The 72,089-nt window shown below is 46.8% G+C and overlaps 1 pseudogene; it reads left to right on the top strand.

Moving 5' to 3' along the window:
* Positions 1 to 18,023: 18,023 nt before the first annotated feature.
* On the top strand, positions 18,024 to 58,506 carry LOC119440822 (uncharacterized; annotated as a pseudogene).
* Positions 58,507 to 72,089: the final 13,583 nt, after the last annotated feature.

Raw genomic sequence — 72,089 nt, 5'->3', positions numbered from 1 at the left:
AGGGGATCCTGGAGGTTGAGCCGAAGCCGGGAGTTTGGACCTTTATGGCCCCCCGGCGGAGGCAACACACCTCTTTGGCCTCGGCTTCACGTAGACGGCACCCCCGGACTGACCCACCCGTGGGAAATCGGTAGTTGCCTTTTCCTGTCTCTCTCTCTCTCTCTCGAACCTTCGCCTTTCTGTCTCTCTTTGCATCTCTCCTGTCTTCTTTTCACTTCCTTTTACTTCCAATTTTCCAGGCAGCAAGGGTTAACCTGGTGTAATTTATCCAACCTTGGGTCTATTATATTAGGTTATAGTGGCTATGTACAGCTGGCGTCTGCGTCTCCTTCGGGTCTCGTAGCGTCCCCTTGTTGGGCTCGGTGGTGGGTGGCTGGCATAGCTGCCGAAATCAGTGTTACCTTTATGGCTTTTTCGTCATTTCCCCCACTCCTTGATCGCCCTCATAAACGAGGGCGCACCGAAGAAGTTTTCAAGTTTTTTGGCCACCAAGTACATAACTTTCCACGATTTCACGTGATACACTCAGAGAAAACTGAAAAGTCAGCAAGAATCATCTCACCTTTCCTGGTTGCGAAATCACTGATTGAAACTTTTGGCCCAGGTTACAAAGTCTCCAAGTTGGCAAGCGGGGATCTACTTCTTGAACTCCGCGATAAAATGCAATATGAAAAGCTACCTAAACTTGTGTCTTTCGGGGCCATTCCTGTGAGTGTCACCCCCCACCGTTCTATGAACACCATTCGTGGTGTCATCTCCGATGATGATCTAATGGAGCTTACTGAGACTGAACTTTTGGAGGGATGGAGTGACCAGAATGTCATCAATGTGAAAAGAATTAAGATGAGACGTGATGGTAAAGAGATTCAAACAAAGCATCTAATCCTAACATTCGGCTCAAGTGTGCTTCCCGAGATTATCGAAACAGGCTATGTAAAGATCCGAGTCAGGCCCTATATCCCGAATCCCCTCCGCTGCTTCAAATGCCAGAGGTTTGGCCACAGTTCTCAGAACTGCCGAGGCCGAATAACCTGTGCCAAATGTGCTGATGAACATCCGTCTGAATCTTGTGAGAACACGCCACACTGTGTAAACTGTGATGGGGAGCACGCCGCGTACTCGCGGTCCTGTCCATCTTGGAAGAAGGAGAAGGAGATCGTAACGATCAAAGTCAAAGAGAACATATCATTCAGAGAAGCACGAAGGCGGGTTTCCTACCTGCCGAAGAATAGCTTTGCCGAAGTGGCGCGTCAGGGGGCAGCGCCACAACGGCCTCAGGCGGCTGCCCGGCCCGCACACAGTGAGCCGGCGGTGACGCCATCCGCCCCCTCGGCGGCTGCAGCTAGCGCTGCGCCGCCATCCCAGAAAAAGGGGCCATCGACCTCCGGGCTGGTGGCCTCAAGGGTTTCGTCTCTTGAGACGAGGCCTCCACGTCCAACACAGCGCTTGCAAGAGCGCGTGTCCAGCGCCCTGCAAGAGGCGATGGACACAACAACCAGCCAGACGGCGCCATCAGCGCCTAGTGAGCGGCGAGATTCTCGCGATCGCTCCAGAAAAGAAAAATCCCGCATCACAGGGCCCGACAAAGGCTCTGTGAACTGATTTGCATTCCCTGAACACACAGCACAAACTCCTATTTCATTATGAACACGCAAATATTACAATGGAACGTTAGGGGTCTCCTTTGTAACCTTGCTGATGTCAAAGAGCTCCTTCTTAAATATAGTCCGAGGGTGCTGTGTGTCCAGGAGACGCATCTCAAAGCAGAGAACACAAACTTTTTAAGGCACTATGCCATTTTTCGGAAGGACCGCGACGACGCTACCGCCTCGTCGGGTGGTGTCGCTATAATAGTAGATAAAGGTGTTGCCTGTCGGCAATTGAACCTCCGAACTTCCCTTGAGGCAGTTGCTGTCCGAGCAATACTGTTCGGTAAGCTAGTCACAATTAGTTCTATTTACGTCCCTCCTTGTTATCAACTTTCCAAGACACAGTTTCAAAGCTTCATTGATGAACTTCCTCCGCCATACATAGTTGTCGGTGATGTGAACGCTCATAGCCCCTTATGGGGCGACTCTCGTTTAGATGCGCGAGGACGCCTTATAGAAAATTTTCTCTTTTCTTCAGGTGCATCTATACTTAACAAGAAAGAGCCAACTTATTACAGCGTTACACATAACACATACTCAGCCATTGATTTAAGTATAGTATCGAGTACTCTAATTCCATATCTGGAGTGGTCTGTTCTCAGGAACCCCTTTGGGAGCGACCATTTCCCAGTTATGCTAAACTTAACAAAACAAGATACATGCTTGCCACATTTTCCTCGATGGAACATGGACTCGGCCAACTGGGAAATGTTCCGAGAGCTTACGTATTTAGGCGGAGATGAAATTGCTGTTTTTAATATAGAAGACGCTGTTGCATACCTAACAGATTTCATTATTAGCGCTGCAGCTAAATGTATTAAGCAAAGTAGTGGATTAGCTAATAAGCGTCGCATCCCATGGTGGAACGACGAATGTCGGAAAGCGCGCAAAAATCAAAACAAAGCTTGGAGATTGCTTCGCAATTCTCCAACTGCTGAAAACCTCATTAATTTCAAACAGATCAAATCACAAGGTAGGAGAACACGTCGACGTGCAAAGAGGGAAAGTTGGGATAGGTACATCGCCAGTATAAATTCGTACACCGATGAAAGAAAAGTCTGGAATCGGGTAAATAAACTAACAGGTCGGGAGTCGCATCCCCTACCCTTAGTAAGTACACAAGGTGATAGCCTGGAAGATCAGGCGGATTGTCTAGGCGAACATTTTGAGTATGTGTCAAGTGCATGGCACTATACCGAAACATTCCTGAGAATCAAAGAACGCGAAGAGCGGCGACCCCTAAATCGCAAAGGCTCATCGAGTGAGGCCTACAATTCCCCATTTACTTTAGCTGAGCTTAAAGCATCTCTCGCTTGTTGCAACAACTCAGCGCCAGGTGGGGATCGTATCATGTACGAAATGATTAGGTACTTACACCCTGAAACACTGAAAACACTCTTGTCTCTTTTTAATGCCATGTGGGCGGCTGGCTGTATTCCGTCTTCATGGAAAGAAGCCATAGTCATCCCCATACTTAAACAAGGCAAAGACCCGTCCTTGGCCAGCAGCTACAGGCCAATAGCTCTAACAAGCTGCCTGTGCAAGCTGTACGAAAAAATGATAAACCGGCGCCTAATATGCTTCCTAGAAAATAACAAAATTCTGGACACCTTCCAATGTGGTTTTCGAGAAGGTATGTCTACAACAGACCACCTTGTCCGCATTGAGGCATATATTAGAGATGCTTTCATACATAAGCAGTTCTGTCTGTCTGTATTTCTAGACCTAGAGAAAGCTTACGACACCACATGGCGCTTCGGAATTCTCCGAGATCTTTCGGCGATGGGTGTTCGTGGCAATATGCTTAACACAATCGAAAGTTACCTCACTAATCGCACATTTCGCGTAAGGGTGGGCAGAGCTTTGTCTAGGTCATTCACACAAGAAACTGGTGTGCCGCAGGGTGGTGTGCTTAGCTGCACACTATTTATTGTAAAAATGAATTCCCTGCACACAGTCATTCCACGCACAATGTTTTATTCGGTTTATGTCGACGATGTGCAGATAGCCTTTAAGTCATGTAATATTGCCATCTGCGAACGACAGGTACAGCTGGGAATGAACAGATTGTCCAAATGGGCGGAGGAGAATGGTTTTAAAGTTAACGCTCAGAAGAGCACTTGCATGCTCTTTACAAACAAGAGAGGCGTAACGCCTGTCCCAAGTATACAAATCAAAGGAGATGCGCTCTCTGTGAGCAGCGAGCATAAGTTTCTAGGAATCATTTTAGATTCCAAGCTTACATTTATTCCTCATATTAAGTATCTGAGGGCAAAATGCCTGAAGACAATGAACGTTCTGAAACTTCTGTCGCGCACAACATGGGGCAGTGATCGAAAGTGTTTGCTTTACTTGTATAAGAGTCTTGTCCTCTCACGGCTTGATTACGGGTCTATAATTTATAATTCTGCAACGCCAAGTGCATTAAAAATATTAGACCCCGTTCACAATCTGGGTATCCGCCTCGCGACCGGTGCTTTCCGAACAAGTCCGATCCAAAGCCTCTATGTAGAGTCTAACCAGTGGTCACTCCATCTGCAGCGTTCATATAGCAGTTTCACATATTTTCTGAAAGTACAAGCAAACAATGAACATCCTTCTTATTCAACCATAAATGACGTTACCGCTGCCACACTCTTCCATAATCGACCTGCAGCGAGAAAGCCATTCTCCTTGCGTGTGAGGAACCTCAGTGAGGAAATGGGTGTTCCGCTGCTTGATCATCGTCCTATGGCTCCAGTGAAACTGTTACCGCCGTGGCAGTGGCAACTCATAGATTGTGATACATCGTTTGTAGAGGTCAACAAACACGCGCCAGAGGCACACATTAAAATGCATTTCTTAGAGCTTCAATACAAGTACTCGTGTACGGAGTTTTACACAGACGCTTCCAAGTCACATGCCGGGGTATCTTATGCAGCCATCGGTCCATCCTTTTCGGAATCCGGTGTACTGCACCCGGAGACAAGTATCTTTACGGCTGAGGCCTATGCACTATTATCGGCTGTAAAGTATATAATGAGATCAAAACTTCAAAAGGCTATCATATTTACAGACTCCCAAAGTGTTGTGAAAGCATTGAAGTCACTCTGTAAACAGAAAAACCCTGTACTTAATGAGCTCTATTCCATTCTGTGTAAAGCTTATATCTCTAACCAGCATGTGATTATATGCTGGGTGCCGGGCCACAGAGGCATTGAGGGTAATGTTCGAGCAGACCAAATGGCCACATCAGTTACATCTCAGGCGTTACATCTCCCTACAGCTGCTGTGCCCGCAACAGATTTGAAGCCTTTCCTGCGAAAGAAACTGCGAAGCCACTGGCAACGCGTATGGGACGCTGAAACAGATAATAAGCTTCACCTGATTAAACCACAGTTAGGTTTCTGGCCCCCCGTAACGAAAACACGGCGAACTGACGTCCTATTCTGTCGTCTCAGAATAGGACACACGTACGGCACCCACAGTTTTTTGCTGACTGGTGATGAACCACCAACCTGTGGTAGATGTGGAGAGAGGCTGACCGTCCTCCACGTCCTGCTGGAGTGTCGGGAAGCCGAAAGAGAGAGAAAGAAACATTTTCCCCTAGCATACCACCATTGTGTTCCTCTCCATCCTGCTATGTTTCTTGGTGAAGAGCCGCTTTTTAGCACTAAAGCTGTCCTAGGCTTCCTGAACGATGTGGTCCTGCATGTTAATAGTCCAATCGTTTCGTAGCGCATCCTCTCTCTAGAGGATGCTGCTGTGATAGTAGTTCAGCATCTATAGCACATGCCTCCAGGCCCTTGCACTTCAAGGGCTCTGTTAAGGCAGAAGTGCTTTTTGAGAACTTTCGCCTCTGACATATTTTAGTATACTATCATTCTTTCACAATGCATCTCTCGTGTCGATAGCACACTTCATTACTTATTGCCATATTCTTATTACCTATAGATTTTACACACTTTACAGTGACTATTTTAGGCCCCTTTACAGCCATGCCACGTCTGTTTTATTCACACCTTATTATTCACTACTCATACCACTGACAAGCCATTATCATCGCCTTGGCGCTCTTTGGCCACATCTGGCCCTTGCGCCAATAAACTCTAACAATCATCATCATCGGACTGTACCTGCAACCCACACAGGTCAACAAAGATCCGCCAAATAATTAGCCTTAATTGCGGTTTTCACAAATGGTACAAAACAGACAAAATGTTCCTTCCAAGAAGATATGGCTCTGCCTTACTTAGCTGCTACTAGCATGAATTCAGGTAGTCTAGACAAATAAAGATCGAGGAGAGCAAATATGCCAAGGCGAAAATTGCAATTCAATGAAATATGCAAAAAAAGTCACAGCTTTGCCATAAGGGCAAAGCAATGAATGAGATAGCAACAGGTTAGAATATTACACGAAGTGCAACACTCGTAGCGGCAGGGGCAGTTTGACGTGAACGTCAGCCGACTGAGTAAAACCGAGCTGTTGTGCTAGGGGTCTTCCGTGTGAATCCTGCCATCGGACAATTTTATTCATGCTTAATAATTAAAGCCGCCTTTTTTAGCGACTTTACCACTACTTTTCCGTATCCGGTGTCTCAAACCTCTTTCCTGGGCCAATCCCAGAGGTAGTGCATAGCCGCGCCAATAACACTACATACTTTTCAAGCTTGTTGCAAACAGATCTTGAGACCTCCTTGTAACAACCTTTAAGGTCAGGTACATTGACGCGGAAGTCTCGGATATGTAAAATTAGTAACTTTCTGAGACAACTGTTTCGCCTAACTGTCCACGTATGCATCATCGCCACTTCGAAAAGCAGGGGGGATATACAAATAGGCTCAACATGTGCAGGTCCATCCGTGGAGGTCAGCTGATAATGCTAACAACGCGCGCACATTTGCGCAACACGAACGCGAGTACACAATACCTTAGTGCACAGGTAACACGTTTATGCCCTGTGGCACGATGTGAACACTGCAATTACCAAGGCACATCAGGTACTTTCTAATCTCATAAGAGTGAGGTACACTGCGGCTTTCGAACGAAATTTCTACAGGGCCCCATTACGAAGCCCGACAATGGTTTTCGCCAGCTTCGCAATTTCTGGTAAAGATAACCGCCTTGCCATTGTGGACCAAGAAAGCTTTAGACAGGCACGCATCGACGGAAACTACAGAAAACCCAAAAATTGCGCAGTGTGATAAACATCGGGAAGCAAGGCTCACTTACCTGCCAGGGCATGCACAAAGGCTGGGTAGTAGCCTTCAGTAGTGCCGTCCTCACTGCACCAATGAGCTTCAACTTCCTTTGACTTCGAGAAGTCTTCATCGTCGGCAGGCTCGAATGATTAATCAGTCGCACGGGTAAAATCGCGTGGTAATTATCGCGGTATTTTACGTAGTCCAGCGTAATACCTGGTAAGGCAGGCTAGAGCACACGCCAACAAACGGGACGTCAACAAACACACAGCGTGCACATGGCCTACACGGCTACGGCTACAACCATGAAGTGGCTACAACTTTGTCTACTTCGTGTACAACGCCATAGTGGCCATAGGCAGCCTGACATGCAGCCTGCCTTGATGTATGTACGTTGCTGTAGCTTTTCCCTTACTCCGTCCGCGCTTAAATAATAATAATAATAATCTTTATTACAAATAATCAAATTGTACATATAATTTTGCTAGGTCTGCCAAAGCCTTCCGTGGGCATACATTGTATGGCAGAAACCTGGCAGTCAGGGCAAAGCATTATGTAATCTTCTTAAAAACCAAATGTCGAACTAATAATAATAATAATTTTATTAGCAAATCTTCCAAGTACAATTACAGAAAAGATTCGCCTAAGCAATCACAGTGTGGCTTGTCATGCGAAACGCGTAAGTCCGATAATAATAATAATAATACTGCAAGCAGACGTTCAGGGCGTGATTTATATAAATAATCAGGCGACACGAAAACGGTCCGCAGAACGGCAAAGCAGAGCGAGCGCGAGCACCAACAACACTCTTCGTCCACGTCTTTCGCTTGCGTCCGTGTTTGTTGCTACAACAATAATTTATGTAATAATCTCCGAAACTTGCCTTAGCCTGCGCCGCCAGATTTCTGAGGCCATGTTTAAACGGTTTTTGCTTCGTTGCATGAAATTGCTCGCTTGCATTGTCACATTGGACACACCACATGTGCATATGATGACATAAATAATTATTAATTTTATAATAAATAAACAGTATTAATATATAAATTGACCATATAGCGCTCCAAGTACAAGCAGTGCTTCGTAAAATATAATAGCAATATAAACGTGGGTATCGCCTTGTTTGCTCGCATTTTCCTCATGCGCACGTATTTTCGCAAGAAAGGCTCTTGTAGTCGATTTTGGCTGTCAGTTTAGCTCGTTATAACGCCGCACATGCCTGCAATCGTTTGATTATTTGTCTTCTGTCCTGTCTGTTAAGGTGTCCCGCTTATGAAAGTGCGCCGATTACTGTTTTGCTACTCATCTTCTTACCTTCCTGAATCTCTTAAATAGGCGTTTGGTGACACCACGGACCCGAGCACATGGGGGTTGGCCCCTCCCGCGTGTAGCCGTGCGCGGCTTAGCCGTGTCCGGGGAAAAGAGGACCCTGGGGGTTGAGCTGATGCCGGGTGTTCCGACCTTCATGGCCCCTCGGCGAAGGCAACACGCCTCTTTGGCCTCCGCTTCACGTAGACGGCACCCCCGGACTGACCCACCCGGGGGAAATCGGTGGTCGCCTTTTTCTGTCCCCCTCTCCGATCTTTCTCTGCTCTATTTTTGTGTCTTCACTGTCCTTTCATCTCTTCTGGTTACTTCCTCAATTTCCCTAGGCGGCTTGGGTTAACCTTGTGTAGGTGCCCTCCCTTGGGTTTATATATAAGGTTATAGCGGCAATGTACGGCTGGCGCCTGCAGCCTTACACGTTAAGTGCTGCAGCGTCCCCTTGTTGGACTCCGTGGTGGGTGGCTGCCATTGCTGCCGAACAACACAAAATTGTTATGGGAACACCCGCTTTTCCCCGACTTCTTGATCGTCTCCCTCAGTAGAGGGGACGCACCGATGAGATTCTGAACTTGTTCACCAGACCAAAAGACATTTTCCCCCGATTCCAAGTAGTACATAGTGAAAGAACCGAAAAACTAGCAAGAACCATATCCCCATTTGTAGTTGCAAAAAGCTTGACCAACACGCTAGGCCCTGGCTACAAAGTCAGCAAAATGCCAAGCGGGGATCTTCTGCTTGAACTACGTGATAAGGAGCAATACAACAGACTCGGCAAGCTTGTTACTTTTGGTGATGTCCCAGTTTCCGTTTCACCGCATCGATCCATAAACACAGTACGGGGGGTAGTATCTGAAGCAGACCTCATCGACCTATCTGAAACCGAACTGTTGGAAGGATGGAAGGAGCTAAATGTCACGAATGTGCAGCGCATTGTTATGAGACGGGACAATAAACAAATTCGCACGAAACACCTGATACTTACCTTTGAATTGAGCGTTTTGCCACAAAGCATTGAAACAGGCTACACAAAGACATCCGTAAGACCATACATCCCAAATCCTAGGCGATGCTACCAATGCCAAAGATTTGGCCATGGCTCGCAGAGCTGCCGTGGTCGACTCACCTGTGCTAAGTGTGGAATACAAGGTCATGCCTCACACAATTGTGAGGCCACACCTCACTGCGTTAATTGCGATGGTGACCATCCAGCATACTCCCGGTCCTGTCCAAGCAGGAAAAAAGAAAAAGAAATTCTAACACTGAAAGTCCGTGAAAACATATCGTTCAGGGAAGCACGCAAAAGGTGCTCACCATTCCACACTACCACTTATGCTGATGCGGCGCGTCAAGGGGTAGCGTCGCAGCGGCTACTGGCTCCTGCCCCCAGGGTGGAAGGAGCTAAGTCTACACTACCCAACCAGCGAACAGGCCCGGTTACCCTAGGGTTGCCGGCACCACAACTGTCCTCGGTCGCAGCCTGCGCTTCGCGCAGCGAACCCGCAGGCCCGCCAGCAGCTCCCACGGTGGGTGCAGTCAAGGCTACCTCACCCTCACCGGCCTCTGCTGGTGCTGGCAACAGCCGGCGCAGCTCAGGCCCAAAGGCAGCCCCATCGACATCCGGGCTGTTGGGCGCAAATGTCGCGTCCTTCGCGGCGAGACTTTCTCGTGAAACTTCTCGCTCGCAAGAGCGCGTGTCCGGCGCCTCACAAGAGGCAACGGACACCACACCCACCCCGACGGCGCACCAAGCGCCTAAGGAGCGGCGAGGTTCCCTCGACCGCTTCAGAAAAGACAAATCCCGCGTTACAGGGCCTGGAAAGGGCTCTGTAATCTAATGCAACACTTCCCTTTTGTTTTTAGTACACAAAGCACCCATTTACTTTCAGTATGGCCACACAAATTATACAATGGAACATCAGAGGCCTTCTTAGGAACCTCGATGATGTGCAAGAACTTCTCCACAAACACAATCCAAAAGTGCTGTGTGTACAGGAAACTCATTTAAAATCGACACATGCAAACTTTCTTCGACAGTATGTTACGTTTCGTAAAGATCGCGATGATGGTCTCGCATCACCAGGCGGTGTTTCCATTGTTATTCACGAAAGCATAGCATGTCAACGTTTGCAGCTGCAAACGCCCCTTGAAGCAGTGGCAGTTCGACTGGTTCTCCTTAACAAACTCATCACCATTTGCTCGGTATACATACCCCCACATTACCGCTTACACAAACACGAATTTCAGTCCTTGATAGACGAATTGCCAGAGCCCTATCTTGTTCTTGGCGATCTCAATGCACACAACAGTCTGTGGGGCGACGCTCGCATCGATGCGCGAGGCCGTCTAATTCAAGATTTTCTTTTCTCATCCGGTGCTTGTCTATTAACAAAAAAGAACCTACATATTATTGTCTTGCAGACAAAAAATTTTCCTCTATAGACCTCAGCATAGCTTCTCCATCCATATTGCCTGAACTTGAATGGGAAGTTATAAAACACCCTTACGGGAGCGACCATTTCCCAATACTGCTGAGAGCACCAAGACAATACGAATCTCCACCACATACTCCCCGGTGGAAGGTCAATGCAGCGGACTGGGATAAATTCCAAACACTTACCAGTAAGCTCTCGTGGGCTGACATTTCATCGCTCGGAATTGACGGTGCCATCGAGTATTTGACTAATTTCATAATTGATGCAGCTTCTAAGTGTATTCCCCAAACAAGTGGACTTTCTAGCAAACGCCGTGTTCCGTGGTGGAATGAACAATGCCGGAACGCACGTAGGCAGCAGAACAAAGCATGGAGGCAGCTTCGCGATTATCCTACTGCTGAAAACCTTGTAAGTTTCAAGAAAATCAAGTCCCAAGGTAGGAGAACACGCAGACAAGCCAGGAGAGACAGCTGGCAAACATTTTTATCAATTATCACCTCGTACACGGATGAGGCCAAGGTTTGGAACAGGGTAAACAGAATAAGAGGATGACAAACACATCCGCCTCCTCTGGTACACATGCAGGGAGACAGCCTGGAGGACCAAGCGAACCACCTGGGTGCACATTTTGAACATGTGTCCAGTTCATCGCACTATTCTCCAGCATTTACATGATACAGAGCAGCAATAGAAAAACAAAAACTAAACCGAAAGGGCACTGGGAACGAGCCATACATCCTACCTTTCTCGCTAGCAGAGCTGCATGCATCACTCACCTGTTGCAAGCAATCTGCCCCAGGCCCTGACCGTATACTATATGACATGTTGAAAAACCTACCCTCTGAAACGAAGAAAACCCTTCTCTGTCTCTATAACTCTATATGGACCTCCGGCGAGAACCCCTGTGCCTGGAAAGAGGCCATAGTGATCCCTATCCTGAAGCAGGGCAAGGATCTATCGTCCGTATCGAGCTACGGGCCCATAGCTCTAAGAAGCTGCCTCTGCAAAGCTTTCGAGAAAATGATAAACCGTCGTCTGATACATTTCCTAGAATCAAACAAGCTGCTTGACCCATACCAGTGCGGTTTTCGCGAGGGTCGATCCACCATTGACAATTTGATACGTATTGAGGCACAGATACGTGAAGCCTTTGTTCACAAACAATTCTTTTTATCTGTATTCCTAGACATGGAAAAGGCCTACGACACCACATGGCGGTTTGGAATACTGAGAGACCTCTCCCACTTTGGTGTACGTGGTAAAATGTTAAATGTCATTGAAAGTTATGTGGTGAATCGCACATTCCGTGTTCGAGTTGGCAATGCATTATCACGACCTTTTGTGCAGGAAACTGGAGTGCCACAGGGTGGGGTGCTCAGTTGCACTCTTCATTATAAAAATGAATTCCTTGCGTCTATGCATCCCACGCAACATGTTTTATTCAACGTACGTCGATGATATACAGATTGGATTTAAATCATGCAACCTTGCAATCTGTGAGCGGCAGGTTCAGCTTGGTCTGAACAAGGTGGCTAATGGGCAGACGAGAATGGGTTCTGCCTAAATCCACAAAAGAGCACCTGGGTCCTTTTTTATAGAAAGAGAGGACTGTACCCCGACCCCGACATTGACAGCGTCTACCTGTAAAAACGGAACATAAATTCTTAGGCATAATTCTTGACACTAAGCTAACATTCATACCACACCTAAAACATCTAAAAAACAAGTGCATGAAAACAATGAATATTTTAAAAGTGTTGTCACGGACTACATGGGGTAGTGACAGAAAGTGTCTGTTAAATTTGTATAAAAGCCTCATACGAACACGCCTAGACTACGGGGCCATAATTTACCAGTCAGCCACCCCAACCGCGTTGAAGATGCTGGACCCAATCCACCATCTAGGTATTCGCTTGTCTACAGGTGCCTTTAGGACAAGCCCTGTAGAAAGCCTTTACGTGGAATCCAATGAGTGGTCCCTCCACTTCCAGAGGACCTACACAGCTTTCATGTATTTCCTTAGAGTGAATGCAAACAGTGAACATCCCTCATATTCCACCGTATAACCGACCTGCAGTAAGAGAGCCCTTCTCGTTGCGTGTGAGAAGACTGGCTGAGGAAATGGATGTCCCACTCTTTGAACATCGTCTAATGACACCCACTATACAGGTCTCACCGTGGCAGTGGCAGATTGTCGACTGTGATTTGTCCTTTTTACATGTTACAAAGCTCGCCCCGGTTGCACACATTCGAATGCATTTCCTCGAACTGCAGCATAAATACTCCTGTGCGGAATTTTACACCGATGGATCAAAGTCTCATGCTGGCGTCTCTTATGCAGCGGTTGGCCCATCATTTTCAGATGCCGACGCCCTGCACCCCCAAACGAGCATTTTCGCAGCAGAGGCTTATGCAATACTGTCGGCTCTTAAACATATCAAAGAATCGAAAATACCAAAAGCAATTATCTACACAGACTCGCTGAGCGTAGTAAAAGCTTTAAAATCTCTTAAAAGGCACAAAAATCCAGTAATAGTATCGCTTTATTCATTAATATGTAATATTTATGCGTCTGGGCAGCATGTTGTGGTGTGCTGGGTGCGAGGACACCGAGACATCGAGGGAAATGTACTGGCAGACCAGATTGCCACATCCATCGACGCAAAAGCTGGAAACATCCATGCCCGTCCCTGTTCCCGATATGAAGCCATATCTACGCAAGAGACTTCGAGCCCACTGGCAACGTTTGTGGGACGCCCAAAGTCTAAACAAACTTCATTTAATTAAGCCTCGCTTAGGGAACTGGCCATCGACCACGAAATCTAGAAGAAATGATGTCCTATTCTGTAGGCTCAGAATAGGACACACTTACGGCACGCACAATTGTTGTCTGGAGGCGAACCCCCGACCTGTACTAGATGTGGGGAGGTACTTACTGTACTTCACATGCTAGTACAGTGTCCACTAATAGAACCTGAAAGAAAGAAACACTTTGTTCAAGCCTATAGAGAGAATATTCCCCTTCACCCAGCGATGTTTTTACATAATGACCCGGTATTTCAGCACGAATCAGTTATAGCCTTTGTAACCGACATCGACATTTTGCAAGCTCTTCGCCCGAGAGATTCGTAGCAGGGTCCTCTTTCAGAAGACGCTGCTGCGACAGCATTTTGAAATGCACTCTCCTCCAGGCTCTTGCTTCTAAGGGTGTCTGTGAGGCAGTAGTGCCTTGTATCGCTCACAGCTTTTTTTATACCATATTCATTGCGCCCTATCACATCATTGTCATGATCTTATTAATTTTGTATTTTACGCACCTTCAGTGCGCAGAATTTTAGGCCCCTTTACAGCCACCCTACACCTACCCACTGTCATTGATCATACCATTGCTCACTCAGTACACCACGTCTTGGCGCTCTTTTGCCATAGCTGGCCCTTGCGCCAGAAAACAACATATATCATCATCATGTATCTCTTAAATAACGTTCTCAATTACCTCGTGGGAAGCAAACCGGGCTTTTTTGTGTCATCCCTTTTGTCCAATTAAGGCAACTATAAGTTAACATCAAGCAATGGGCATGACGGCTCATCGATATTCGCGCGGGTCGGCGCGTGGTCGGGTCCACGCCAACTTGGCGCGCACCTGCGCGTAGATCGTCCGAGGCAGTGCCGCACCGACGGGGGGAGGGGGTTAGGGCGGTTCTCCCCCCCTCCCCTGAGGCCACGACCGTTTGGCAAAAGCTTTAACGGATGATCATATGCACTGCTCTGCTGACCGGCTTCTTGGCCCTATCAAGGTCTCTCAAGACGTTGAGTAAAACGCTGACGAAATAAACATCATCATCCTTGGTGTCATTATTAGTAGAATTATTAGGCATTTTATTTGCTGTCGGATTCCTCTGGTTAAAGCCAGGAAATTGCATATTTTGCAACGCGCAGAACGGTTTCGACGGCGGCGGCGATTTGCCCGCGTTCGCACCGAACACGCGCGGCGTTGGTGACGTGTTTATGAACATGCAGCCAACCTTTGCCGTACACCCTATGGCGATGTACCGTAGCGACCATAAGGTCATGGTCCCTGTGGTCCCTAAACGAATGAAAACCACCGGATCATATATATTTCTCATTCTTTGTAATAGTTCAAATAACCAATTACACCATCATATCTTAATGGTCATAATTGGGAATACATAATACCCAACGTAGTACTGATTCGCTGGTCTTCCATCTCCACCCCAATGGAAGGGCCGGCTGACAGTTTTTTTTTGTTACACACGCACACACACACACACGCGCGCGCACGCACGCGCACGCATGCACGCACGCTTCATATTTCCCCATTTTGTTTTTTGCCCTTGCATAAATATCACTGACGAATTTGGGAGTGCTCAGGAGCTGATTTAATGCGCACTATGTCTCCTACCGTGCGATCCATGCTGGCGAAAATAGGTCATGCATGCTGAAGCATCCCTTAAAACAGCGATGTTAAAACACGCAGTCCTATTACGATTGTAACAAGCGCTCTATTGATTGCAATCAAGCCTCGGTCGCGATTGCCTACATTGCTCAATTTGCGGAAGAGGGCCAATCGCAGTCAAAAGTTTCGGTCCAAATCCAGCTCGATCGCGATCGAAAGTGGCGATGTGACACCGGTATAATGGTACGTGGAATCGTTGAAGCCGAGCGCGTACGGTTTACATTCATCACCAACTCAATCCACCAATGACGACTTTTCACCTACAGGAATGACGACCTTTCACCTGTAGCGCGAGGTTTCTGTAAGGATGGGCATTGTGGTCGTTGTAAATCCTCCCCAGGACAAATTTTGCTAAGATAACAAAAGCTGAACGACCATGACCCAAGCTCGAAATCTCCTCCGCACATATGACGGAAACATCACATTGTAATTAATTTCTAGCATGCAAATGTTATAGGACATATCATCGATGGTAAATTGTAATTTCGCCAAACTTTGGTCCATTGCATGAGCATCACACCTCTTGTAAAATGTAAATTTCCTGCATTTCCCAGCCGCATCGCCTCAGCCTGACATGCGCATGCCGTCAGAAGAAAGGCCAATAAATGTGCGGTTATAGCATTGGTGGCGAAAAATAGATTATTAGGAAATAAATTACTATCAGGTACATCAAAACACGAACCGTGGTTAAAATGCAGAAAAAATGTACAAATACCCTGCTTAGAGGCACTCACTGCCCCTCTATTTCAGATAGGATGCTTGTAATATCGATCTATAGTCGCTGTCTTGGTTGTCTGGTTGGTCCAGTGGTCTTACCGCGGCTTCTTTCCGCAGAGGTAGAGTGTACTAGATGAGGGAGGTGGCTGAGTGGGTACAACGCAAACTCCCGCTGAGGCTTTTTTATTGAAAAGTTGGTGGCGCCACCATTGCCTTCTTGTGAGTTAGAGGCGCTGCGCGCCGGCCGGACGCTTGTCGCGTCGGAGATCCTACCGCAATTACTCCGTGGAGCTTTGACATTCGTTTCGCTTTGCTGCATCTGGTTTGATATTCGGTGGCGCAAACAGTGATTTTATTCCCCAACTACCTGCAGTCAACGAAATGGAGAAAAAGCGGCGGCAACGATGCAAGTGGCCCAACAACGACGGTGCGTCGAGCAGACGACAGCTCTTCCTGTGAGCTCACCTCAGCTAATGGTCGCTGCGCAAACAGCTGGAGCCACCGTTTATTGGCTGGAGCTTCAGAATAAGGCGATGGCAGCGGCGCCGCAATCTCAACGTTTTTTTTTTTTTTTTTTGCATGATCCTCGACACCTGCCATGGCGTCCGCTGGACCCAGTCCCCTAATCTACTACGCTGTAACAGAGAACGCAGCAGTGACTAAAGTGTGTTAGTTCGGTGTTTACTGCGTGTTCGGTGTTTATCCTCAGCTTAGCGTGCACTAAAAGCAAGCGATGGCAGAGAATTCCGCTAAAAACGGCGCAAGGTATACTTAGACGGAGATGGCTACTTCGACGTGCCCAGCTCTACTTTGTATAGGCGTGAAAAGGCGCACGCCGTCGCCATCGCATCGGCAACCTCACGAACACATTCTCCGAGCGTCGGCCCTAGTGCTCACTCGGAAAGCGCTATAGAGGCTTCGCCTAACACATCGCAAGGTGGTACAAATGACGAAGACAATGAAATTTCTTGGGACCACAACGGCAGCGACAGCGACAGCTTCATACTTCACAGTGATGAAGAACCTGACGAGTGGGACAGCTCAGGTAGTGCAAGTGGCATTTCCGAAAGTGGGGACAGCTCTGACGGTAACAACCAATACGATACCAACAATTCATTTGATGATGACACGTTGCCGTCCTGGTTTGCGCAGTACGGCGGCGAAAGATTGCCTAACTCAAATGTAACATAAGCGGCCGCAATAGCAGCAGTAATGTCGTTTGCGGTTTCGCATGGATTGACGTGGACAGCACTGGGCGACCTAGCAGAGCTGATAAACTTTCTTGTGGGCACAAATGCCTTGCCTCAGAGCAAATTCACTTTTCGGAAGCTCTGGGCGGGAGACATGCAGGATGTTGCGCAGCATCACTTTTACTTTGAACCATAAACGCATCATGCGAACACAGCAATTCTGCAGAGTGCAGCAGCTGTTGCAGCGTAAGAACAACCCAGTCATTAAAAAATGAAGGGCGCTTCTTCTTCATTCTTAACCTTGCAACGCAACTCAGTCTTATGATTGAACGGACCAAAGAAGAACTACATGAAAATCTTGAAGCACTTCAGCAGCCATCATCAACAATTGCTGATATTACGAGAGGCCAATGCTACAGCAGAATGAGAGAAGAACAGAACCTTCGCCCTGATGACTTGACATTGACAGTAAATACTGATGGCAGCCCTGTATGGAAATCTTCGAAGACGTCAGTGTGGCCCCTGCAACTTATAGTTAATGAACTGCCACCGCATTTGCGATTTAAGCACCCGGTTCTCGCAGGGCTCTGGTTTGGTAGAAAGCACCCAGAAATGCAACTGTTCCTTGAGCAGTTTGTGAATGAAGTAAACAGAACAGGGGTGGTGAAGTGGATTCATAAAGGAGACGTTCATGTGTCAAAGCCTTATGTATTGTGTATCTCCATTGATGCACCTGCAAGGGCGGCTGTGCTGAACATGGTGACTTTCAATGGATATTTTGGTTCTCCATAGTGCCTGATACCAGGAGAACACCGAGAAGGTAAGCAAAATATCTTATATTTCTATCAGTATCTGCAAAATTTCTTTAATATGTGCATATATATAATTTTTTAATTTGAAAGTTTTTTTTGCAGCATATAACACATAGGGTATTTTTATACACATATACAGTTTGTAAAATATTGGTATTTCACATAGACAGAATGTATGGTACAATGTAAACATGCTGATGCATCTTCTAGGTGTAAGTGTCAAAATTTTACTTTGTTACATTAACCTATGTAATTGTTGCGCTCTTTTATGTGCATTAGCGAGCATGCGCTACACAATGGTGTCTCCTGTGGAACAAAGAACTTCAGACCGTGTCAAGAGTGAGATGCATCTGGCAACCAGGTTTAGAGACACCATCAATGGCTTAAAGGGGCCGTCAGCCTTGATGAACTTGAAAGGTAAGTAAGAAGCATGGATGCTCTATTGTTTTCTCCTAATTGTAGTAATAACCGTGTCACATGGACATGTTTCAATGAAACTGCCAACCTCTGTCGAACTCGAATAAGTTGTGATGCTGCCACACGGCACTTCTCAAGTGCTATCAAGAGTTTCACCTGACGGACGAGTGGCACGTTGGTCGTCACACTGAAGCTGCACGAAAAACAAAACAAAAAGCGCTATAATTTATAGTATTATCATTGCACATATAAATTGTCTTTAACGTGACACTTGCAGCTTTCCCTTATAGTTTTTGGAGAATGTTTTTGTACCAGATATTTCTTTTTCATGTTGATTTGATAATGCTGCTAGAGAGGGTGCAACTGCCACTAGAAGGCCTTCAAGATTTTGAGGGAGTTTCGTGGAACTATGTGAACTTGATCGGCTTCTGACTTGATGGCCATTGAATCTGCCCGTATAGCAGCACCCAATTGGCCGATATGTCGAAAGATTGTCTGTTCGATGCCCTTAGAAGTGCGTGTGTGACAGTAGTATAGATTCCTGGGCAGGTATTTTGTAGCGATGTACTCTATACTAGTCTTATCATCCACCGCTCACGGCCGGCTGATGCCGTTGATAACGTGAGCGAACCGTTGCTCTGACCATTGACCAAGCGCCAAAAGGCATTAGCATTGGAAAGGCATCGCTACAAAATACCGGCCCTGGCTTCACAGCTTTGCTACTACTACGCTTTGGGCAGTACAAATAATTCCCTGCTGTACATGTGTCCATAACATAAGCCACATGCCACGAGTTTTAGTGACAATTCTTTGCAACAGGAGGACTGACTGTTGGGCTAGTTGGCTTTGCATTATAATTATGGTAGATTAGCCCTTGTCCATTTTGTTCTTTGTGTCTGTTATTAATTTGCATTGTACCGAAACTATAATCGTCTTCAATTGTCAGAAATATGTGATTCGAGATGAGTAATTTTCTCTGCAAACAATGCATGGCGGTGGCAGACATCGCATCATGTATGATAAATGCTAGAAGCCAATATTTATATTTAAATCTTGCCAATTGACTTTCCATATGGCAATTTTAGGGGCCATGTATTAAGTTTTTGTAGGGTCATGGCAGAAGTTAAGACCTGTGTGCACAGCATAGCTATTTGTTAAAAACTTCACCTGATAACAGTTTCAAGAAAAGCAGGCTCGAAATTGTGAAATCATGAAAGTGAGAAACACACAGGACAAAAATAAAGACACAGCACGAGCACTAGCTTACAACTGAAGTCAAAAGGAAGCTGTCCACCCCCAGTGTACTTCAGCGCACGTGCAAAAACAACCACAATCATTGAAGTTTTGATGGTAGAGGCTGGAAACCAACATGACAGGGAGCTTTTTTTTTTCGAACAATTGCCTACTGTGAACACACTCAAAAAAGCTTATCACCAGCTCAGCAAAAACAATTTTGTTAGTTAATGACACAGATTGTGTACTAATGACTGTGCCCAGCCCTAATCATCACTGCCTCAATTTGATTGCACAAACATTCTACACTGCCCCCAAAAAAATTACCTCCACCACACAGTTCCATCACGCAATCATTCTACACTGCGCTAAAAAAGGAGGCAACATGAGTTCCTCAAGTTGCTCCTTTTTGTGTGGAAGCAAGAAAGAAGCTGTAACCTAAATATGCGGGAAAAAGCATGCATAAAAGTATCTTTTATGTCGCAGCAGTTTTCTAGTTGATCAGACGGGCACTTGTACAAAAGAATATCCGACGGAACATCTAACTTCTTTCAAGGGCTAGATAGGTAGTAATCTTGCCATGGATTGTAGCTAGTGCAAGTGTCATCCTGGAAACATGTTCTCGGATGATCACTTTCGACAATTCCATTGCTTTTGCCTCATTTAGTTCACAGCAAGTTGGATGACTTGAGCAGTTTTAATTAACGAGCCAATCAGAGTGTACTGAAGGTGATGTTTCCGGAAGTGATTGTGCAAGATATGTCCTCAGATTTCAAGGGGTGCCTTGATTGTGTGAAAATATTGTGAGCAGAGTGCCCGGGAAATATTTGAAGCAGTTTTGATACATAAGAAGGCTGCATTGTGCTATGCAAAATCTTGGTGGTCTCATGAAAACTATCTGAAAAGACGGCCTCCTTTCGTGCGGTAAAATATCGCAGATAAGAATCAGCGAGTTAGCAGTGATGTTTATATTGCGATCTAATGGAGCAAGCAAAGGATATGTCGGCATAGAATGGTAATGGAGAAATCGAGGGGAATAAACCAAACATTAAGTTCTGAGGCGACAGAAGTTTTATTTCAAGAAATCCAAATGATACTTGGCTCGCGGAAAAGGTGGCTGCCATTCTGTTCTGATCATTTTCGTGAGAAAGTTTGCCTAAAGCCCCTGGAAGAGAGGTGATGTTTGGAAGAAAAACCGTGGCACCCTTTATGTTTAAGTTGGAAACACGGTGCCAATCAGCATTGCTATCCAGCCTGGGAGAGTGCTTTTCCATGTGCCTGTACGTTGCTCATAGTAACTGTAATAGTGAAACTTAATGGTGTATGTATACTTACCCAAGATACATCTGTTCATTCAGGTCTGGACCTTGTGAACGGATACAGCGTTGAGTATATGCACTGTGTCCTACAAGGTGTTGCAAAGCAGTTGACAGAAACAATCCTAGCAAGTTCAAACTCTGATCAGCGCTTCTATTCTGGTAATGTAACTCTTTCTGTTCCCATTCTTTTTATAATATTTTCATTACATAGCGTAATTACAAGGTGCTTGACTTGTAGAATAAGGTGGATTCACGCAGCAAACAAAATCGCCAATTGAAATTGCCTGGCCATGTGTCATGGGACTTTGCATCATCAGTTTGATGCTTCTGTACCTTGTTTATAATTGTCATGCATACTTCTTAAGTGTCTTTTCAATGGATAATTTTAGTGTGTAAAAGTGCACTTGTCCTGGCTGCGAGCATTTCTTTGATATTTGGCATCACTGTCTTCATTGCCTTTGCATGCATCTGTTGCTATGGGTACAGTGTTTATAAAGCATAGCATCAGCAGCATCGCACACTCTCGAGCTGTGGCACAGCTAAGCTTTGCTTTCATGGACTTTTATTCCTCTTTCTTTCCTCCTCTCTTTCCTATCTTTCATTTCTATGTTTGTCTCCTCCTTTCTGAAGAGTAGGTAGGCGTTGTGCCCCTTCTGGTGGCAGTTGCCAGCCTAGCTCCTCGCTTTCTCTTTCCTGTGTATATGTTTACAAATCAAATAATAATAACATTATTCCTAATCAAGTTGCTTTCCTAGTTTTCTTGCACTTGTCTGCATTCACGCTTTTCTCTTCCAGAAAGTGGCAATGGTTAGTGTATCATCACGTGTGTGTCACTCTACCTTGTTAAATATCCACTCGATCTGGACTGCCGTGTTCGCTTGTACGTGCAACTCCTGTAGAAAACATTCAAAAGAATAGAACCTAAAATGCCAGCACAGTTGCTTAGTTTCAGGGCCATAGCCAGAGGGTGGCACACCGGGCATGTGCACCCCCCTCCCCCGTAAAAAAAATCTGATTTAGTATGGGGCCTGCTCAGATACCCTTCCTCCCCCTCTCCCATGAAGTTGTTGCCCCGCTCTCAAAAAAAAGAAAATATATATGTGTATATATTGTTACGGGGAGATTTACAGAAAAGGGGGTTTATTCACGCTATGTACTAGGAGACTAAATGTTGGCCAACAACAACAAAGATGGCGATCCACAGTTTCACCTCTTCCTCGTCTCTTCGGCTCTATGCTTCAGCATCTTTGTCTGCCGGACAACTGGCTCATAACACTACCCTCCGGCGGCGAAAGCACCGACTTGCACTCCCACGCTCCTGATCCTTCCCTCCGCCTCTTTGTACTCCAAAACGACACGTTATATCGTCGCAGTTTACTCCCTGACGGTCCTGACCTGTTGTTAGTCATCCCGGCTCACCTCCGTTCCACTGTCCTGGAGCAGCTCCACGACGCACCAACGGCGGGACATCTTGGCGTGTCACGCACATACGACCGCGCGCGCCGCTGTTTCTATTGGCCTGGGATGTCCCGCTCAGTGCGCCGTTACGTGGGCTCATGCGACCTTTGTCAGCGCCGAAACAAGTTGACTCTGCCGCCTGCAGGAACTCTTTGGGAAGCCACTTGGCCGCCAGCGAGCCGCCAAGAAGGAACTTTCGTGCCGGGCCCAAACATCGACTGAACCGTACGTTGTGTACATTCAAGATGTATTAGCACTCTGTCGGCGGGTCGATGACAAGATGCTCGAAGCTGACAAGGTCAGCCACATTCTTAAAGGCATCGCAGACGACGCCTTTAATTTACTCGTGTACAAGGACTGCTCGACGGTCGACGACATTATAAGAGAGTGCCGACGCTTTGAAGAAGCAAAGAGCCGTCGTGTCTCACAACAATTCGTTCGGCTCCCTAATACCGCCGCTAGCTCATCGTGTGAAGACGTCCAGCCGCCTGGTACCGAAAACTTGCTGCGTCTTGTCCGGCGTGAGATTGAGGCTGCGTCTCCGTCGGTTCCCCCGATACGTTCTTACGACGAGTCCCGCCCGGCAGTATCTCTGATTCAAGCTGTCGTACGCGAAAAGCTGGCGAACGCAGGCATCCGTCCGATCTGTTCTGTAAGTAGCCCTACGGTCGGCAATTTCTTTCGACCTCCCCGCCCACAATCGACCTACCTCCGATACCGCGACCCAAACCAGTGGCGCACACATGACGACAAGCCCATATGCTTTAATTGCAATGGAGTTGGTCATATTTCCCGTCATTGTCGCTATCGTCAGATTTCGTCTCCTCGTCCCGCGTACGCTTACCGCCCAGAAGACAGCCGGTTCTCGCCTTTTCATGCCCGCAATGACCTGCCGCACTGTGATGTTGCTGCTCCGACTCCACACTACGATCGCCGCTCGCCGTCCCCACAGAACCGGCGTTCTCGCTCACCGATTGCCCGTCGCTCACCGTCGCCATACCCCCGCCGTCCCTCTTCGGAAAACTGACCGGTGCAGCTCCCAGAGGTGATGCTGCATTGACCAACTGACCTGGAAATCCTCTGTTGACCCTGACCACCCGACAAAACCTTTTGGACATAGAAGTGAACGGCGTGCCTGTTTCGACGCTCATAGACAAGGGGGCGCAATTATCGGTTATGAGCGCTCGCCTTTCTCGTCGTCTCCGCAAGGTTCTGACGCCCGCGGCGTCGCCTGTCGTTCGTGTAGCCGACGGCGGCACATCTTGCGTCGTTGGGATGTGCACTGCGCGTGTGAGCTTCGCCAGTCACCAGACCTCAGTTCTATTCGCCGTTCTGCAGCAGTGTCCACATGAAGTCATCCTCGGCCACGACTTCCTGAGTACCCATTCTGCCCTCATCGACTGCTCTTCTGGCCTTCTCCAGTTGGAACTTCCTTTTGTACCCCGCACCTCCACCAAGATGTTACGGGGAGATTTACAGAAAAGGGGGTTTATTCACACTATGTACAAGGAGACTAAATGTTGGCCAACAACAACAAAGATGGCGATCCACAGTTTCACCTCTTCCTCGTCTCTTCGGCTCTATGCTTCAGCATCTTTGTCTGCCGGACAACTGGCTCATAACAATATATTCCGGCTACACCGCTGCTTAGCCTTAACATCCACACTAGCACTTCTGCAATCAATGACTTGTCTTTTAGTTTTTTATCTATGTTTCCAACCGATTCTCTCTTCGCCAAAGTCAAGACATCTAATGTGCAAAGGATTTTTAACTGAAATGACCCGTGTGTTTTATTATGTCCTTGGAATCAAATATTCCACTTCCTTATAACAATTTTTATCCATGTAATGCTGTTTATTTTGATCTGTTTTCAGCAGTTCATCCACTTGCTAACCGAGATTTATCGGGTCACACCGATAAAAATATATTAAGTTTGATGGCATTGTCTTTTATAGGCGCACCATCAGCACTTTCCCGAATAGATGCACGGCTGTTGTCCATCAAGCCACCTCACTGCATTAGAAGGCTGCCACGGTCTGTTCAAGAAAGAAGCCATTGGAAGGCATCTGAATGGAGAAACTGGCTCCTTTTCCATGTTTGCCTTGCCTTAACGACTTTCTGCATCAAGAGTACTGGAGGCACCTTTCTAAGCTTTGTGAGGGTATATATATATCCTGCTTCAAGAGAAACTCACTGTTCTTGAAATTGACAAAGCCGGTAAGGTTCGGAAAGAAGTGCCAGCTAGCACAAGCATGCTAGCCAAATTTGAAGTCAAAACCCTATGTGAGCTTATGGTAATGCTCGCAGATACTCCATGCTGTACACAGACTATTAGTCCACCATTTGTACCGCAGTGAGCTGACCTGTTGAATTTTGCAACGCTCGTATGGCCAAAAGCGTGTCCACATAGCAGGGATCTGGAAGGTGAACATGGCAGATAAGATAAAACGTGCTAGCCACTGCTTTATTCAGAGTTAGCGGAGTGAACATGTACAGGTACCTGATGAGGTAAGCCTTCTTACACTGATGAAAACTGAAGACAACGAAGAGGAGAGAACGCGTGAGGCGAAGGCTCGCGCTAGCGCCATCTTTGACCAGTTGGTTGAATAAACCGCAACCGGCGGACGCGCAGTCGCTTCGTTCCTTACATTTATGGTGCCGTGAAACCCGGGAGACGACTGGCGTCCTGCGCCGACGATGGATCGACTGCGACGCAGCAGATGCGTACTTCGAGCCGCGGCTACAAGGCTCATCTCGTGCGCTACCGAAGCGCTACAAGCCGAGCATCCTTCGCCATCCGACCTGCAAATTATTTTGGATGACCTGCAGGACAAGGACTCGGCGCTAGCAGCGCTCAATGAGACGATTGCAGACCTCATGGACGACGGTGACGAGTATGAGGCGGAAGCCACCGTCGCTCTGGAATACCACGACAAGATCCTCAACACCATGAGCTGGGTCCGCTTCATTCTGAATTCTGCTGCAAGAGCCGGAGACAGCGCCACACAGAGCGTTCTGAGCGACACCGCCACCCAAGGCGTCTCCACTCAAGCAAGTTCCCGAGCACCATTACACCGAGCTGCCCTACCGAAACTACAGGTACCCGTTTTCTCCGGTGAACTTCGCGAGTGGCAGGGCTTCTGGGAACATTTCGAGGCCACGATCCATAACAACCGCGAGCCGTCCGACATCGAGAACTTTTTGTACTTAAGATCCTACTTAACCGGCACAGCGAATCGTGCAATTGACGTTGTGCGTCTGGCGGAAGCAAACTACGCTGTAGCAGTGAAAATCCTCCGAGAGAGGTTCGGCCGTCATACCGCCCTCGTTGACGACCACATCGACTGTTTATTGGCCATCGCGCCCATTGATCGCTCTTCTCAAGTATCGCAGCTGCGGGAACTCTACGAAGAGGTGCACTTTCGTACAAGCTGCGTCGACGGCCTCGGCGTCCCAGCGTCAGAATACGCGGTCATCCTTCATCGCGTTCTTATGCGATCGCTTCCCGAAGATATCGCTATTCTCTACCGTAAACACATGAAGGAGATTGAGCCCGATGACGGGATTACTCCGAGGACGCGGCAAGAAGAGGTGCGAAAGGTCATGATGTTCCTGCAGGTGCAAGTCGAGAGCAGAGAAGAGAGCCAGGCCTCCCGTTCAAGGTGCCTACCGAAAACTACCTCCGCGAAACAAGGGCGATGCCGACCTTGTCTACCACCGCCGGTACCGTCAGCATCAGCCTTGGCCGAAGGATCGCCATCGAACGAGCATCCCTGCTGTGTACTGTGCGATAACCGTCACCACACCATAAAGGACTGCCACGCCACATAGTCAGCCCACGAGATCAGACGTCGGCTTGCTGGAAAGAACTGTTGTTTTAAATGCGGCAGAGAGGGCCATGTAGCACGAATGTGCCGCAACGCCGCGTGGCTCAAGTGCAAGTTATGCTATAAACGTCACCTTTCTGTATTTTGCACCATATGGAACCAAGATCACAACTGCCCGTCTCCGGAGACCAGTGGTCCACTTGTCAACCATGATCCAACGAAAAGTGTCAAGCCGCCAGTGACAAGTGCTCCAGCTAATAGTGACACGTCTGCACCTGTCTTGATGCAAACGGCCACAGTTTGGGCGTCCGGAAAACACAATTCCGTGTTAGTTTGACTACTGCTTGACACCGGCAGCCAGAGAAGCTTTATTCGACGCGACCTGTCCAAAAGGCTCGACCTGCCTTCCCTCGGGACAGAAGACCTCTCTCTCTCTGGACATTTGGCACTCTAAGTGTTCCCGCCCTTACAGCTGTCGAAGCGTCAAGCTCGAACTTCATAGTCGGTTCGACTCCCGCAACGTCACCGTCGACGCGTTGGAGGTACCGGAAATCTGCACCGTGAAGGCTCCAGCCATCGGACAAGATCTCCTCGCACAGTTGCGTGAACGCAAGATGCTTGTTGCAGATGAGAATCGACTTGGCGATCGGCCGATACCGACAATCAGTGTCCTTATAGGGTCAGATTACTATTGGCGCATAGTGACCGGAAGAATAGAACGTCTAAGCAGCGATATATGCGCAGTTGAGACGGTCTTCGGTTGGCTCGTGCAAGGCGTTTACCCAGTAAGGCCCGCCAATGCCTTGCCTAAGTGGAACTGCAGCGCATCTGCCCTATTCCTTGCGTGTGAGCGGAATGGGCAAGCCGAACGTGACATTGCTGACCCGACGGAGATGTGGCGACTCGATGCAATAGGGATAACCGACCCTCAGGATACCGCTGGTGTTTGTGACCAAACGGCAGTGACTCAGTTCACACAGTACGTGCACAAGGAAGCTGGACGTTACGTGGTTCCTCTCATGATAAGGCACCAGGGAAGACTGACTAGCCCCAATCGAAGTGTCGCCGAAAACAGGCTCAGACTCCAGCTTCAGCGCTTCGAAGGACAACAGGAGCTACTCGACGAGTATGACCGCACCATCAGTGAGTACTTCAACGAAGGTCACGCCGAACGTGTCGACACCTCTCGAGAACCCGAAGCGACGGTTTACTACCTTCCGCACCATGCAGTCATCCGTCGGGAAGCTATCACTACGAAGATACGCGTAGTGTTTGATGCCTCTTCCCATGAACGTGGCCCGCAGGGGCGTCTGCGTAAGCAGGCGTTTGGTGCGTTGCGACACCACGTACCCGAGCACATGAGGGTTGGACCCTCCCGCGTGTAGCCGTGCGCGGCTTAGCCGTGTCCGGGGAAAAGGGGATCCTGGGGGTTGAGCCGATGCCGGGTGTTTGGACCTCTACGGCCCCTCGGCGGAGGCAACACACCTCTTTGGCCTCTGCTTCACGTAGACGGCACCCCCGGACTGACCCACCCGGGGGAAACCGGTGGTCGCCTTTTCCTGTCCCCCTCTCCAACCTTTTGCTTTCCTATCTCCTTTCTTTTACTCTCCTATCATCTCTTCTTTTCCGTCACTTCCTAATTTTCACAGGCGGCTTGGGTTAACCTTGTGTATGTGCCCTCCCTTGGGTATAATATATTAGGTTATAGTGGCAATGTACGGTTGGCGCCTGCAGCCTTACGCGTTAAGTGCTGCAGCGTCCCCTAGTTGGGCTCCGTGGTGGGTGGCCGCCATTGCTGCCGAAATAAACCAAACCAGTATGGGAACGCCTGCATTTCCCCGTTTACTTGATCGTCACCCTCACAAGAGGGGACGCACCGAAGAACTATTAAGCTTATTCAGACCAAGAGAAATTTTCCCCCGTTACCAAGTAGTTCACAGTGAGAAGACCGAAAAACCAGCAAGAACCGTATCCCCTTTTCTAGTCGCAAAAGGCTTGACTGACGCCCTTGGCCCAGGTTACAAAGTCACCAAAATGGCGAGCGGGGACCTCCTGCTTGAGATCCGTGATAAAGAGCAGCACAATAAACTCAACAAGCTTGTGGCATTTGGAGACATTCCTGTTACCGTTTCACCTCACCGTTCTATGAATACAGCACGCGGAGTAGTTTCTGATGCAGATCTCATTGACTTGTCCGAAACCGAACTATTGGAGGGCTGGAAAGAGCAAAATGTAACCAACGTACAGCGTATCATTATCCGACGAGACAATAAAGAAATTCCTACAAAACACCTGATCCTGACCTTTGCCACTTGCGATCTGCCACAAACAATAGAAACCGGATACACTAAGATAGCTGTCAGACCATACATACCTAATCCAAGACGATGTTTCCAATGTCAAAGATTTGGCCACGGCTCGCAGAGCTGTCGTGGTAGACTTACATGCGCGAAATGTGGAGTCCAAGGTCACGCCTCAGATAACTGCGAAGCGACACCACACTGTGTAAACTGTGATGGTGAGCATCCAGCTTACTCCAGATCCTGTCCTAACTGGAAAAAAGAAAACGAAATTATCACTCTCAAAGTGCGCGAGAACATATCGTTCAGGGAAGCACGTAAAAGGTGCTCACCATTCCACACTACCACATATGCTGATGCGGCGCGTCAAGGGGCATCGTCGCAGCGGCTACTGCCACCTGCCCAGCTCGCGCGCAGCGAGCTGTCGCTTGTGGCTCCTGCCCCCAGGGTGGAAGGAGCTAAGTCTACTCCACCCAACCAGCGAACAGGCCCGGTTACCCTAGGGTTGCCGGCACCACAACAGTCCTCGGTGGCAGCCTGCGCTTCGCGTAGCGAACCCGCAGGCCCGCCAGCAGCTCCCACGGTGGGTGCAGTCAAGGCTGCCTCACCCTCACCGGCCCCTGCTGGTGCTGGCAACAGCCGGCGCAGCTCAGGCCCAAAGGCAGCCCCATCGACATCCGGGCTGGTGGGCGCAAATGTCTCGTCCTTCGCGGCGAGACTTTCTCGTGAAACTTCTCGCTCGCAAGAGCGCGTGTCCGGCGCCTCACAAGAGGCAATGGACACCACACCCACCCCGACGGCGCACCAAGCGCCTAAGGAGCGGCGAGGTTCCCTCGACCGCTTCAGAAAAGACAAATCCCGCGTTACAGGGCCTGGAAAGGGCTCTGTAATCTAATGCAACACTTCCTTTTTGTTTTTAGTACACACAGCACCCATTTACTTTCAGTATGGCCACACAAATTATACAATGGAACATCAGAGGCCTTCTTAGGAACCTCGATGATGTGCAAGAACTTCTCCACAAACACAATCCAAAAGTGCTGTGTGTACAGGAAACTCATTTAAAATCGACACATACAAACTTTCTTCGACAGTATGTTACGTTTCGTAAAGATCGCGATGCCCCGCAGGGGCGTCTGCGTAAGCAGGCGTTTGGTGTGTTGCGACACCACGTACCCGAGCACATGAGGGTCGGACCCTCCCGCGTCTAACCGTGCGTGGCTTAGCCGTGTTCGGGGAAAAGGGGATCCTGGGAGTTGAGCCGAAGCCGGGTGTTTGGACCTTTATGGCCCCTCGGCAGAGGCAACACACTCCTTTGGCCTCTGCTTCACGTAGACGGCACCCCCGGACTGACCCACCCGGGGGAAATCGGTGGTCGCCTTTTCCTATCCCCCTCTCTGCCCTTTTTCTTTCCTATCTCCTTTCTTTACTGTCCTGTCTCCTATTCTCTTCTGTTACTTCCACGTTTTCATAGGCGGCTCGGGTTAACCTTGTGTATGTGCCCTCTCTTGGGTATCTTATATTGGGTTATAGCAGCAATGCACGGCTGGCGTCTGCAGCCTTACACCTTAAGTGCTGCAGCGTCCCCTAGTTGGGCTCCGTGGTGGGTGGCCGCCATTGCCGCCGAAATAAACCGAAATAATATGGGAACACCTGCATTTCCCCGTCTACTTGATCGTCACCCTCACAAGAGGGGGCGCACCGATGAAATATTAAACCTATTCAGACCGAAAGAAATTTTTCCCCGATACCAAGTTGTGCACAGTGAGAAAACTGAAAAACCAGCTCGAACCGTATCCCCTTTTCTTGTTGCGAAAGGCTTGACTGACGCCCTTGGCCCAGGTTACAAGGTCACCAAAATGGCGAGCGGGGACCTCCTGCTTGAGATCCGTGACAAAGCGCAGCACAATAAATTGAACAACCTTGTGGCATTTGGAGACATACCTGTTACCGTCTCACCTCATCGGTCTATGAACACAGCACGTGGAGTAGTGTCTGATGCAGATCTAATCGACTTGTCCGAAACCGAACTATTGGAAGGCTGGAAAGAACAAAACGTAACAAACGTACAGCGCATCATTATCAGAAGAGAAAATAAGGAAATTCCCACTAAACACCTGATCCTGACTTTTGCCACTTGCGATCTGCCAGAAACCATAGAAACCGGATACACAAAGTTAGCTGTCAGGCCATACATCCCCAATCCCAGAAGATGCTTCCAATGTCAAAGATTTGGCCACGGCTCGCAGAGCTGCCGTGGTAGACTAACATGTGCGAAATGTGGAACGCAAGGTCATTCCTCAGACAACTGTGAAGCGGCACCTCACTGTGTAAACTGTGATGGTGAGCATCCAGCTTACTCCCGGTCTTGTCCGAATTGGAAAAAAGAAAAAGAAATTATCACTCTCAAAGTTCGTGAGAACATCTCCTTCAAGGAAGCACGTAAAAGGTGCTTGCCATTCCACAGCACAACATATGCCGAGGCGACGCGTCAGGGGGCAACGTCGCACCGGCTTCCGCCACCTGCCCGGCCCGCGCGCAGCGAGCCGCCGGCTGTGGCAGCCGCCCCTATGGTGGGAGCAGCCAAGGCTGCCTTGCCATCACCGAACTTGGCCACACCAGTGGCCCCTGCTAGCTCTGGCAGCAGCCAGGATAGCACGGAGGCTAAGGAGGTACCGTCAACCTCCGCACTGGTGGGGACAAAGGCTTCGTCTTCCGAGGCGAAGCCAAACCGACGCACACATCGCTCGTTAGAGCGAGTGTCCAACGCCTCGCAAGAGGCAATGGACACAACTTCTCAGACGGCACATGGAGTGCCTAGGGAGCGGCGACTCTCCCAAGAACGCTCCAAAAAAGACAAGACACCAGTTACAGCGCCTGTAAAAGGCTCTGTAAAATAGGCTGTACACACCCCTTGAAACACACAGCACCTTTTATTTTCCTTCAACATGAATAAAATAATGCAGTGGAATGTTAGGGGATTAATCCACAACCTAGACGATATCCAAGAACTTCTCAGTAAATTTAATCCAAAGGTGCTGTGTGTTCAAGAAACACATCTAAACTCCAGAAACACCAACTTCCTACGTCAGAATATTGTTTTCCGAAAAGATCGCGAGGATTCTGCCGCATCATCTGGTGGTGTGGCCATCATACTCGACAGAAGTGTAGCCTGTCAGCAACTTCCACTTAATACGGCACTTGAGGCGGTAGCCGTTCGTGCTGTACTTCTGGGTAAACTCGTTACTATTTGCTCGCTCTACATACCCCCACATTATCCTTTACACAAACATGAATTTCAGTCACTAATAGATGAATTACCAGAACCTTACCTAGTTCTTGGCGATTTCAATGCACACAGCAGCTTGTGGGGCGACACGCGTATCGATGCGCGAGGACGCCTAATCGAACAATTTCTTTTCTCCTCTGGTGCGTGTCTCCTGAATAAGAAGGAACCCACCTACTACAATCTCGCAAACAAAACGTTTTCTTCCATTGATCTCAGTGTAGCTTCCCCGTCTATATTTGCTGAACTTAAATGGGAAGTTATAAAAAATCCTTACGGGAGTGACCACTTCCCGATACTGCTGAGATCACCACTACAAAACGAACCTCCACCACAGGCACCCCGCTGGAAGTTGGATATGGCAGATTGGGAGAAATTCCAAAGTCTTACAAGTAGTATCTCGTGGTCTGAAATATCTTCGCTGGGAATTGATGCTGCTGTCGAATATTTTACATGTTTTATAATTGATGCCGCTTCTGAATGTATACCTGAAATAAGTGGTGAGACATGCAAACGCCGTCTCCCATGGTGGAACGAGGAATGTCGGAACGCTCGTAGGAAACAGAACAAAGCGTGGGGGTTGCTACGCGACTCCCCAACTGCGGAGAATCTTGTCAATTTTAAGAAGATAAAATCGCAGGGGAGAAGAACACGTCGACAGGCCAGGAGAGAGAGTTGGGAGAAGTTTTTATCAGGCATCAACTCGTATACAGACGAGGGCAGAGTCTGGAAGAAAGTTAATAAGATAAAAGGGCTACAAACTTATTCACTCCCGTTGGTAAACACACAAGGCGACAGTCTGGAAGACCAAGCTAACTCCCTGGGAGCACATTTTGAACATGTGGCAAGCTCATCCCATTATTCGCCAACATTTAAAAGACACAAGGCTAACATAGAAAAACAGAAAATAGAAAGAAAATGCACCGGAGACGAGGCATACAACCAGCCATTTTGCATCGCTGAGCTCTATGCGTCGCTTAGTTGTTGCAACAAGTCTGCCCCAGGCACTGATCGCATAGTTTATCAAATGCTAAAACACCTTCCCCATGAAACAAAGAAAACTCTCCTCTGCCTTTACAATGCTATATGGTCCTCCGGCAAGATCCCCGCCGCCTGGAAAGAGGCCATTGTCGTCCCTATACTGAAGCAGGGCAAGGACCCATCGTCTGTTTCGAGCTACCGGCCTATAGCACTAACAAGCTGTCTCTGCAAACTGTTCGAAAAATTGATAAACCGCCGACTAATACATTTCCTCGAATCAAACAAACTGCTTGACCCGTACCAATGCGGGTTTCGAGAAGGTCGATCCACCGCCGACCACTTGATACGTATTGAAACGCAAATTCGTGAAGCTTTTGTCCATAAGCAGTTCTTTCTGTCTGTATTCCTTGATATGGAAAAAGCCTACGACACCACGTGGCGGTTTGGAATACTAAGAGACCTCTCACACGTTGGTATACGTGGTAACATGTTAAATGTCATAGAAAGTTATTTATCTAATCGCACATTCCGTGTTCGTGTGGGAAATGCTGTATCAAGACCATTTGTGCAGGAAACTGGAGTGCCACAGGGCGGGGTGCTGAGTTGCACTCTCTTTATCGTAAAAATGAGTTCTTTGCGTCTGTATATCCCAAGAAACATGTTTTATTCTGCATACGTCGATGATGTACAGATAGGTTTCGCCTCGTGCAATCTCGCAGTCTGTGAGCGGCAGATTCAGCTTGGTCTGAACAAAGTGTCTAAGTGGGCAGACGAGAATGGATTTAGCCTTAACCCACAAAAGACCACCTGCGTCCTGTTCTCCAGGAAGAGGGGTCTGCACCCCGATCCTGACATTGAGTTGCAGGGACAACGTGTGGCCGTAAAAACAGAACACAAATTTTTAGGTGTGATTCTAGATACGAAACTTACATTTGTGGCACACATACAGTATATAAGGAACAAGTGCATGAAAACAATGAATATTCTAAAAGTTTTGTCACGCACCGTTTGGGGTAGTGACACAAAGTGCCTTTTAAATCTGTATAAGAGCCTCATACTCACACGACTAGATTACGGCGCCATAGTGTACCATTCCGCTACGCCAAGCGCCCTAAAGATGCTGGATCCTGTACACCATCTAGGCATCCGCCTAGCCACTGGTGCCTTCAGGACAAGTCCTGTGTCAAGCTTGTACGTAGAAGCGGACGTGTGGTCGCTTGACATGCAACGTTCATACTTAAGCCTTACCTATTTCCTGAAAGTAAATTCGAACTCGGAACATCCGTCCTTCTCAATCATAAATGATATGACCAGTGCCACACTCTTTAATAACCGGCCGACAGTAAGAGAATCCTTCTCACTACGTATAAGAAAAATTAGCGCAGAAATGGATATCCCACTACTTGAAAATAATTTGATGGCCCCAGCAAATCCAGTGCCACCGTGGCAGTGGCAACTCATAGAGTGTGATACTTCGTTTGTAGAGGTCACAAAAGACGCTCCAGAGGTACATATCCAGATGCATTTTCTAGAAATCCAGTTCAAGTACTCGTCCTGCACTCAGTTTTACACTGACGCTTCCAAGTCACATGCAGGAGTTTCTTATGCAGTAGTCGGCCCATCGTTCTCCGAGTCCGATGTACTGCACCCGGAAACAAGCATTTTTACGGCTGAAGCCTATGCACTTTTATCAGCCGTGAAGAATATAGGCAAGTCAAAACTCAAACGATCAATAATATTTACAGACTCCCTAAGCGTTGTGAAAGCTATCATGACTCTACATAGACACAAAAACCCTGTACTCATTGAACTGTATTCTGCTCTGTGCAAAGCATACATGTCTAACCAGCATATTATTTTGTGCTGGGTGCCTGGCCATAGAGGCATCGAGGGCAATGTTCTGGCTGATCAAATGGCCTCATCAACTACATCGCGAGCCCTTAACCCTACCGCTTCTATCCCTGCCGCAGACCTCAAGCCCTACTTGAGAAAGAAACTTCGAAGCCATTGGCAGCGCTTGTGGGATGCCGAAACCAACAATAAGCTCCACTTAGTTAAGCCACAGATAGGTCCCTGGCATCCCGTTACGAAAATACGAAGAACTAATGTCCTATTCTCTCGTTTGAGAATAGGACATACATACGGCACCCACAATTTTCTTTTAACTGGAAATGACCCACCAACCTGTGGTAGATGTGGAGAGAGGCTTACCGTGCTTCACGCCCTCGTGGAGTGCAGGGAAGCCGAAACAGAGAGAAAAAGGCACTTTCCTCTAGCGTACCGGTACTGTCTCCCTCTCCATCCCGCTATGTTTCTGGGTGACAAACCCCTCTTTAACACCAAAGCTGTCCTGGGCTTTCTTAGCGATGTTATATTGCATGTTATTTGCCCAATAGTTTCATAGCGCATCCTCTCTCCAGAGGATGCCGCTGCGATAGTAGTTTTGTATAGCACGAGTCTCCAGGCCCTTGCATTATTTCAAAGGGCCTGTCAAGGCAGTAGTGCTGTTTGAAAAGACTTATCAGTGATAAATTCTCATTTATCATGATTATCTTGCAAATTGTTCTTTCGTCTCATAGTGCACCTCATTAGCCATTGCCATAATTTTATTACATATATATTTTACGCATTTTACAGCGATTGTTTTTAGGCCCTTTTACAGCCACGACACATCTATCTTTCGCAATTCATTGCTCCATTGTCAACCTATTAACACTGGCCTGGCGCTCTTTGGCCATACCTGGCCCTTGCGCCATTAAACACCATTCATCATCATCATCAAAGATCGCGATGATGGTCTCGCATCATCAGGCGGTGTTGCCATTATGACTCACAAAAGCATAGCATGTCAACGTTTGCAGCTGCAAACACCCCTTGAAGCAGTGGCAGTTCGACTGGTTCTCCTTAACAAACTCATCACCATTTGCTCGCTATACATACCCCCACATTACCGCTTACACAAACACGAATTTCAGTCCTTGATAGACGAATTGCCCGAGCCCTATCTTGTTCTTGGCGATCTCAATGCACACAACAGTCTGTGGGGCGACGCTCGCATCGATGCGCGAGGCCGTCTAATTCAAGATTTTCTTTTCTCATCCGGTGCTTGTCTGCTTAACAAAAAAGAACGGACATATTATTGTCTTGCAAACAAAACCTTTTCCTCTATAGACCTCAGCATAGCTTCTCCATCCATATTATCTGAACTTGAATGGGAAGTTATAAAAAACCCTTACGGGAGCGACCATTTCCCAATACTGCTGAGAGCGCCAAGACAATACGAGTCTCCACCACATGCTCCCCGGTGGAAGGTCAATGCAGCGGACTGGGAAAAATTCCAAACACTTACCAGTAAGCTCTCGTGGGCTGACATTTCATCGCTCGGAATTGACGGTGCCATCGCGTATTTTACAAATTTCATAATAGATGCAGCTTCTAAGTGTATTTCCCAAACAAGTGGTCTTTCTAGCAAACGCCGTGTTCCGTGGTGGAATGAACAATGCCGGAACGCACGTAGGCAGCAGAACAGAGCATGGAGGCAGCTTCGCAATTATCCTACTGCTGAAAACCTTGTCAGTTTCAAGAAAATCAAGTCCCAAGGTAGGAGAACACGCAGACAAGCCAGGAGAGACAGCTGGCAAACATTTTTATCAAGTATCAACTCGTCCACGGATGAGGCCATGGTTTGGAACAGGGTGAATAGAGTAAGAGGACGACAAACACATCCGCCTCCCCTGGTAGACAGACAGGGAGACAGCCTGGAGGACCAAGCGAACCATCTGGGTGCACATTTTGAACATGTTTCCAGTTCGTCACACTATTCTCCAGCGTTTAAAAGATACAAATCAGAATAGAAAAACAAAAACTGGACCGAAAGAGCACCGGAAACGAACCATATAACCTACCTTTCTCCCTAGCAGAGCTGCATGCATCACTCACCTGTTGCAACCAATCTGCCCCAGGCCCTGACCGTATACTATATGACATGTTGAAAAACCTACCCTCTGAAACGAAGAAAACCCTTCTCTTTCTCTATAACTCTATATGGACCTCCGGCGAGATCCCCTCTGCCTGGAAAGAGGCCATAGTGATCCCTATCCTGAAGCAGGGCAAGGATCCATCGTCCGTATCGAGTTACCGGCCCATAGCTCTAACAAGCTGCCTCTGCAAAGCTTTCGAGAAAATGATAAACCGTCGTCTGATACATTTCCTAGAATCAAACAAGCTGCTTGACCCATACCAGTGCGGTTTTCGCGAGGGTCGATCCACCATTGACCATTTGATACGTATTGAGGCACAGATACGTGAAGCTTTTGTTCACAAACAATTCTTTCTTTCTGTTTTCCTCGATATGGAAAAAGCATACGACACCACATGGCGGTTCGGAATACTGAGAGACCTCTCCCACTTTGGTATACGTGGTAATATGCTAAATGTGATTGAAAGTTATCTGCTGAATCGCACATTCCGTGTTCGAGTTGGCAATGCATTATCACGGCCTTTCGTGCAGGAAACCGGAGTACCACAGGGTGGGGTGCTCAGTTGCACTCTCTTCATTATAAAAATGAATTCCTTGCGTCTATGCATCCCACGCAACATGTTTTATTCAACGTATGTCGATGATATACAGATTGGATTTAAATCATGCAACCTTGCAATCTGTGAGCGGCAGGTTCAACTTGGTCTGAACAAGGTGGCTAAATGGGCAGACGAGAATGGGTTCTGCCTAAATCCACAAAAGAGCGCCTGCGTCCTTTTCTCTAGAAAGAGAGGACTGTACCCCGACCCCGACATTGACCTGCAAGGACAGCGTCTACCTGTAAAAACGGAGCATAAATTCTTAGGCATAATTCTTGACACTAAGCTAACATTCATACCACACCTAAAACATCTAAAAAACAAGTGCATGAAAACAATGAATATTTTAAAAGTGTTGTCACGCACTACATAGGGTAGTGACAGAAAGTGTCTGTTAAATTTGTATAAAAGCCTCATACGAACACGCCTAGACTACGGGGCCATAATTTACCAGTCAGCCACCCCAACCGCGTTGAAGATGCTGGACCCCATCCACCATCTAGGTATTCGCTTGTCTACAGGTGCCTTTAGGACAAGCCCTGTAGAAAGCCTTTACGTGGAATCCAATGAGTGGTCCCTCCACTTCCAGAGGACCTACACAGCTTTCATGTATTTTCTTAGAGTGAATGCAAACAGTGAACATCCCTCATATTCCACCGTAAATGATTTGTCCAGCTCCCACCTCTTTCATAACCGACCTGCAGTAAGAGAGCCCTTCTCGTTGCGTGTGAGAAGTCTGGCTGAGGAAATGGATGTCCCACTCTTTGAACATCGTCTAATGACACCCACTATACAGGTCTCACCGTGGCAGTGGCAGATTGTCGACTGTGATTTGTCCTTTTTTACATGTTTCGAAGCACGCCCCAGTTGCACACATTCGAATGCATTTCCTCGAACTGCAGCATAAATACTCCTGTCCGGAATTTTACACCGATGCATCAAAGTCTCAAGCTGGCGTCTCTTATGCAGCGGTTGGCCCATCATTTTCAGATGCCGACGCCCTGCACCCCCAAACGAGCATTTTCACAGCAGAGGCTTGTGCAATACTGTCGGCTCTTAAACATATCAAAGAATCGAAAATACCAAAAGCAATTATCTACACAGACTCACTGAGCGTAGTAAAAGCTTTAAAATCTCTTAAAAGGCACAAAAATCCAGTAATAGTATCGCTTTATTCATTAATATGTAATATATATGCGTCTGGGCAGCATGTTGTGGTGTGCTGGGTGCCAGGACACCGAGACATCGAGGGAAATGTACTGGCAGACCAGATTGCCACATCCATCGACGCAAAAGCTGGAAACACATCCATGCCCGTCCCTGTTCCCGATATGAAGCCATATCTACGCAAGAGACTTCGAGCCCACTGGCAACGTTTGTGGGACGCCCAGAGTCTAAAGAAACTTCACTTAATTAAGCCTCGCTTAGGGAACTGGCCATCCACCACGAAATCTAGAAGAAATGATGTCCTATTCTGTAGGCTCAGAATAGGACACACTTACGGCACGCACAATTACTTGTTGTCTGGAGGCGAACCCCCGACCTGTACTAGATGTGGGGAGGTACTTACTGTACTTCACATCCTAGTGCAGTGTCCTCTAATAGAACCTGAAAGAAAGAAACACTTTGTTCAAGCCTATAGAGAGAACATACCCCTTCACCCAGCGATGTTTTTAGCTAATGACCCGGTATTTCAGCACGACTCAGTTCTAGCCTTTTTAAACGACATCGACATTTTGCAAGTTCTTCGCCCTAGAGATTCGTAGCAGGGTCCTCTTTCAGAGGACGCTGCTGCGACAGCATTTTGAAATGCACTCTCCTCCAGGCTCTTGCTTCTAAGGGTCTCTGTGAGGCAGTAGTGCCTTGTATCGCTCAAAGCTTTTTTATACCATATTATATTCATTGCGCCCCTATCACATCATTGTCATGATCTTATTAATTTTGTCTTTTACGCACCTTTAGTGCGCAGGATTTTAGGCCCCTTTACAGCCACCCTACACCTACCCACTGTCATTGATCATACCATTGCTCACTCACTACACCACGTCTTGGCGCTCTTTGGCCATAGCTGGCCCTTGCGCCAGAAAACGACATATATCATCATCATCATGAACGTGGCGAGTCATCGCTCAACGATATCTTGGACAAAGAAGTGAAACTTGGTGCCGAGCTCTTGCAACTGCTTGTACAGTTCAGGATGAACCCAATTATCCTGACAGCGGACATCCGGAAGGCTTTCCTTCAAATTTCAATCCGACCTGAAGATCGCGACGCTCTCCGCTTTCTATGGGTCGGCCGACTGCCCGGCGACGAGGGGAAAATACCTTCCATCGTCGAATGGCGAATGACTCGTGTGCCCTTCGGAGCGTCGTCTAGCACTTTCCTTCTATCTGCTACTTTGCAGCATCACTTCGAAATGTGAAAAAAAGACTCAGCCAATAATAGCTACACGCCTAAACACATCATTCTACGTGGACGACCTCGTCATAGGACTTTCCACTGAAGAAGAGGCCCTCGAAATCTACCGTGCTGCATTAGCCATCTTAGCAGATGCAAGTATGGAGTTGAGAAAGTGGTGCTCCAACTCGAGCGTTCTTTGCCATCAATTCCTCAAGGACAACACTTCTCTCGACAACGTTGGAGAAGCCAAAGCAACAACAAAGTTGCTTGGCCTAGTATGGGACCGCGAAGCTGACGATATCGTGCTTATCACCAAAGCCGTTTCCGAGTATGTCGCTGCGCACTCAGCCACGAAACGCACCATTCTGCAGTTATTCGCAAGAATCTATGATCCTTTAGGTCTCATGGCTCCGTTCATCATTCGAGCGAAATTATTGTTCCAGCAGCTGTGGCGTAGGAACTCACCGTGGGATGAGCCATTACCGGAAGACGTCGAGAAACAGTGGGAAGGCTGGACATCCGAACTACCGACGCTCTCCTCGCTGCGAATTCCACGCTGAGTCATCTGTCACACTCCGCGACAGATTCCACCGTTTGAACTTCACCTGTTCTGCGACGCAAGCCCACTGGCATACGGCGTAGCCGTCTACATGCGCTACGAGATCGGGGGAGGAACGTTTAAGGTTCAGCTGCTCATGAGCAAGTGCAGGGTCGCACCGCTGAAGACTACCTCGCTGCCACGCCTAGAGCTGCCTGCGTGCCTGTTGGCTGCCATGCTTTGGAACTACCTCCGAGGAATTCCAGAAACATCCAGCTGTCAGGGCGTGTTTTGGAGCGTCTCATCGTTAGCCCTACACTGGATTACTGGTGACGCGAAACGATGGAAGACTTCCGTGAGAAACCGTGTTCTCGAAATCCAATGCTTGACTTCGGGGTATTCTTGGAGGCACTGCGCAGGCACCGACAACCCAGCAGACTTTATCACGCGTGGAGTAGCAGCCCAGTTATTGACCCGCAAGTTTTGCTGGTGGACCGGTCCTACATGGTTGTCACAGCCACATTTGCAATGGCCTGCGAATATTTGTTCTGCTCCTTCACCGGAGGCCCTTTCTTGCGAGAGCAGTGAAGAGATATCCGCTTGCCCCACCGCAGTAGTGGCACCCCCTTCGCCCCAACACGAGCCACTGCTTGAGGTTGCAAGCTTTGGGCGCCTCTCCCGATTACTCCGAGTAACGGTTTGGATCATGCGGTTTCGTCGGAACGCTTCGCAGAACACGCCATCTTGTACCGGACCACTTACGGCGTCCGAGTTGCACCAGGCGGAGATGTATTGGTTGAGGCTTGTCCAACCCGCAAGGGCACCTTGAGTATCAAGGTGATGGTGCTTGGCGCCACCACGGACCCTTAGCCCCCATACCGAAGCTGTCATCCGCACCGTGGCGAAAGGTTTTGAGGTGAAGGGTAGAAACCATGAACGGTGGCGGTCGGGGCCATGGTCAAGCTCCGGCCGACGGGCTCTTCGTCTGTTTACCAGGCGGCGAGCCCCGGGACCTTCCTGTGAATAAGACGGTGAAACACAGGTGACATTCTAGGAACCGTCTGCATGCCCATATCGCATGAGTATTTCTTCTTCCAAAAAACCCGATCGGTCCCTGAAAAGGGGCCGCACCGAAGAAAGCTTTGACAGAACTCGAACTGATTGCGATCACTTTCCCCGTTTCTTGATTATTCACTCTCTTGTAGACAACGACTCAGTCGCTGCAATGTCTGTTTTTGTTATCGCTAGGACCCTTCAGAAAATGATAGGAAGAAACTATGAAGCAAAGAAGCTGTCATCCGGCGATCTTCTTGTTGAAGTGTCACAGAAAGATCATTCTGACATCCTACTCAAGCAAAAGCAGTTTGCTCATCTACAGGTGTCCATTACCCCCCACCGCAGTCTGAACACAGTTCAAGGCGTAATATCAGAACGTGATCTGATCCGTGAAACAGACTCAGACCTCCTTGATGGCTTCAGAGATCAAGGTGTCACTGCCCTACGCCGCATCACCATAAGGCGAAACGGCGAAGATGTAGTGACACCCCATATCGTCTTGACCTTTAATCGTTCCCGTCTACCAGATGCTGTGAAAGCAGAGTTCATTCACTGCAAAGTACGCCCCTATGTCCCAAACCCGAGAAGATGTTTTAAGTGCCAAAAGTACGGACACGGATCAAACACATGTCGCGGAAAACTCACCTATGCAAAGTGTGGTGCTCACGAGCATCCTACTGAAAGCTGCAGTGCCACCCAAACAGAATGTCCCAACTGTCATGGGCCGCACGCTGCGTACTCGCGAACTTGTGAAATGTTCCAGAACGAGAAAAAGATCATTCAAATCAAAGTAACAGAAAACATCACATTCCCTGAAGCCCGGAAGAAGCTCTCGCTTCTCTCCGGAAGATCCTACGTTGACGCAGCGCGCCGGGGGGCCGGGCGGCGTCTAGTTACGGTGGGCACGCAATACAGCTTTGCTGATGCGCGCCTTTCTCGGCCCCCCAGCAAGCAGCCATCGGCTGCACCAACCTTTCAAGTCCCAGAGGTCAACTTCGCACACACCTCTGGAACAACCCAGACAACAGAGAGGGAGTCAACCCCTCCTGACAAACCTTCATCCGCTTCCGAGTCTCCGCCGGAAGCAATGGAAGTGACCCCGGGATCCTCAGTGTCTCAGACGCTGAGAGAATCCCCCAAAGAGAGGCGGAGTTTTCTAGACCGCCTCAAACAGAAAAAACATCCGCCAGTCAAGCCGCCTAATAAAGGCGGTGACATTTGAATAACCCGTCCCCTTATCACACGCAAAAATGGCTGCTGAGAGCATTATACACTGGAACTGCCGAGGGCTACTCAGAAATCTGGATGACATATATGAAATACTTGCACAATACCAACCTAACATACTTTGCCTACAGGAAACACACTTAAACCCAACACACAGAAACTTTTAAAACAATATGCAGTATACCGGAAAGACAGGCAAGGCACTGCCCACTCATCGGGTGGCGTCGCTATTGTCGTGCAGAACACTATCCCCTGTCAGAGTATCACCCTAGTTACCGATTTAGAGGCAGTGGCAATACGGGCTCTAACTTTTGGAAGATTAATAACTGTATGTTCCCTATACATTCCTCCGGACCATCACCTCTCCGTCGAAGAATTTGAAAAACTTATTGACCAGCTCCCGGGTCCATTCATGTTGGTTGGAGATTTTAATGCACACCACCCATTATGGGGATGTTCAAGAGCTGATTCCCGAGGTGCGCTAATCGAAAAATTTCTATTGTCTTCCGGTTCCTGTATATTTAATAAGAAAGACCCAACATACTTTAATACAGCACACAGCTCATACACAGCAATAGACCTTGCTATTGGCTCTCCAGTGCTCTTGGCAACCACTGAGTGGGCTGTTATCGATAATCTGTATGGAAGCGACCACTTTCCTGTTTGCTTAAAACACACAGGAAACATAAATATGGGTTTAAATTATCACAGGAAATTTAAAGAACAGGCTGCTGATTGGAAGAAGTTCCGAGAACTCACTAAACTGCCAATTTCTTCAATCGTAGACCTAGGTATAGACGAATTACAATCCATGATCACCCTGCATATTATAGAAGCCGCACAGAAATCAATCCCACAGACATCAAATAAGACATAAAACAAACGTAGGCCATGGTGGAATGCGGAGTGCAAGAATGCCCGTGACAACCAAAACAAAGCATGGTCAAAATTCCGCAGGTATCCTACAGTTAACAATTTAATAGACTTCAAGCGTGCTAAAGCAAATGGCAGGCGTATCCGACGTGCATCCAAACGGGAAAGCTGGCGCTCATTCCTTTCCTCTGTAAACTCCTACACAGATACACATAAAGTGTACAACAGACTTAGAGCACTTCAAGGGCGCAGTGCTCACCCAGTGCCTCTGGTCAGCACTGCTGGTGATACACTGGAACACCAAGCAGATGCAATAGGAGCACATTTTGAATATATCTTCAGCTCAGCACATTATACAGACTCCTTCATGCGACACAAGCTAGCCGAGGAACGGAAACCTATCCGTGATAAAAGGCCATCCACAGGAGGGTACAATAGCCCTTTCACTATGGAGGAACTGAAGGCGGCTCTGGGAACATGTGGCAACTCAGCAGCAGGCCCAGACAGGATTACATATGGCATGCTTAAGCACATACATGAATACACCCTTATAACCATCCTCTTTCTGTTTAACAAGATATGGTCCTTTGGGCGCCTACCCAAAGCCTGGAAAGAGGCTGTTATCATACCCATTCTTAAACAAGGAAAGGAAGCCACACTTGCAGCTAGCTACAGGCCCATTGCCTTGACTAGTTGCTTGTGCAAGGTGTTTGAGAAAATGATAAATCGCCGCCTTGTGTATTTCCTTGAATACAACGGCCTTCTTGACCAACGTCAAGCTGGATTCAGGTCTGGCCGGTCGACAACTGACCAGCTTGTAGCATTTGAATCTTATGTCAGGGATGCCTTTATCCACAAACAACACTGTCTTTCTGTATTCTTTGACCTGGAAAAAGCTTATGACACGACCTGGCGTTATGGCATTCTCCGTGATCTGCATTCTTTTGGAGTCTCGGGAAACATGCTTAATACTATAGAAAGCTACCTCTCCGAACGCACCTTCGTGGTTCGTCTTGGAAATGCTCTATCGAAGCGGTTCATACAGGAGAATGGCGTTCCTCAAGGTGGCGTACTCAGCTGCACGCTTTTCATAGTTAAAATGAACTCCCTAAGCAGTGTGTTGCCCAAAACAATCTCTTACTCTGTTTACGTAGACGATGTCCAGATCAGCTTCAAATCCTGCAACTTGGCCATCTGTGAACGGCAAATTCAGTTGGGGGTAAATAAACTCTCAAGCTGGGCAGATAAAAATGGGTTTAAATTCAACTGTGGGAAAACCGTCTGTTTACCTTTTTCTCAACAGCGTGGCATTAGGCCGGACCCCAACATCACACTGAACGGGCAGACGATAGCCGTTAAACAAGATCACAAATTCCTAGGTGTTGTGGTCTATAAAAAGCTCACCTTTGTTGCACATATCAAGCAGTTGCGATTGAAATGCTTGAAAGCAATGAACTTACTAAAGATCCTTTCCCATCAGTCATGGGGTACAGACCGTGACTGTTTACTGAACCTTCTGAATAGCGTTGTACTGTCACGTATTGACTATGGCTCGGTAGTGTACGAATCAGCGTCAAAGTCTGTGCTAAAGATGCTTGACCCAGTGTACCACCTTGGGCTCCGTCTAGCCACTGGTGCTTTCAGAACTAGCCCAATAGTCAGCCTGTATGTTGAGGCTAACAGATGGTCACTGGAACGGCGAAGGCAGTGCACAAGCTTAGTGTATGCCACTAAGGTGCTCTCTCACGCAGAACATCCATCTGGTGAACTCCTGCGGGACACAAATAACACCCAGCTGTTCTTGAGGCGATCATCAGCAACGCCACCATATCCCATTAGGGTCGCGTCACACATTGAAAGCCTGCACATACCGGTCTCCAACCTCCAGGTGGTGTCCCATAAAGACACCATTGCGCCGTGGGAAATACACGCTGTTAGCTGTGATATCTCATTTCTTGAGGTGGGCAAACATGGGCACCCGCTCGCAATAAATCAGCACTTTATGTACTTGCAGGCAAAATACAGGTGTGCCGAGTATTACACTGATGCATCCAAGTCCTCAGCTGTCGCATGTGCCGCACATGGCCCTCAATTCTCCGAATCAAAAACAATGAACGAAAATACAAGCATATTTACTGCAGAATGCTGTGGCATCCTCCTTGCCGTAAGGCACATCCTACAGAAGAAACAACCAGCCTCCATCATATACACTGACTCCCTCAGTGCGGTGACTGCGTTGTCATCCGGTAAAAAGCATAAAAATCCAGTGACTAATTTCCTTCTAAAATGTCTCATGTCGGCTCATAAATCCAAACTTAAAATCACACTATGCTGGGTACCGGGGCACTGCAACATAGCTGGAAATGAGGTAGCTGACAGACTTGCGCAGTCAGCTGCCCTCCGTATTTCTATTGACATAGACAATGTACCCTACGAGGACCTTAGGCCACACATTAGAAACAGAATTCGTAGGCAATGGCAAGAAGAATGGGATGCAGCAATCGAAAACAAACTACATACAATAAAGCCCATAATAGGAAGATATGCTACCGAGAAATGCGACAGATATAAAGAGGTTGCACTATGCAGGCTTAGAATAGGACACACATATGCAACACATTCACATCTGTTAAACAATTCTCCAGCTCCGCACTGTCCAAAATGTGGTGACCGACTGTCCGTCATTCATGTTCTAATCATGTGCAAGAGGCTAGAACCAGACAGGAGACGTTACTTCCCAGAACTATACAGAAATCAGATACCTCCGCACCCGTCCTTCTTTCTCGGCGACTACCAAATGTTTTCACTAAAAAGAGTTTTTAAGTTTTTAGCGAGTGTAGGCTTCCTACGCGCCATTTCATATTACCATTGAACTCAGCCTTGTCTCATTCCCGAGGAAATGGCTGAGATTTCTTATCTTACATGTCAGGCGCTCCACACTCCTTGCCCTGACAAGGACTGTTGCTGAGGCTGCCTGACCTTGTAAATGTCATGCGCTTTGCCCATAATCATCAAATGTAATCATTACTCAATTATTTTAGGCCCTATACACCACTGTTTTTTATCCTTATCTTTTACTGCTTACTAACCTGAGTCGACCATCAACCTTGTGTTTGGCGCTCTTTGGCCTCAGTTGCCCTTGCGCCATAAAAATCTACCACTAACTAACTGAGGCTTGTCCAACACTCCGCATTCGCAATCGAAGTCACGGCCTTGGAGGAAGGACAGCGAATAGTAAAAACCAGTCAAAAGACGAAGGACAGAGAAGAGACGTGGCACACACGACGACTGGCTTCGACTGACACACGACGACCAGTCGTCGTGTGTGCCACGTCTCTTCTCTGTCCTTCGTCTTTTGACTGGTTTTCACTATTCAGTATGTACCAACTGACCCAGACTGCTACTCTACTGCAATGCGTCTCTTCTTCGCTGGGTAACCTTTTAAATGTGCACTCCCCTGAAACCAGTCGTCGTGTGTGCCACGTCTCTTCTCTGTCCTTCGTCTTTTGACTGGTTTTTATAGTTCAGTATGTACCAACTGACCCAGACTGCTACTCTACTGCAATGCGTCTCTTCTTCGCTGGGTAACCTTTTAAATGTGCACTCCTCCGAAACCAGTCGTCGTGTGTGCCACGTCTCTTCTCTGTCCTTCGTCTTTTGACTGGTTTTTACTATTCAGTATGTACCAACTGACCCAGACTGCTACTCTACTGCAAGGACAACGAGTTCCCAACACCTCCAGTGTGCTGACGCTACAGCCGTTTCTCGACCGTGACAGACTACTTCGTGTAGGAGGCTGACTACAGCAGCTTAACGACCGAGAGGAATTGAATCATCCGATCTTGCTTCCTGCAAATCACCGGTTCACCGACCTCTTGGTTGATGCAACACACGTAAGACTCCTACATGGAGGAGTTCAACTCACCCTCCTGGACCTTCGGGACCGCTTTTGGATCCTCAAGGGGCGTCGCACAGTGAAGCGCGTTCTGAAAGCGTGCTTAGCATGCCGCCGATGGCGCCTACTTCCCGAAGCTGCCCCTGTAGCCCCCTTGCCAAGGGAAATAATTCGTGAAGCAACACCGTTTGAAGTGGTGGGAATTGACTTCTGCGGGCCACTCAATTGTCGTGCTGAATTACCATCCACTGCAAAAGTGTACATCGTTGTTTTTTCTTGTGCTGTGACGAGGGCTGTACACCTGGAGTTGACCACAGATATGACAGCGCAAGCATTCTTGCTAGCATTCAGACGCCTTGCAGCACGACGTGGAATCCCTGCTATCGTGCACTCTGACAACGTGAAAACATTCCGCTGCAGCACCAAGCATTTGTGCTCCCTTTTCAAAGATAACGTTCAAGACTATGCCAGCTCTCACCGAATCCATTGCCGCTTTATTGCTGAATGTGCGCCGTGGTGGGGAGGCTTCTGGGAGCGTGTAATCCGCACAATTAAGGATGCAATGAAGCGTTACCTGGGACGGAGCAGCTTGAGCTACAACGAGCTACTCGCCGTGCTTGCTGAAGTTGAGGCGGCAGTTAACTGCCGTCCGCTCACCTACTTGGAGGATGACGTCACATCCACAGAAGTTTCTACGCCCTCACACTTCTTAGTCGGCAAGCGTCTCTTCACTTTGCCAACAGAACAAGAAAACCCTGCTCTTAATGCTGATGCGCCTGACCTTCGACGACGAGCTCGGCATCGGGAACAGCTGCGCAGGCTTTGGAAGCAGTGGAAGAAGGAATACCTTCTTTTCCTGCGCTCTGCTCACCACAGCAAGCCTGTGCCGTCATCCAGCTTAAGGCCCGACGATCTTGTTGTCGTCGAGGACATAAACACTCCGCCTATGACATGGAAGATGGGCCGCGTCGTTAAGGCGTTTCAAGGAAGAGACGGTATTGCGCGGTCCTTCCTGATACTACTATCGAACGGCCAGCAAGTGCGACGTCCCATACAGCGGCTTTACCTCCTGGAGGCGCACACGTTCAACGCGGCCGCGGGAGTGTGATGAAAACTAAAGACGACGAAGAGGAGAGAACGCGTGAGGCGAAGGCTCGCGCGAGCGCCATCTTTGACCAGTTGGTTGAATAAACCGCAATCGGCGGACGCGCAGTCGCTTCGTTGCTTACATACACACAGGCAAAACGGGCATTAAAATGACACATGGCGTGCATAATGCCACATAATTTATTTTTTCTGCAAGGTGCAAAGAAATCAAAAGGTCATTAAGGCAGCTAGTGGCCTTCTTTGTGCAAGTACACCTGTGCAAGTACACCTGTGCAAGTACCCTTACTGTCCCACTCTGTGTTAGTATCTTAATTTCTCAAGAGTGACTTTGAGGTGAGAGACAGGGGTGTGTTGGTAAATGTGTACCTACTTTATTTCTGATGAACAGGTTATTCTCCCATGCACAAGCGTGGCTCAATGTCCTTCGTGAATTTTGTGCGAGTCCCGTGGCACACTGCGTAAACGTTTGCTTCTTCCTGGAGTCATTTCTCTCTTTTTTTTGACTGCCTGAAATCAAGGGACAGGGGTGTGCAAGTCTCATAGAGGCTACAAGAAACTACCGGCATTCTGTATATATCGTTACGCGAAGGACGAGTCAATTAGACGAGCAACTATTTACAGGATATGTTTACAACAGCGGTTGCAGTGCTTACCGGTTGGATTCACAGCGCGAGCCCAGTGCGTTCTTCCTCCTCTTTTCTCGAGTGATGGCGCCCGTGCAGCTCGTTCAAACAACCAAATACAAGATGCGTGTAGCAATATTCTTCATTTTGCAGCTCATGTAGGTACATACCTCCCTAGGCTTTGTTGTTCTTCGTGACAACAATGGTTTGATTCTGCTCCTATGCATTGTATTCTTTCGGATATCCTGAGCAACTGTGATCAAACTAAGCAGAGGAAGCCTCGTGCAACCAACCTATTTTCTTGGTTAATAAAACAGCCCTGCATCATGGAAGGCAAAGTCTCAACAGCAAAGACTTCATATGCAGAGTTGTTTTGCAGTGTGCATCCATCATATTGTAGCAGACCTTTCTTAGCCCTCGTTTGGTGACAAAAGCAAACATGTTCTCAGGATAGCTTCAGATTGCTTGTCCAATAATTGGCGAAGTTATTATGGAACTAGCTCACTTATAAATGAAAGTTAGTTCTGTGTTTAAAATAGTTAAAATTTGTTTCGAAACACAGCAAGGAAAGTGGCAAGACGTTTAAGGGGGGTTTCAAATATTTGAGCAAAAATGATTACGTCATCGAGATAACAGACAGGTTGTCCACTTCAAGCCTCGGAGAAGAGTCCATCATTCTTTCAAACGTTGCTGGGACATTGCAAAAAGCCCGAAGGGCATGACTCTGAATTTAAAAAGTTCATCAAGTGTAATAAATGCTGTCTTCTCGCGATCTTTCTCATGAACAGCGATCTGCCAGTAGCCTGAGCGGAGGTTAATCGATGAAAAATATTTCGGCCCATGTAGGTAATCAAGTGCATCATCGATATGAGGCAGAGGATACATGTCCTTTTTGGTGATATTGTTGAGATGGCAATAGTCAACACAAAATCTCCTGGTGTTGTCTTTTTTCGTGACCTTGCAGGATAACTGGCGAGGCCCACGGGCTAGCGGAAGGCTCAGTGATGTTGTTCTTCAGCTTCTTTGCAACTTTGCTTTGAATGGTGCTGCGCTCTGCAGCAGACACACGTTAGGGGCGGTGATGGACGGGACGTGTCTCTCTCGCCGATAAGTGACGACGGCTGTCTGGCTGAGCGGGCGGTCATCGAAATAAAAAATATCGCGGTAACTGAACAGTATGGCCTAAGGTCTTCAGTTTGAGCTGGAGAGAGGTCGGTAGCGATCATCTTATCGGCGTCATGGTAGGATGAGCAAGCCGAACTGGAGCACACGACAATAGGGCTTACAGCGGCAGAAATAGCGGGCGGGAACGGAGATATGTGGCACTCGTGCACAGGGGTCAGACTAGCCACTGTCATGTTACCGGAAAGAACATGTGCAACACATCCAAAGTTTAGAACGGGAAGCCAAGTAGAATTATCTACAATGGTGACAACGGTACTTGGGAGCGCGATGCCATGCTGCAGAATAATGTCGACAAGGGGAGAGATGATGTAGTCGCCATCAGGAACATGTGCTCGAGTATTAAAACAGTACGGTAGAAGCTGCTTGAGGCGGCAACCGGCCGAATTCGGCAGCATACAGGGACGGAGAATGTGCATCAGAAACAAAGTTGCTGTCGGAAGGGAGGTCCAACTGCACGACACCGATAGTGCAGTCTGTTAGGGCAGAATGGGTCGAAAGAAAGTCGAGCCCCAAAATCAGGTCATGTGAACAGTGCTCTAACACAATAAGACGGTGGTTTGGTGGCTGGCAATTGTTACTCATGCTGTACACATGCCCACAACCGGTGGCATACGGTCGTCGGCAATGTGTACTGTGCAAGGTACAGCAGGAATGAGGACCCTTCTGAGTCTTGCGAAGGGTGGCACTCATTACAGACATCTTAGGAACTTCACTGGGACTCCAGCCACCACAACGTCTAGTATACTTCCACGGGTAGGCAAAGTTATCAGGATTTCCAGGCCAGGTCGTTGTTGCAGCGTCACCTTCAGGAGCTGCACTGACTAGTTTACCAGTGGCATGAATGCAGGGAAAGAAGAGCGGCGGGCCTGTGGCGAACGAGGCCAACGACTGAAGGGCGATGGTGACCGGCTGGTACGGAAGGTTGGTGGTATGTTGTCAGTATTCATAGCCGGAAGACTTAAGAGAAATGGCGAGAACCTTGATCTGGACGGTTGGACGGGAAGCTCCACCTAGAGGGGGATGACAACGACTGTGGCAATAACAAGTGATATGTACAACACGCAAGCAATTGAAACAAATTTGCCTATCGTGCGGTGTTCTCCAGTCAGCCGGGTTATGACGGCGAGTTGGAAATGCTGAAAACGGATGCAGTGGTTGGGTGGGGCCGGTCATAACTGACAGTGGCATCACGAATGGGGCAGAGAGACGGGAGGCCTCAATTTGCCATGTCTTCTTTGACAATGGCCTGTATAAGCGAGATAGAACATGCATTGTCTTAGCAATGCTGATGAGGAACGGCTGGAGACATGACTTCGAGCTTAACGAATTAACCGAATTAACGAATTAACCACAACAAGTTTTCTTATTCCGACAGATGAGGTCGTGACTGGTCCTAGCACAAAGACGTCGAAGCTGAATTCGGTAGCCTGTTAAACTGCCGCGTAATGCGGTGACCCTTAATCAGTTCGAAATTGTTGCACTCTTTGATGATCGCGTCTACCGCGTCATAGATCTTGCTGGTAAGCAGGTTGGATGCGTCATCTGCTATTCCTTTCAAGATGTGGCCAATCTTTCTGTCTCGTTCATGTCTTTGTCAACTTTACGGCAGAGCGCGAGGACATCTTGAATATATGCCACCTAAGATTCTGTCTACGTTTCAGCGTGGGTCTATAGCTCCTCCTTCACTGCCAGCTGACGGCCAAAGAGCTTTGAAAAGAGGTCTAGAAGCTTCTCCTTGCAAACATCCCAGCTGGTTATGAGCTGTATGGTTATCCCAGCTGGTTCGTGGTTGTCGTACCATGATAGCGCCGTGTCTTGGAGGTAGAATATCACATTCGCTAGCATTATCATTGCGTCGCACCGACTATTTTCGCTTACACGCTCGTAGCAGGAAATCCAGTCTTCAATGTCCGTACCATCTGTGCATGAAGCTCCCTGGTTCTCGCGGCTGGGACAACATGAGGTGGGGGGTCGGTCATTCTGGCGCCTTGCCCATCGGTCATCGTGGAAGGGCTCACGCGGCGACCGCTGCGGAGCTCCGTGTTGGTACGTTGGTACCCCGCACCTCCACCAAAATGTTGTGAGGCGGAAACAAGCACAAATGTCGTTTATGAAAGGCGAATGCTGAAGGCACCAGCTGGCGCTAGAACATAGCGGCAGAAGCGCCAGCAGCAAGAACACAACTTCGTCATCGTCTCTTGCCTGCTTGTCCTGTTCTGCATTGCGACAATATGTTAAAGGAAATTCTTTTAATAGCATACCTAAGAACTTTTTAAGACTGTCTGTGTGCACAAAAGTTGAAAACTTGTACTGCCAGCGCATGATAAAGTGTGACACAGGATGGAAGCCATGCTAAAACTGGTGCCAGTAATGCCATTGTAAAAACATTTCGTTAAAGGTGATAACATTGAACACAAGGTTCTAAGGAGCTCATGAAATCATAGGCAGACATGTATCAGCTGAATTCTGTATCAAAATTGCACTACTCTTGTCCATACAGTCCTTGACTGGTACAAAGTAAGCATATGTGTACAAAGTGTTGCCATCACCTAAGAATGTACTACCGACTAAAAAAGTTTACGGACCAAGGGATCTGACAAAAAGCTGGATATCTCCGAAGCCTCAAAATGCAGCCTGGTATTCCCATTTCCAGCCTCTACTGGTATATGCATACAACATTGTGATGTACGATTTTACTTGATACTTTTAAAGGCTGCTTATATATTTAGCGTTTTCTGAGATACCGTGGTCCGTAAATTTTTTTGGTCGATAGTACATTAAATATGGTAGTCACACGTAAGACTAATTTTTGATGAAAGGATTTACCTTTAGGGTGGTGTCTCTGCATCTTGATCATGAAAGTGATGTGTGAAGCAAAACTTACAAACTTATGTTTAGCTAGCCTAACCACCACAGGCGACTTGCACATTGCCCCTGCTTTCCTCCTATTTGTAGCACTCGTCCTAACTGCGATGAAGTTTTCTGTGATGACAGGGGGAAAGGCTATTATTGTAGACACGAAAAATCGCAAAACCACTGACCTTGTTAGCATGTTGAATCTCCAGTCATTGCTCCTCAAAAACGCACAATAGTTGTTATGGTGTCTTCATGTTGTAGAGCTTTATCATGAGCATTCTGCACCTATTTTTGATGTGCTTGTATATGTTCACACAGCTAACTGAGTAGAGCACTCGTCTTGTCTGTTGTGCTCATATTTGTTGTTTCACCTATTTATTTTCCCTTAGAAGCCATGCACCTGCTAGCCCAGCAATGCAGAGCAAATTTCTGTTTAATGTTGAAAGTTCTTGTTGGCTGCCACAAAGTGCTCCGCTGTGGTTGCATGTGGCGAGACTGTCGAGGCTACATCTTAAAATTTGTGAAAGCACTGTATTCCTTCTAAACATTACACAGCGTTGTTCTATGCACAAACCCTGTATGCATGTTTTCATGCCGGGCAGCATGAGAGTACATGGCTTTATGCATTGTTTATCTGAAAATATTTAAAACAAATTAACGTATGCCCGGGCCTAAAAACTATCTTACTTTTCAAAGTCTCTTCTGAAGAACTTCGTGTCAAGGTGTGAAGCACTATATGGTGTGGCATTCATGACATATAATGTCCATGCACTCCTTCACCTTGGAAACTGCTCGTTCCCTTGGGCCCCTTTGGGCAAATTCTGCTTTCGTTTTTGAAGGGGCAATGGCACCATTCTGCGGCAGATTTCTGCAGCAAAGGGCCTTCCGGACCAAATTGTAGAACGTGTCATCATGTTCCAGCAGCTACAGCGTGTGCTTGCAAGTCCACTTCTAGCTTCTGAAGAAAAAAGGTTGTGCAATGGCTTCCTTGGATATGCACCTGTAAAAATCTTTTTTGCGTGTGGATGGCCTATCGCTGTTGGGCATAGGCACGAACACAGTGCTGAGTGCCGAAGAGCAGGATGCAGTGTATGGTCGGTGTGGAGTGGCTGCGCCCACTGCTGTGGAATATGAGCGGTTTGTGCAAAAGAAGCAAGTTTTCCACAGCACTGGATTCAGAAGACCTTCAAAATCTGATACAACCTTTGTGCGGACGGATGCTGGGTACTATGCACGAATTGAGAAGATACTTGTGCTTCAGGAGACAGGCTGTTGCGTTGTCATCTGCAGACCCGTAATTATAGCAGATGTTCGTGCCATTCCTCCTTACATAAAGGAGTGTTTTCTTTCCTGTGATGGAACGCGGGACGCGTTCCTGCCTGATGACATTGTTGACAGCTGTTTGTGCATAGATTTTGTGCAAGAAAAGATGTTCATTTGTGACCTCCCAAACAAGATTGAAAGGGATTAAAGGGACACTAAAGAGAAAAATATGCTTAGTTGTTCCGCATTACCAAAAGCAAAATTGTCTAAAGCTACGGCGGAATGGAAGATCCATAAGGGGAACGCTCTACTGCAACTGCATTCCGCGAATATCTTCACTGCTTTCAGAATGCAGTGGTTGAAACACGTACCGAGCTGCTTATCACTCATGTATACCACCCCGTCGTCACCTGTGCAAAGGGCGATCCTGCAGAAACGAGGGAGGAGTACGTGCTGCAGCGCACTTCGATTCCAGTTAGTAGCAGCACAGCAAAGGGCTTGCTCTATTGTAACGAGAGTCATTTACAAGTGGCTCTGCACATTAAATACGTTGCAGATAAAAAATGTCACAGTTTCGCCCTAAGGGCGAAGCAATGAATGCGATACCAACACAGCAATGTCATACGAAGTAAGGTGAGCGGCTTTGGTAGCAATATGAATTGTAGTAAACATGAGCTAATTAAGTAAGCAGGTGTGCTGCGGCGTAAGTAGACCGACATGAGGAGGGACTCGATGACCACGAGAAGGTGCGTGTGAAACGGTGGTGTTGATGAGAAGCGCTGCCCGTGGGCAGCGCGTGCGAAGGGACACACCTGTAGCGCTGCACTGCCGATCCGGGCAGCATTGCATGTGTAGCGTGCGTTGGAAAATGTGGCCCGACTATTACTAACTGAATGAACAAGCGTGGTGTGAGCGCGCACAAACAAACATCACTAGATCACACTGAATGACTGCAGACAACGACCGTCAAAACTATGGCAGCAAGCGGATACGCCGCAGCGGCGAAGGTACGTGCGGTCTATCGCTTCAACGGAAACCGAGCGGCGAATGCACGGCGCATAAAGGTCAGAGCCGTGTGGAGATAAGAGACGGTGCGAGCGAGCGACGAGCGCGGTTGTTGGCAGAGTGGAAGTGCGCCCCCCCCCCCTCCCTCCGGCGCTGGCTTCCCGCTTCCTTGCTTGCGTGTGGGAGATTGAGTGCGTTCGCTCTCCGTGATAGCGCGCGTCCCCGCACGCTTCCGCTCGGGCATACGGCACGCGGCGAAGATTTTATCTATAGGGAACCTCACGGCGACGACGACGGCCGAAATTCGGTTTAAGTGTCCATATAATTGCTATCGCAATAATAAGTTAGACGAGAATGTGCGTAATGCGCACACGAATCTGCTTTTAAAATACCGAAATCAACAAAAATAATGCAGCATAGGCCTGAACAGTTTGCAGGTAGCGGTTAATACCACAACTGAGGACGCAGCTTACAGAGGCATCTTAGCAGTAGTATCTAATTCCTACACTGTAGTCTAGAGTTCGATTTTCCACCACACCTAATTTTTTGCCTGATCTTTTTGTCTTTTCTTTCTTTTTTGAGGCAGTTTCCATCACAAGAGTTCCCAAACTGGGTTCTGCAGGGCCCAGAGGTTCCTCGAATGGAAATTAAGAGTTTTGCGAGCAGTCAAAGCGAATCTAATCTCATGTTCCTTTCAGTGCATTTTCACATTTGAGTGAATTTAAACATAAAAAGCACCACGTTCCCACTTCGGTAGTTTTCATGGAAAAGATCATTGTGGCAGCAGCAAGGGTCACTCGCGCCTGTTTGTGAACGAAAACTTCAGGTGACCTGAAAAGCAATCAGCAGAGCTAACTTAGGAGAAGAGGTGCGCTTCTCTGTTTTCATTACGTCATGATTATGTTAATTTGAGGGTTGCAGTTTCAACTTCGTAGTTGTGATATGATGCTGTATGAACATATTTTTACGAATTAAGGGGACTGGTAGCGCAGCACAATTGCACCATTGTACTATTTGCGATAAGCACACCATAGTACTATTGTGTTGAGGGCTACCAAGTGGAATGCATGTCTCTTGCTGTGAAATTGCCCATCAACACTATGGAAGCAGATGTTGAAGTTGTTACTGCAATAATGAGCATGTCACTCTATGTGGGCTGTGCCAAAACAGACATGCGGCGCTATAACACACGGAATAAGTGCTAATGGAAGAGAAACATCTATTTAGCTGTTCAGTATGCTTATGCTAGATGTATGTTAACATAAAACAAGACGACCAACGAAAAATATCAGATGGACTTCCATAATATCAGTGCCGGATCAGTCTAACATACCTGTAAATAAATTTGGTGGGAGACGTAGGTCATACATTTAGTCACAACTTACAAACTAAGCCACCCGTACTATAAGAAGATGCTGTGTGTGCCTGAAAAATGTGAAGTGGCGACACTGTCTTGAAATTGTTGGACCAGCTTGCCATGACGTTACATAGATTTTGACAGCATCTACTCGACCTTAATTGAATTTTTATCAGTAGAAATGGATGCATCGCTTTCTAAAAGAGCCAATGACTCAATTCAGGAAATTTGAACATCTTTTACTGAATTACAATGGCCTAAATGTGAAAAAATGTTTTGCAATCTGTGATGTCACACTGACTGGGGTTCTGGTGTGAAATTCAAAAAAGAGACTTTTATCGTCATTTTCTCTTCTAATAATCAGCCTAGTTGTTGCCCCAAAATCAATGCAATTAGTATTTCAAAGATACGTTTTATCATTCTGAGCTGAATCAGTATCTCTTTAGTGTCACAGTGTAGGCCATGCAATTTTGTGCATAAGACACTTTTTCTGGAAACACGTTTGTCCTATTGGTACCTGGAAGTTTAATGTTCGTCATTTTATTTAGCTTGCAGCTTCCTGCCCACATTTTTCTGAAGCGAAAGTCTGTTAGAAGAGCTGACTGTTCTGTTTGGTCACTTTATGACATCTTTAAAAACCTATATTTTCTTTTTCTATTGTGGGGGGTAAATAAGCTTCTAGTAGAAAAGTGGGTGTTGTGTGGATAAAGCCAAGTATAGCGGGACAGCCAATTGCCGAATCAAAAAATTTCAACATTTTCACATTCCTTTCACATTCTCATTTCACATTTTCACATTCGATCATTTTCAACAAAGGATATCACTTGTATATTTTGCTAGTAATGTAAAATCGTGTGCTCTGTGCTGTATCCACTGTTGTGTAAATTGCACCAGTCCACATTTAATGAAAGCTGCTACATTCCTATACAAATGAGATGACTTGTGCCAAAGCTGTTCCAAAGGGCAGTGAACAATGTATGTGGCATGAGCATATGCAAAGGATGCTGTACTTGTGTGCGTTTCTCCACTCAGATGGTAGAGGGCTGCGACTGACATATTTATAACTGCAATTGTTGACGTATAGTGAGTAATATTCTGTCCATTTATCTGTGATCTTAGTGATAATCGCTGTTTTTGGCTACAGCTGCTTTATTTATGCTTTATTACTACAGTCACCTACTGATATTTTGAATGTAAGTTCTATTGTGGCGCGTACACACTAGCGGCAAAGCGCACGCGGCGCGCAAGCGGTGGCAAAACGAATCTGCGGCAGGGCGGCCACACCAACCGGTGGCGCGCCACTGCAACAGTCACGTGACAGCATAGACACCTCCCCCCTTCTCGAACTATCCGAGCTGACGCGTGCAGATGATAGTGCGAAACGAGTTTCCGGCTAACACCGGACGCGAGTACGAAACAAGCGGTTGGGCGGGTCCGCATGACACCAGTTTCCCGCGCGCACGTCACGGAAGCAGGCCGCTCTCATTGGTCTCCTTCACCCGCGGCACGCGGCAAAACCGCAAAAAATCGGTCCAGCGAGGAATCCCTGCCGCGGCAAGCAAAACCTGTTTCGCGGCTGCTTTCGCGGCGTGCGTCGTGCCGGCAGCGGCGCGCCACGCGCGTTTTGCCGCTAGTGTGTACGCTAGTGTGTACGTGCCATTAGACTTGCTTGATAATTTGGTCATCCAAGCAGTGCTCCATAGAGCCACTTCCCAGCCATTCCTTATGCCTGCTTCATAAGGCATATGCATGGTGTGACGAATTTCGAAAGCCATATAGAAATTTCGCTTCACATTTATGACTTTCACGCATCATGTCGTAAAACTTGTAGCCGCAAGCTAATTGAAGTCTTCATTTTTAGGGCTATCATCCTCACCCTTGTCATTGCCAAATTATTTCTGACTTCCACATGCAGTTCGAGTGCTTCAAGAAGATACATTGACTTAGTGTCAAACTAATTTTCCACCACATAGTTTCTACAAAATAATGCACATTAGGCCTACCAGTGTAGCTGGGACGACTGGATGGCATAGTGGCAAGTGACAAGCCATCGTAAGAAGGTTGCTGCGATTTAGTGGCCATGACTGGTAATCAGGCCCGAGACTGTTTACTGATGACTGATTACTTAATTGCTGGCAGCCTTCTGGTTTCCATAAAATTTGCCTGTGAATTAGCTTGTTTAGCTGTTGTTTTGCTTTCTATTCTTGCGTGTCCAGTTTGCATTTTTATGCACTTCCGTCAGTTCCTGAAAATTGGTCGGCTGCTATATATATATATATATATATATATATATATATATATATATATATGTGTGTGTTTCTGAAAATTGGTTGGCTGCTATATATATATATATATATATATATATATATATATATATAGTGTACACCCTTGTCCTATTGCAGCATGTGTGCTAGGTAGTTTTTCAACTCTGTGCTATGGCTTCGATGCTGTCGCAAAAGAGGCATACCTTGGTTCACTAAGCCCCATTTTGGAAAGCAGTATTTGTGCATTTTAGTCGGACTACTTTGTATCTTGCTTTGTATACTTTACATCAATTGCTTTGTTTACATGACAGCAAAATATTTGTAGATACTAACTTTCTTTTCTGTACTGTCTTTTTTGCACTAGTGTTGCTACTAAGTAAGGGGGTGGAAATATTCCAATATTACAATTCCAATCAGACTAGTTCCAGGCATTTCTGTTTTTTGCTACACTTCTTTAGAAGGGTGGCTTTTCTTTAGGAGTTTAAAAGTACAAGGGCTATGTTTTTTTTTTCAAGATCTGATCGGTCACGAAATGATAACCACAGTGAAAATCAAAACTGTTCTATTTGGAACATTTAGCTATTTGTCGTAGCGTGGTACCAACTTTCCTATACCCTCGTCATAGAAGGCAGCCGCCTGTGCTTTCAGCCTATTCTGTACACTGGTCCGCAGGTCATTGTCCGAGTCAAACTCCTGTCCTGGCCAGCGTGTCATATAATGAAAGATGGTAATGAGAGGGAGCCGAGTTTGGGCTGCACGAAGGCTGATCAAGCACTTACCATCAAAAACACTGTAGGAGCTTCTTAGTTGCAGCTGGACTGTGCGGCCGCACATTGTCATGAAGGACAATGCCTGATGACAGCATTCCGCTTCGGTTGTTCTGAATGGCCTTTCGTAGACGTTCAAGAGTCGCGCTGTACGAGGCTGCAGTGATGGTCGTGCCACATGCATCCTTCGAACATACATCCTTCGAATTCCACCTAGAGAACACCATTGCTCTCCTAGAACGCAGTAGCCATACACTTTCTGCTGGAGAAGGTTCACTTCCACTGTTTGCATGAATTGCATCCACTGTTTCTATTGCTCTTTTATCTTCAGTTTTGAAACTGACCCATTACTCGTCCCCTGTGACAATTTTCTTCAAAAATATCCTTGATCATGGTTGCACTGGAACTGGAATGTTAAAGCTACGCCCATTCGCTGTGTTTTGTGATGGTCGGTCAGCATCGTGGGAACTCGCCTTGCACAGAGTTTGCGGTACTCCAGTCTCTCAATCACGATGGTATAGAGAGCTGACCTTGAAATTTCGGGAAACGAATAATCACTACAAAAATTGTGAACCGATGATTTTCTCGAATTGCCTGATCCACTCGCTGAACAAGATCATCGGTTGACACTTGCTTCCTTCCCTGCCCGCCTGCATCATGAACGTCTGAGTCCTGCATCAGTGCTGCACTTTGCTATCATGAAAGTTGTACCGTACACATTACTCATTCGTCAATGAATTTCGGCTGCATTGCACCCCTCAGCATGCAGAAATCGAATAACAGCACGCACTTCACACTTAGCAGGAGACTTGTTTGAGGCATGTTTACGTGCTCACTTTGCACTCAGAATTAACAACTGTGACCTCACGCTCGACGGGCATACTAAAGACTGCACAACACATCTGCATACAGCGCCATCAGATATTGACTGGTTTTCATTTCGCGACCGATTGGACCTTGAAAAAATAACCCTCGATAAGCTGGAAGGCGGAACTGGGTGAAGTTGACTGTGCTATGTGTTGACAATATGAGCTTCAATATTCAATGTTTATGTCCGGAAATAAACATCTTTCCTTATACTTTGTTGTTGGCATCTATATGCTAAGAGTCTTGAAACTACACAGATGTAGAGGCCAAGACAGTGTATTTAAAAAAGCATTGTAAATGACCTAATTCATGCAATATTGCTCATCATCTACAGCCCGCAAAACAATTTTGCAACAGTGCACTTTTACAATATAGCTGCCTTGAAGAACATCACCCTTCAATTATATTAGAATTAATAGGGCATTTTTAGAAAGCTTTCAGTATCATATTTTCCTTTATATGCCACATGTATGATTGTCATTTGTACCCATTAAAAATTATGTTAGAATTGAATTTTATTTGCTATAAGGATTCCCTGTCTGCTATTGATCTAACACCCATTAAGAAAGCCTAGCGGTGGTGCTTCCCACTATACTGTCAAGCATGCAGTTTACCATAGCCAGTGCAGTGAAATAGCACATACATAAGCCTAGAATTCTTTGCCATCACCATCAGTGTTCCCAATTAAGTTGAACTCAACTCAATAATTATTTTAGGTGCTCTATGTACATCAAAAATGGTGGGAGCTAATGTGACACTGTAGCAGCTTGACCAGCTCCCACTACCTACAAAAAGTGGCAAAGCAGTGACACCTAATTATTGTGGACAAAACCAACATGAAATACTCAAATCTTTACAATAATACTTGAATAAATGTGTATGTAATTTAAGTACGTGGATGTACGGTTATGTAAGTAAAAATGGGACTACCTGCAGTGATATCGTTTGGCAAATCAATAATCGTGCACGCGCCATCATCACTGTGTTGCTACCATTGCCCTATGTCACCTATTATGTTCTCGATGTCACATATATTCACCCATTTTCTCCCAGTATGTGTCCCACCATCCACCCAGTACACCCACCATTCACCCAGCACGCACACCATTCACCCACCATTTACTAAATCACCCAGTATGTATACCACCATCCAACCAGTACACCCATCATTTGCACAGGTCACCCAGTATGTATCCAACCGTCCACCCAGTACACCCACCATTCACCCAGCACACCCACCATTGAGCATCTATTCCCAGCATGTATTCCAGCAATGCTACCCACCATTTACCACCACACCCACCATCCACCCAGCATACCCACAATAAATTACAGCATGCCCAGCACTCTTTCCAGCATACCCAGCATAAAATTAATGATGGGCAATGCTGGGATATTCAATAGGGCTGTAGTGGATCTTGCAAGACATCAAAACTTTTATTGGTGATATCTGCCAGCAAAGTCAGACCATATATCCTGAATCGCGGAGACTCGTCCAGATCCCCCTAGAGGATTACAGTTTTGACTTTGTCACTTTTGCGTTAAAGAATAATAAGGGCACCAGGTACTTTTCCCTGCGGTTTTCCCAAATAGTATTTTTGTGCATGTGTGTTTATAGTGATTGCACTCATTGTTACATGTGTCGGCACGCAGGAGTGAAAAACGCATGCTATTGATTTCGCATACGTTCATTGCATCCGATGTCTTGCAGTAACAAATGCACCTCCCGTGGTGGACAATTTCTGTCATATAAAAATTGAGAGTACAGAAAGGACAATAAACTGGCCTGCGGTGCGCAGCACATTTAAGAGCAATAAGTGCGACGACGTATTTAGGCGATTGTGCACTGCTTTTGTTCATGGCATATTGCATATTGACCCAGTCAAAACTGCTGCGCTGCATCCTGTACTACACAGTGATAATTCTCGGCAAAATCCATTTACAGAACTGCTTCATGGTTGCTTAGGTTTGCTTTCAACTGTCTGAAATAGTGCGCTTGTTGTTTGTTAACAAAATTGTGACCTTTGAGTTTCTTCAGCGTCTCCAAGAACCTTTCAATGAACTCATCAAGTGGAACCAGAAGTGACTCGAGACTGCACCGCATGCCGCTCACCCACCGCTTAACTACTATGCTTTCCTTGTCTTCGGCGTCAATATTCAAGCTGTTCCTGAGCAGAGTTTGGCCGTGCTTTGTTCCGGGGCAACTGGCTGCAGTCGTCGAACATGCATGGCTCACTGTCCAGTTGGCAAACTGTTCGCAGTAGCTCCTCGCAGGTCTCTCTCAATCCAGAAGCGTGGAGCATAAGCTTAAAATGTTGATGCTGCATACAGACGCTTACGATGTGTGTGCCACATCCTCCTGCTAACACGCAATGTGCGGGTCTAAGGATGGCTAACATGGAAAAACCGCAAGTCATTTTTGAAGTTTCTTTCTAATTGAACATTTCGTTTAAATTTATTGACAGCAAACGCTTTTGACGACCGCGCAAACGTCTTCTTTCCCCGGAGGGTAGTGGGGCACTGAGTCATCCTCACATTATTGTTGGATCGAACAAGTAACTTCTTTGCTTAGAGGCGAACGTTTCTTCTGTGACGGCACACTCGGGACTCGGGAATTATACTTGAGTTTCAATGCCTCACGTCTGTCGCTCAGATGTGCCAAAGAACCTTATAATTTTATTCCGCGACCAGGATTGCGCAGCCAATGTGAGAATCTGGATTTTATTTTGTCAAGAGCCATCTTGCATGAATTTGTTCTTAAGTTGATTCATTAATGACTCGTAGTCATCGAGAAGACTGTCTTGTTCCGTTTCGCTGTTGTAGATGTCTCGCGTAGGCCCACATAGGTGCGCATGGTTTCCTTCAAGTTCATCTGCAGTTTTTTTTTTTGCTTTGTTCTGTACATAAAATTATTTGCGTCCCCGTGCCTGCTTTCTTCAAAGAGGGCTCTCACATACGGCTACGAGAGCCTCGATGACGGCATCTGGAACTGTCGCAGGTAGGTCATCCGCCGGAGACTCTGCTGCCTCATCTTGAACTTGCATATCAAGCCCCAGTGATTGTTGCTCTGGGGTTTCTCTTGGTCTTGAGGGGTAACAACGAGAAGACATCGCTGACAGATCTCTCCTTGAATTAATCCCAATGACGGTTGCATGTGCACAAGAGACATTGTGATCACTGAAGTCCCCCGAAAATTCCTTGCTGGTCCAAAAATGGATTTGACCACCATTTTGATGCTATAAGGGACGTGTACTTTTTTAAAGACACCATGTAATGATGGCCACACACACTGTCGATGCCTTCCTTCTATTTTGCTCGAACAGAAAGTAACTGGCGTTGAGGCTCGGTGAGGTCCTGAACATAGACTGAGTACTGCTCAGTCTGAGTTATTTTGTGGTATCTACTAGGTCCGAGGGAACACGGTGCAAGCGAAGCACTTGTCAACAGAAAGAGTAAAGTGTATAATTTTTATGATATATTTTTTCTACTAACTCTCGTTATTCACCGAATACGAGACAAACTTATGATCTCCTTTGACTTCACTAGCATGCGAAGCCTCGTGAGAGGAACTAACGTCTTCACTCTGCTGAAAACCTTGCTAAAAGACATGGCTACATGCTGGAACGACGACTTGAGTGTGTCGTCAGCTATTTACATGGGGAAATGTTAGCTGTAAACGCACATGCTGGTACAAAGGCCACAGCTCCAGTAGACAGTCTACCACTTATTCGTATTTCTCTTGTGTGCATGTTCCTGTCCGAATGCACCGTACCAACGTTAAGGACATGCATGCTTATGCAGACATATTCGTGTGGGATGTTGCAATTGCAACCTTCATGTTGGCGCGCTGCTAGGTGCTTACTGATAAGGGTAGTTGTGGATTTTGAAGTTTCGAATACGCGATACCCCCGTAGAGTAATGGGGGCCTCATTGAGTTCCTGAAGTAGTACGATTGCTGGTGTTTGGACTGTCTACTCTATGACAAGTTGAATGGAAGCTTGTGTAGCCGCGGCAGTCCCACTGCTGTAATCAGTAAAAAAAGTTGCCCAGACTAATTGGGAATTTCCAATTGGATCCATTTGGAATGAATAGGAAATTTCAAATTGGGTTTAGGGACACCCATTGGAAAAATCCAACGGATCGAATTGGTTGCCCCAATTCTTTTGAAGGGGGCCTGCAACAGAACCAATTGGTAACACAATCAAAATCCAAATGGTTTGACCAATTACACTAAAGGTGAACCCAGTTCACCGGTTGGCAAAACCCTTCAGTTCCAATTTGACTTCCAGTTGTGTTGAATGTGCCTAACCAACTTAACCAATTGGTAACACAATCAAAATCCTGATGGTTTGACCAATGAGACTTGGTGAATCCAGTTCACCCATTGGCGAAACCCTCCAGTTCCAATTGGACTTCCAGTTGTGTTCAATGGGCCTAACCAATTGTTAACACAAACAAAATTCAAATGTTTTGTCCAATTAGGCTAAGTGTTCACGCCCATCTATCGCACTGGCAATACCAGTCGTTCTGAAGCGTCAGGGCTGTTAATCTCATGAAAGAACATCAACAAGCTTTGAAATATTTCACCATCAATAATATAAGTCCCAATGTGTTTGTCCAGCTTGTTTACCTTACCAGAACCATAAATTTGATCAGAAAACTATAAATGAACATTGGAACAGATCCATGGTCAGGCCTTTTCACTCATAGATGTCAGACCACTGGAGTTGAGTGCACGGGCATTACATGCCAGCAATGTTCTGTGAAGTGCACTATGGGGCTCGAGATCTGCAGCTTCGAGCTGAACAAGTGGCGACACGGAGCGCTACTAATTAGTCGTTGCTCAGCGCGAGCGTGTGCGGGCGAAAGCATGGCACCTCGAAAGAACGACTCAGAATCGCGGTCAAAAAAGAGTGGAGCTGTGTACGGTTGCGTGTACTGCTAGAGCAAGTTACGCAAACACCGCCGGTAAGCTCCTAAAGATAAAATTTGATTAATTTCCTGGGAAATTTTACGAAAGGGAGCGCGTGGATCCGGGCCGTGCGACGGGCGAGGCAAACAAAGACGCTGTTAAATTTTTTTGGCGTTTTTTTGTCTTGTTTTGCTATCATTGGAAATTTGCTCATTGCTGTCATGAACCTTGTCTTTTTTAGCCCCGTAGCTTGCCTGTGGCAGCCTCTGAAGAACCAAACCAAACACAGCCAGGGTCGCGGCGTGTTTACACCACCCTCGGCATCCAGCCTTACTTGTGCAGCTCTCTCCCACAATGTGCCTTGGGCGTAAAGACAACCGAATAATAAAAAACAAAAGAGTGAAAGAGAGCGAACGAAATAACGGTCGTTTTGCTTACGTGATGTGCGGTCGCACGTCCAAGTGAACGCTTTTGGCTTGACCGGCAGGTTATTTTGATTGTGTAGTTTTTCTTTTCTTTATTGTGAACCCCGCCAATGACCTTTAGTCCTGCTTAGGCCACTGAGCCATCCTTTTCATTAAAATTTATTCCCTCTCATTTGCGCAACACATCTACCAACAACGTCGGAGGGGTCCGCAGCACTCATAATTTCTCTAACACCGTAAACATGATTGCTGGCGTTAAAGATCATCCCAGCGGAGCGAACTGCTTTGTTTGAAAAACTATTCCACGCTTTCAAATCTGCGAAATCCTTAAAATAAAACGCGCTGCTGCTTTTGCACGGACATTGCTCCAGTAGGCCGGTGTTGCGCGCGGCAGAAGCGGGGAGAGCGCCTGCAACAAGTGGCGACGTGTTTACGCGCACGGCCGCTGCTCGCGGCGCTGGTTGTTCTTAAAGTCCCTATATAAGAAAAGTACAGCCATCTACTCTTTCCTCCGCCGCCTCCTCTCCTGAAGCGCTTGCTTTTTTCTTTACTTTTTTTTCTTGCGAAAGCCATGTCGACGGTGGCGCACCTAGAAAGTCTACGTTGAAGCTTTCAGCCCGGGCGCGCGCCGCCACCGGCGACTGCGGCTGCGCAGAGGACTTTCAACATGGCTCTGAGGCGGAAAAAAAAATATAAAGAAGTGAAAAGCGCGCACTATCATCGTCCAATCGGAGGGACAGGAGAGAGAGAAGCGGCGTTTATCAAAGGATGGCGGTACTTTTCTTATATAGGGATTTTAGTTCTAGCGCCGCAGCGCCACCATACCCGCTCTCGAGCCCCCATAGCTACCCAAAGCAGCATGGACATGGAGGCAAGTTTAAGTGTATTTTTACAAGCTGCTGTACAGTGGTTGTTGAAGTGGCATTCTTGCAGTAAGCTTCTTGCGGCATCGAAGGCTGTCTTTTCAGTCCTGTGAGAGAGATTAAGCATCATAGGAATGTAAAAATGTCACACTAGAAAACATGCCAAAACCAGTATGCATGCTTCTAAATGTTATGCATTGCTTTTGGATGCCATGCTTAGCTCTGCTGGCAATGACTGCAGTCATTGTCAACAGAGCTAAGCATGGCATTCACAAGGAATGCATACATTTAGAAGCATGCATTACCGGTCACCTATATTGAGTTGCGGAACTCAATAATACAAACTGTAAAACAATTACATGCGAGGCTCATATTCTGTATGTGATCAACAAAAATATCAATAGTTGGGTACAAATATAGGTAAACAACGGCACATTCAGAGACAGCGAAAATGAGACCTGTCTCATTTCTGCTGTCGTCCCTTGTCTACTGTGCACTGATGTGCCTTAAGCGAAGCCAACTAGCTTGAACTTCCATAACAGTTTGGCCATAAAAGCAAGGTAAACGCTACCAACATGCACGAAATAGAATGATAAAGTGTATGAATTGATGCACCTCCTGGTCTGTTTTTCAATGTCGGCCTGCTTTTCTACTACCATATGGTTCAGCTTTGTTTAGGCTGTTTTGTAGTAGGTCCGCAGGCAGGACAAGCATCATAAAAACAGCAAAATAGGTAGTCAGAGTTAGAGCAAGTCCTTCAACCAGTCCAGCGCACTGAAATGATGAAAACAGCTTTCGGTGAACCAACATGAGTCTAACAAGGTAAGATCATCCTGAACTGCGGAAAGTACTTTCACATTTGAAAGATAGCTTTAGCCATAAATGCCTAAAAATTTGTGCAATAGACTTGACAAATGTAATGCTACATTCAGTTAACCACGCATCACTGACACCTTCCAAGGTATCAAAGGCTCCTTTAGGGGGCGATCCGGTAACCTCGGGCAGTACTTGCCTGTAATTATAGCAAAGGGAAATTAGCACGCAAAAGATAGAAATTGCCACAACAACCAGTTCTATCCCAATTAAAGGGGTGCTGGAGCAATCTTGGTATCCAAGTTAATTCATTTGTTTGGTAGGCAGAGCCAGCTTACCTGCTCTGTGCAATTTATAAATGTAATTTGAAGAGTTCATGCCTATTGATCACACTGGTCAATGGCACCACAAGGTACATTTTCTCCGACCTCTGCCTACCTTACATGCGAGGATGTGCGATGTCATTAAAGCGATAATAGCATTTTAGTCCCCAAATATTTGATTTGGAAAAATTATCAGGGCATCGGACAGATGAACGACTGGGCCCATGTTAGCTTTGTGTCCGTATGCACTTGTACACGTAAAGGGAACAGCTGGCTTGTAATATGGATGCAGAGACAAAGCCTGTTGATTTTGCTGGCAGCGTGGCGGGATTTTATGCAAGACAAATGGTAGTAAGATAGTGACAGCTGCCTCTCCAGCATGGAGATCGAGGATTACCTCACATTACTGTGCAATTTAATTTATTCAGGTAGGATTACATGCAGTATTATGGTGCAAGATAGAAGTGCGATTCCTCCATCTACTGTGGCTTTTTTTGAACAAAACATGCATGTAAGGAGTATCCACAAACTAGAAGGTGGAAGCATTGTAGCCAATGCTGAATCGAGATTGTCACAGCCAGATTAATGGCAGAAACATCTGATAACTGGGTGTTGCAAGATAGGAATGCACACAAATAGGAAGTAGATGACATTTGCATGATCAGATATACTGCCAAGTCGGTGCAGCTGGTTTGAGAGATATCTGCGACCCCATGCCTAACGCATTCTCTTGAGTTTGACAAAAATTTGAGGTACTTTTTAAGATAACGTACCTTCGAGGGAACGACTCTTCAAATCTACCGGGTCCCATATCGTCACTACCAGGTCCTTCACAAAGAGGCCTTCCTTAGGCTGCCGCTGTATGCGCTTCCATGCTCCCATGGGTATGTGCAATCCCGGGCCTATATCCACCTGCGTAGCCACAAAATACACACAAATAACCTGCACATGCTCTACAAAATTATAAGATTTTGCAACATAGAGAATTATCAGCAGCCTGAAAAAATGTTGTAGTCACACTTGTAAAATATAGCGAGATTGCACATCGGCAAGTAAAGCGACGCGTACAGGTGTTCATTTCCCTGCTAAAGTTCACGCGACTATGCTAGTCAAGCTGTTCTGGCTAATGTGCATTAGTGACAACTTTGTTTAGACAGCTTGAGAACAGGAATTCAACCGCATTTAAAAAATCTTACCATGTGTTCAGGACCAGGTATTTCGAATGTAGTTATCTGGGGCATAGCTGCAGGGCTCTAAAGGGCACATGCGGCAGATGCTTTATCCTTGCCATTAAAATCTTCGTGACCTTGTGCCGCTGGTGGCGTCGTAGGTGGCACCATTACGGTAGGCTGTACGACAGAGACTAGTTTTTGAATTTTGAACTGGAACATCAGAATTACAGGCATAAGCAGGCAATCTTTCTCCACCGCAGTACCGTAATTTTAAAAATCAAAATAATGCTTACTGGACTCTTCCGTTTGAGTTATCACTTTCTGCTGAAGTCCTTCATTCAGTTTTCTTAATTTTCTAATTTCCTCTTTCTGTATGTCTACTAGTTCTTCATTTGCTCAAGCTCTTCTGCGGCCGCGCATTTTCCATCACAGTCATGGCGACTGTTTCCAGCATCTATTGCCCGTTTTTTTTTTTTTAAGAGCTTCAGTAAGCTGTGTTTTAAGCTTCATTTTGTTTTTTGCGCTTTATCTTTCGTGGTGGCTGAAGGGAAAGAAAAATTGTATCTCATAAGCAGAATAAAAAAAAGCCAATTTCCACCTTGAAATTGGTGTGCCGTATATAGCTCCTCTTCACAGTCCCATTCTTGTTCATCTTCCAGCATTACACGCCGGAACCTCAGGCGTTCCATTTTCCCCCTTTTTTTTACTTCCGCTTCAGATGCTGGAATTGGTCCTACAAAACCATGAATACCTTCAAGCCCACTTTAATTCAAGTAACAGTACTACACCCACAGCATCTTATAAAATTGGTATAATACGGCATACATATTGAAATACTCTAAGGAACTAACATTTGCCATTTTGAAATGTATACCAAGGCACGGAATATAGTTGATGTTTTTATGAAAAACATTTCTAGTCAACTTTATTTCCATTGAGTTTTAGTGTGCCCAGCTGACATTAATTGACATGATTGTGGACCGAATAAAGTTGTTTTACTCCCCCACTGTAGCCACGTAACGTAAAGGAAGACGCTAAGAAGACAAATGCACGTGTCCACGAGGCCAAGAAGCCTAGGCTTTCGCAGCGCCTACGCGTAACTACGTGTATAGCGAAAATGTCCTCGGCCTAGCAACCAGCTGCCACTAAAGCATGCTAGGAGCTGTTTCTGTAGCTACGTTTGACAAAGCGGAAAAAACAAGCGGTGATACTGCCATTATCAATAATTGGCGTCACGTTTGCAGTTAATTCGTCTCGACCTCTCACGTTTCGCTATATATCGCGAGATGGATCGAGAGGCTACACAGCCTGCGTGCACGTTGTAATTACGACAAACGTGCTTGCCAGCTGCCGACCGATGAGCCGACAAGCACACTGACTCACTATCATCAAAGCACTTGCGTAACAGCTAGTCGCACCACGTGCTCTAAGCGTCTTATACATGGCACAATTGCATTATATATATATATAAAGCATCCCAGCTGGCAGTGGCGATCGTAAAAGTTGATTTACATGGCGGCACCATGCATAGCACACAAACTTTTATGTCAGTAATGCGAGTAATTTTGAGAGACTAAGTGCACACTGCAGACAAAAAGCTTACCTCTTAGGTGAAGAATCTCGTCAGGGAAATATTCTGAAGACCCTCCAGTTTGTGCTACACTACTATGCTTTCAGTGAAAAAAAAAGAGCAAAAAAAGTGAGGTGGTCTTTGAACACCCACTTCACGCAGTGCACCGTCGCCTTGAGGTGCTTTTCGTCCATCTCCTGCTGGTCCCCCCATTTTTCAAAGTCGCGAAAATCGCTGGCTTTGACAACGGCGCATCGCTTATCCTCAAAATACCTTACGTATGCGTAGGTAAACATTTCCAAGTTGCAAATAAAACTGCACTGCCAGCGCATCTACATTTATAGCAGCACCTTTCCGCCGCCAACAAAACAACGCCACGGTATCCATAATGATGCGCGTGGCACCAGCGACATACTGACATTGAGGCAATGCACCGATTAATTACAAGAAGTTAAAATACAATACGTTACTGTACATATACTTACCACCGTGTTACATGCGGTACAAAAGTTATTAATTGAATGGTGACAGTATTCTTGTGATCATATTCAAGCTGCTAAGTTTGACCGAACGATACAGCCATACAGTATTGCTAGCAACTATGATTAGTCATTCGTTTTGTTTTTGTGAGGACGTTAGCGTTCAGTATTCTTCGTTGCGCATCAGACAATCTCGAATGAGTGACCATGAATTCTAAACCATACAAAAACGAGGCCTTTACAAGATATTCTTGCAGCCTGGTGCAAAATTCGAATTGCCGAAGTCGACAGTCAGCAGGCACCGGCTCGCGAGCATGGCGGTAAGTAAATCTTATCGTTCAACCATGCACCATGTGCATGCCAATGACGCGCGCTAGCTGGCATGTACATACAGCTCCCTTACATTACACTTAGAACTCGCCCACTAAACATTGTCCCATTATTTCCACATTTACATATCAGTTATTTCACGTGCTCTTTTTTTTCCCACTGAAAGCATAGTAGCCTAGCACAAACTGGAGCGTCTGTTTAAATATAAGCCGACCAAAGAGTGCGTACAAGAGGTTGAACAACACATTGTAGGGTAATTTTCTTTCTTTTTTCATCAGTAACTGTTTGCACTTGTACTATGCCATAAATTGTTCTTGTGGCAAATTTCCCTTGTATGTTGCAAGTAATTACGTGATTTCTAACTTTATTTTCTTTTTTATTATTCTTGTACCTGCCCCTGCAGTGCTACTTTTATTCCTCAGTATCTGTAAAACATGAATAAAATATGTCTAATATCCCGGGTGCGCCAGGTATTTGAGAACACTATGTTGGTTTCAGGCAGAGAAGAATATCTCCAGCAAAAATAGACACATTTTCACCAAACGTTGGGAAATACTTCTTTTCAGTTTATTTCCACAATTACTCAATGAATATGCCATCCGCAGCAATACCCAGTTCAATTCGTCTTCCGAAACGGCTGCACCCACGGGTCAGGTGGTCCTTAGAGATGTTGGCCACTGAGTCAGCAATGGCGACCTTCAACAAGTCTTGTATTATGTGGCTGTTGGCCTCTCTCTCAA

Source organism: Dermacentor silvarum, chromosome 2 (assembly GCF_013339745.2).
Source record: "Dermacentor silvarum isolate Dsil-2018 chromosome 2, BIME_Dsil_1.4, whole genome shotgun sequence".
NCBI lineage: Eukaryota > Metazoa > Arthropoda > Arachnida > Ixodida > Ixodidae > Dermacentor > Dermacentor silvarum.
This window is presented reverse-complemented; position numbering and strand designations above follow the sequence as displayed.